The following is a 72,089-nucleotide window of genomic DNA, read 5'->3' as shown; positions in this document are numbered from 1 at the left end:
ATATCGTATAGAGATTATGTGAGGAGGATTTCAACTTTCTTTACAAAGGTTGAATTTCATCATATCCCTCGAGATGAAAATTGAATTGCAGATGCTCTTGCAACGTTGGCATCAATGATTGTAGTGAAGTACTGAAATGAGGTTCCCAATTTGTAAGTGATGCATCTTGAAAGGCCAGCTCATGTGTTCGCTGTCGAAGAAGTCAAAGACGAAAATCCGTGGTATTATGACATCAAATGTTTCATCCAAAGTCAGATCTACCCGCCTGGGGCATCTTTGAAAGATAAGAAGACTTTGAGAAGATTAGCCGAAAATTTCTACTTGAATGGTAATATATTGTACAAGAGAAACTTCGACATGGTTTTGCTCAGATGCGTGGATAGACATGAACCAGACTTGTTGATGACTGAAGTGCATGAAGGTTCCTTTGGTACTCATTCCAATTGACATTCAATGGCAAAGAAGATGTTGCGAGCAGGTTACTATTGGATGACAATTGAATCTGATTGTTGCAAATTTGTGAAGAAATGCCACAAGTGTCAAATTTATGCTGATAAGATTCATGTTCCTCCGACACTATTGAATGTTATTTCCTCCCCACGGCCCTTCTCCATGTGGGGAATTGATATGATTGGGATGATTGAGCCCAAAGCTTCGAATGGACATCGTTTCATTTTGGTGGCAATTGACTATTTCACAAAATGGGTTGAAGCGATATCGTATGCGAATGTAACCAAGCAGGTGGTTGTGAGGTTTATCAAGAATCAGATTATATGTCGTTATAGTGTGCCAAGCAAGATCATTACTGATAATGGATCGAACTTGAATAACAATATGGTGGAAACTCTTTGTAAAGACTTCAAGATTTCACATCATAATTCTTCTCCCTACATACCCAAGATGAATGGGGTTGTTGAAGTTGCAAATAAGAACATCAAGAAGATTATCCAGAAGATGGTTGTGACGTATAAGGATTGGCATGAGATGCTCCCATTTGCTTTGCACGGGTGTCGTACATCCATCTACACTTCGACATGGGCAACCCCTTTCTCCCTTGTTTATTGTAATGGAAGCAGTGCTCCTAGTAGAGGTTGAGATTCCGTCATTGTGTGTGCTCATAGAAGCCAAGTGACTAAAGTTAAATGGTGTTAGACCAGCTCTGATCAGTTGAATTTATTTAAAGAGAAGAGATTGACTTCCATGTGTCATGGTCAGTTATATCAACAGAGAATGAAGAAAGATTTTGATAAGAAGGTCAGACCTCGTGTGTTCAGAGAAGGTGACCTTGTGCTCAAGAAGATTCTATCTTTCAAACCAGATTCTAGGGGCAAATGGACTCCTAATTATGAAGGCCCGTATGTTCTTAAGAGAGCCTTTTCAGACGGCGCTTTGATTCTTACAACTATGGATGGTGAAGAGTTCACTCGTCCTATGAACGCAGATGCAGTCAAGAAATGCTTCGCCTAAAAAGAAAAGAACAACTCGCTAAGTTGAAAACCCGAAAGGGCAGCTTAGGCAAAAAAGGATCGTCTCGGTGGATTGAAAACCCAAAAGGGAGATCAGGAAAAAATTAGAGACATAAAACAGAAAAATTTCCTGATAAGTTGAGTACCCCACCTTGGGGCAACTTATGCAAAAATTAGGGATTATGGAAAGTAACAACATGCTGCTTTGAAGACTTATCTTGAGCACATTGTAAGACTTTGGTTCATTATCTCCAATAGTCTCCAAAAGTACAATGGATATCAAGAGTTGGTAGAAGGATTAGCGGTCAATTGTATAGCGGTAAATTCATGATCATCAAGTTATGGATAAGCTAGAGATCAAATAACAAGAGTCGCCACCGCGCTTTTATTGTTTCCAAGGAAAAAGGGAAAAAATACGAACAAAACCCAAAAGTAAGAAGTTTTTAAATCATAACTAATAAAAAGTCAGAGATTATAGGTAAGGGGGTTGGTTACACCGAGGGAAGGTGTTAGCACCAAAGTGTCCTAGGTACTCCTAGGGAGCCCTTTTTGTGTGCATATGTACTTGGTATAAAGTGATGTTTACAAACAAATAGAATGAGGGGATGAGAAAATAATTCATTAATTATATTTTTTTGTTTGACAAGACCTTCGGTCTTGTGCATACGTACCAACATAAAAATGAGGGATCAAAACCTCGTAGTTCGTGATACAAATTTCAAAGTGGATACATTGCTTTTAACAAAATTAAGTTTGAAAGGCACAAAGGCCTAAAAATGATTTGAATGAGTTAGTTCTTTTTGGATATTTTTTTTAAAGTTTAAGTCAAGTATAGTTAAATTTCTTTACAAGTTTGATTTAGAAAAGAAGCTTGAAAGTGCAATGACATAAGGCCAAAGTTTCTATCTTTTTGCAAAGTGGTCAAAGTTTAGAACAAAAAAGGATCAATCAAAGAAGATTTTGAAAAGGGAGGGAGGGATTTTAAAATTAAAGAAATGGGGAGAAGATGAAGAGACAATCCTATGTACAAAATTAAATGTTTAGAGTTGAAAAGATTTGATCAAATGGGTAGCAATCCAATAGACAAAAATGTCAATAGAAACCCAAAATTCCCTTGAACTTTTAGAATCAAGCAACACACAAATGCACAATTATATTATCTTCAATAGAAAGGCATCAAATAAAGATGTCCACATCCAAGCTTATCCATTCCATGATCTTCCTCAAAATAGCCCATGTAACAGATGAATTTCACAAGTCACAAGTTCAAAATAACAGCTTCACAATGATCATGTTGCAGATGAACTTAGAGAGATCTTGAATGATGTATCAGATGAAGTTTCAAATTGAAAGCACTTGGTTTCTCAATAAGTTAGCATTGGCCAAGTCCTTTAGCATAGGAAGGTTGCCTAGATTCTAAGTCCATTTGTCCAAGATCAAGCCAACAGTCCACACAAAAGTTTTTTTAGGGTTTTTTGTTGTTATTATGTACATTAATGGTCAAAGACCACACAAACAAGCAAAGTATACACAAACAAAATATATCACACAATATGGACAAAGTGAAAATTGCATTAACATAAACAATTAGAATGATATGAATAATGGAAAATGAAATAAAATGCTAAAAGTAAATTGCATTAAGGTAAATGGCTTGAATTTAAATGTTAGTAGTTAATAGGTTAGAAGTTAGTATTGTTTTGCTTTTGCTTTTCATTTTAAGACATTCTTTGGAGAACACTCAACCCACTTATCACAAGCATGGATCCTTGAATCAAGACATCTTCCAAAGGAAGGATAAAAGGCCAAGTTTCCACATAATACCATGAAAGAGGGGAGACTTACAATCTCACTAACTAGAATGCTTATGTCTTTTGTGTCACAAATTTAGCGCTATGTTAAGCAATCGTAATTGGACTTTTGTAGAAGTCACAACTATTTAAGGTCGGACAATAGAATTTTTGTGTTAATGCATGTTAGAGACATAGTATAATAGACTATGCTCATGAAATATACCACACACAATAAAAGATATGCAAAAGGTGTGGCCTAATCTCATCCATACTTATGTTAATTTTTCAATCAACTAGCCTTAGGATTTTGAGATATCATTGGCCAAATGGAATGAATGAATGAAGAAGGGGAATAAGATGAAGTGGGAGGGGAATGGATCAAAACACAACTTGGTCAAAGGAGGACTTTTACCAAATTAATATCATCCATTCATTTTGGGAGATGGAATGTACATTTCATCAATCCCCTAAATTCAATAATATTAACTCAACAAAGTTAAATCAACCTTGACCAAGACCCACCAACAATGGTCAGACATAAACAAGTCATCACAATTGGTCAACAAAAATATTTGGCATTTTTTCCAATTAAAAATACTAAAATAAGGCATTTAAATTAAATATGGTTTGCCAAATTCCTAAAATTTCATCAAAACACCAAATAAATGACCATGAGATTTATCATAGGTCAAACAGGGTCAAAGGACCTTGGAGAAAAATTTTCAGAATTATAAAAGACTTAAAAGTATTTTTAAACAATTAAGAACAAATGAAAAATCAATTAAATCATAAAAAATATTAATAATGATCCAAAAAATAATTTTAATTCAGAATATGAAAGAGGAAATTATTTGAAATTTTTTGGTGAAACTCTCATTTTTTTAGATCAATATTAAAATTAATATGAATTAATGAAAATAAAAGGATTAAAATGAAAATTAAATGATCAGAAAAAAAAACATGGACCACTTGATCTCCCTCATTAATTGAGGTGGCAGATCAAGTGGTCACATGCGCGCAATCCATGATACGCCTGAGTCAGCACACCACAGGAAAGGTAATTCAAACCAACGCACGAGATTGTTTCATTTCAAAAGTATCATGTGGCTCTGAACACGCCAACTCATCACCGGAGCTACATCTCCGGTCTTCTTCTCAGGCGAGCCTCGTCGGACGAGGACTAGTTGAGTCATAACCATCACCAAAATTAAAAAGAAGGACATGATTTCAAAGTAAAAATGGCATTGAGCACGAATCTGACCTTAATTTATCCTAACTCCAAGTATATTGAGAGATACATGGAGTTGAAATTTGAGGTACATGAACTGAGTTGCTTCGATTTGGCCTCAAAGCAACTCAATCTTCTTGCCTACATTGGTAGGACTTCAGACAACCAAAGAATCAAGAGAATTGAGCAAGATTTAGAGAAAATCGAAGAGATTAAAATTTCTGGAAAATACCTTCAATGTAGGCCTGGATTCAGCTGTTCTTGCCTTGGCTCGTGCTTGATCTCACTCCAAATGCTTTCAGAAGAAGAATTGAAGGCTCAAAAGGTCTTGGATCCCTGGAGTTTTGAATCTCAAAATAGTGAGAATTCAAACTCAATTTCTAGTGAAATTCTCAGGATTATCCTTTGGAATGTGAGGGTTAGAGGTTTGGGATCAAAGTTGGCGTGAATGTATGTGAAATTTTGATGCAAGAGGGCTTTATTTATAGCCTATTTAGTTGATATTTGCACACTTGAAATGAACTTCCAAAATTAGCAATGTGTGATGCAAGAGTGCATGGGCGTGTGTAGGCCCATCAAAATCACTCTATCTGATCCATAATTGAGTGTAAGCAAGGCTGAAGTCATGTTGGAATGCTAGGCAATTGTGCATGGATGTTTGAAGTTCAATCTTGCCAAATGATGATACCATGTTCAAGCCACGAGCAGCCTATTCATTTCTTTTCCAAAATGGATGAATTTGGGCTTTTTTGAAAGGTTAGATCAAGAGGAACAAATTTCATGTTCAACACGTTTCCATTTGGAGCTTGGAACTTGAAGAATTTTGAGGTGGAAGTTTGGGAATTTTAACATATTGAAAAATTTTCTAAGTGTCAAGCCATATGTCTCAATATTCTACCTTGCTTAACTTTTAATGTGAGCTTCAAATGAGAAAAGTGTCTTCATCAAAGTTGTATCTCTCTCAAAGATCTTCAAAATGGTCACCAATATCATTTCATTTGGATCTGAGATGATAGAGTTATGCATTTTTGATGTTTGGCAAAATCACTTGATCAATGTTAAAGGTCAAGAGTGACCTATAATGTAACCTCATATCACATGCTCAAAAAGGTTGAATTATCTCTCACTACAAACATCAAAGTTGAATTAGACATCTTGAATTTGATTTTGCATCTTGGAAAATTTTCATATCATAACAATTGAGCAAGTTATGGCCTTGGGAAGTTGACTTTCAAATTAGGGTTTAGACAAAATGACCTATAATGTTTCAACATAGAAAATGATTTTCCAATAAAAATTAGATCTATACCTCAACATGAAAGTTGTTTGGAATGTCATTTAGAGTATGTTTTCTCTTGGAATAATTTTCATATGTGTCGCATACGCGAAAAACAACCGGCGGGAAAAAGACATAGAGTCTCCACCGTGCGTTATTTATCCCAAAGGAGGGAAAGGAAACGCTCGAAGTAAACCTGGAAAGGAAATGGTCTTACGACCAGAGATTGCAAGGATCGGGAGTCGGTTACGCAAGGGGAAGGTATTAGCACCCCCTCACGTCCGTCGTACTCGACGGGATCCATGCTCAAAAAGGATAGAAGAAAGGTTGCTAAATAACTGCTCAAAAACTGCACAAAATTGGAGCGAACACAAAAAAGACGGAAGAAGCGGACTCGGCAGGATGTCACATCCTGGGCCTACGTAGTTTGTCAGAAACAAACATCAGAGTCGACGTAGTTCGGGGAAATGGGAAACGTGCTCGCTAGGACATCGCATCCTATGCATACGTATCTTCTCTAACCAGAGGAAGAATCAGAGCACTCGTAGCTCGGCTAACGCACGCCGAAACAAAACACTAAACCAAAGACGCTGAGACGTCAGAGCAAACACACAACTGGAAACGGAACGCCAATCGCTGGTCTTACATCCAACTCTGCACAAAACAAACCAACGGGAAACCGAATGCCAATCGCTGGACTTACATCAGACTCCGAACCCACAAACACAAACAGGAAACCGAATTCCAATCGCTGGACTTACATCAGACTCCGAACCAACAAACACAAACATGAAACCGAATGCCAATCGTTGGACTTACATCAGACTCCAAGCACACACACAAGAAGAAGAAGGGTCTCGATTGCAACTAGGGCAAGAGAAAGGGAAGGTCTCAATCGCAACGAGGGCGAGAGAAAAGAATCAAAGTTAGTCGTCAGTCAAACTCAACAAGACATCGCATCTCGTGCCTACGTATCTCATCCGGACATGAGAACCAGAGTTGTCGTAGTTCGGCTAAACTATTTCTGTTTGTTTTGTGTTTTTTAGATGGACAACGTCACTACGCGATCTACCGGATGCTCGACCTTTGGAGACTTACTCACCTGTAGTAGAAGGAGTCAACGTGTCCTTAAGAGGAGGTAAAGTTTGTTTGTGTTTTAGGAAAGCTCACGCAAGAAAGGAAGTCCTAGACGAAGGAACCGTGCTACCTTAATTGACATGCAAACGAGACTATGCGAAGTCTAGCAAACCTAGGGGATACAATCACACCACACAAACACATACAGCATGAAGTAAACACACCAACAAGGGGCTCAAACATCAAGGGTGAGGCTTTAGTCAAGAGGTCATATCAACCTCGACAAACAAGCCAACTGGAAGGGTATCTGATGCTCTTAACCACTGACATTGACCGTCAGGGTGAGCAGATGAAAGGTAAGGAGGATTGGACCTCATAGCTCTTAACCCGGGCCTGGGTGAGCTTGAATCCATGAAAACATGGGGATCCAAAATGTGGGACCCTACTCCACTTGACTGACTCTATATACAAGGATCTTGGGTGTTTATTCAAATGCATCAGCACGTAGTGCGAGCAAGATGAAAGACTCAACTGAATAGCAGGGGGTTGATTAAAAATCCCTTATATCTGCCAATTGCCTCTTTACTTAGGAGGTCTTGAAGTACATGGCACAAATATAAACAGACACAGTCATTGCCTCTTAAGGAGGACTTCAGCCAAATGCCTGCCAAAAGAAACGACAGGGCTTCCAGACTACATGGAGTTAGAGGATGATTAACTAAGTGGTATTCCAACCACAAGCAAAGCAAAGCAACTCAAGCAATGAGTTAAAGCTACTAAAGTACCTGTAAGAAAATCAAACAAGTCAATATTCACATTCAGACAAACCAAACAGACAGTCAACAGTGAGACAACCAATATACACAATGCAAGTCAATCAACTCAAGTGAGTTCATCACCAAGGAACCTACAACACAAGAAAGGTTAGTGGACAAAGAATTTTGCATCTCAATTCATGAAATCAACATAAACCATTGGGACTAGGAGCTTGAACCTGAAATGCAAAACTCAAATGATGAGTACAAACCACTAGCACCAAGGCTAGGGTCAAAGGCAAAGCAAAAAGTCAAAACAGCAACCAATATTCAACATGAAGCACATTTATTCAATCATGAACATGTCCTAAAAAGGACCAAACCTTAATCAAATGGAAAAGTCATCACATGAGCAAGATATGGCAAAGGCAATTACAAAGCGCACAATTGGACATCAAGAATAACAATTCCATATTAAAACAAAAATGAATCAAACAATCATGAAAATTTTTATGTGCATACAATATGTCAAACACAATCATCATGCCAAATATTAGAATCAACAGAGCTCAATTGCACTAGAAATGAAAATGAACAAGTATGACATCAAATTGTGTGACACACATTGTCACACCATGCATTCATGTGTCTAAAACAGAAATGACAAATGCTAAAAATACCAAACCAAGCCTCAAACATCATGCAACATGTTGGGAATCAGCATACCAAATTTCAAATCAATTGGCCAATGTATGAGCATTCCACAAAAGAATTGGTACAACATGTCACATTTACATTATGTTCAAGCAATCCATCACATTCAAAAATCTAGACATGGTAAAAATCAGAAATCACATCATAAAGTAATAGACACTTCAAGGAATATTTGGCAAAAAATTGCATTCAATTTGGAGTTATTTTCAATTAGTTATGATTTTCTGAAGTTGGATGAAAATAATGAAATAAAAATGTGAAATAATTGGAAATGATATTGAAAACGAAATGAGAAAAATGCTACAGCCATGGTTCGAACCATGTATGCATCAAAACTCCATGTTCATGTTCATGTATGGATTTGCTTGATTCTTCACCAATTTCTTCAAATCAATGCTTGAATCCTACCAAATGATTATCAAGGAACAAGAATATGCAATAAAAATCAAGTGTATTGTGAAGAATTTTTGAATTTGGATTGAGAGAAAAATAGGAGGGAAAAATTGGATCTAGATCTAGAATGTGTTAGAATGAAAATTCTGTTAGGATTAGCCTTTTATATGCTGTGTTAATTACCATGCTAATGTTGATTAGGCTTGGCTAATGAAATTTTAATGCAAAATGAGGTGTTATGCACAATTAGAAATTTCACCCTATGCATGGCCATTATGAACGTGAACAGTAGCATGCATGGTGTATTTTCACTTAAAATGAGCTTATGAACATGATGGAATGGTTAAAAAACTTGTAGCATCAACCAATTTCAAATTAATGATTTTCCCTCCAAAAATCACATGCATTGCCAAATGATCATGTGAATAAATTTCATGCAATGCAATGAGGGTTTTGGAAAATATAGGTCATGACATGCATTATGCAAAAAGAGGCACTCAATTTGGAGTTTTAGATCAAAAGTTATGGCACTTTGAAGTTTCAAGCACACTTGGCAATGATTTGATCATAACTCCTCAACCTTTCATCAGATGCTCATGATCTTGGACTTTTTGGAAATGGGAGAGAAATATCTTCAACTTTCATGTTGGATAAAATTTCATTTGGAGCTTCTTTGGTGTTGGAAAGTCAAGTTGAATGTGGTCCAAAAACTTGTCATTTTTGGAAACTTGAAATTACAGGTCACTTTCCATTTTTGGAAACTTTTGATCTGGCTTCAAAATCTTCAAGGTAGATGTTTGACATGATGAATAAACCTCTTTTGGACATGAATTAAGTGTCTCAAACCATTTCTCCACCTCCTAACCCTCATTTGACTTTCAGTTGACTTTTATGGGCCCCAGATGACCTGGACATGCACTGATGACTTTTGAGCCTCTAGCCTTTGGTAAAAGCTGCTTTAAAATGAACCCTTTGTTCATATAAGCTCTTTAGAATAATCATGTGGCCTTTGTCTCAAGGAAAACTTGCTCTCTTTGCACAGATGAATTCTCTTGATACCAGTTCTTGTTGATAAGGTGCAATGCAATATGCAATGTTAATGTAATGATAATGACCTAAAAAATGAAATGAATGCATGAATGGGGGGTGCAAATTTGAGGTGCTACAGCTGCCCCTATTCAATCAACTGGGAACCTGAACGGGTGAGAGCAACGACTGTCAGACCTTCAAGGTAAACAGGGATTGAATACCAAAGAACCGTAGAATTTGCACTCTGCGGGGGATGATCAAAGAAACAATCGATTTGATATACATTGATATCAAGGAAAGCAAGGCCATTTACCGATGGCGGCTGGTGGAATAGTCGACTTGATATACACTGATATCAAGGAAAGCGGGGCCATTTACCGATGGCGGCTGATAGAACCGTCGACTTGATATACACTGATATCAAGGAAAGCGAGGCCATTTACCGATGGCGGCTGATAGAACAATCGACTTGATATACACTGATATCAAGGAAAGCGAGGCCATTTATCGATGGCGGCTGATAGAACAGTCGACTTGATATACACTGATATCAAGGAAAGCGAGGCCATTTACCGATGGCGGCTGATAGAACAGTCGACTTGATATACACTGATATCAAGGAAAGCGAGGCCATTTACCGATGGCGGCTTCGACTAGGGAGGAACAAGATATTTACAACTGGAACCAGACAAGACGTTTACCGACGACTCTACTGGGGATTTTGAAAAGATACATGACCAGACATTTACCGATGACCGGGAAAAGGATACACAACCAGACGTCAACGGACGAATGGGAAAAACTCGACGTTTACCGACATCGAAAGATGATGTTTACCGACACCAAAAAAAAGGTGATCAGACATTTACCGATGACTGGGAAGGAACTCGATGTTTACCGACACCGAAAGATGGTGTTTACAGACACCAAAAGAAAGGAATGGCCAGACATTTACCGATGACTGGGAAAAAACTCGATGTTTACCGACACCGAAAGATGGTGTTTACCGACACCAAAAAGAAAGGACCCACACTGGGATCAACATGACACTCTCCGGTATCATAAGGATGACAACTATATATGTCAGAACAAAGGCAGACACTGGCCGGGGACTACGCTGGGGAGTCACGCTTTCCTTTCGTGGACGGGTGAGGAAATAAACCTCTCTGGGGTTTGTCGATTCTGAATGCTGTCAAGAGCAACCGCTGCAAACGTGCAATACGAATGTTGAAAACTGATCCACCTCTGCTGGGGATGCGACCCAATCTGCCTGATGCAAGGGGAGGACAACTCCTGCTGGGAAAGCAAGTGATCACTTTGCTGAGCACACGCTTCCTGATTAGATCTCCCAACTCTGTGGGGAATAGCACTGCTGGGGACGCTTGTTGATCTGTCGTTCTCGAAACGGCAGAGAAACCCACTCAACTAGGGAGTCACCTGTTGGGAAAACACCAACCTCTCGACCATGCTGGGGAAACCAATTCTGAAATCGACCCAGACGACCCAACGTCGCGATGCTAAAACTCCTTAGAGTAACACCTTCACCAACCATCTCAATCAACTCTTGAATGATAACCACGGCTTAGGGCTAGCTTATGCTTGCAATGCGGATGCATGAATTTTACGGCGTAATGCTCCATACTCATGGAAATGCTACGCAATTAATGATGCAATATGCTATGCTTTTCTAAATGATGAATGCATAAAAAATATCCCCCTCTGGGGACTCTACTGGGGAGCTCGAGGAACTCCGCTGAGGAACTCAATGTCACTCCCATCTCCACCCTGCTGGGGAATAGCACTGCTACTGGGGATGATCTTCACCAAACTCGATCCGCTTGGGGTCTTCGCTGGGGAAAACAAACCACGCCCACCTCCGCTGGGGAAACAGCAACCTTCAGACTTGCTGGGGAAATAGTAACCTTCGGACTAGCTCGGGAACTAACAGTCACAACCCTGCTGGGGATTACAACAACTTCCAGTCCTGGCTGCTGAGGAACGAACCGCCCACATGTAACACCCCAAAATTTGCTCTCCTCATTCATGCATTCATTTAGCATTTCATATTGCATTTCATCATGTCAATCAGAATTAGATCCGAAAAAATAAATAAATAAAAGTAATAAAAAAATAAATAAAATATAATAAAAAATTTTGGACTTGGGTCTCTCTCATTTGAGCCCACAAAACCATGAAATTCAGTCTATAAATACCAAGGCTTCACCTGAGAAAAAGGAAGAGAAGCAAAATACTCTGAGGTTTCCTTGGAACAAAACCCTGGACAAAACCTGAAGAGAAACCTGATAGAGAACTCAGAGCAGCCCCCAAACCCTGAAGGGCCTCACGGGTGCAACTCAATTTCAATCAAGCTCTCCAATCAGGTTTGTCCTATTCCCATTATTTTACGCCTTCAATTTGAATGTTCTAAATGTGTGATGTATTATGAATGGGTGAAACCTATGCCTTGAATGTTTAATCACATGATTTCTGAAGTGTATGCCACAGGGTTTGAGGTTTCTGAAACCATACTGTTATCCATGAAAAAAATGCTTATGGTGTTTCACTAACCCTTTTGTTGAGTTTTTATGAGGGCTCACATGACTTTTGCAGGGATAACTTGCGTGGTTTCCCACTTTATTTGTGGGATAACCCCTGGAGGTTCATTCCGATTACCTGTACTGACTCACTTTTCTTTGATGGCATTAGCTTGGGAGGTCCCTGGGTTTCTTACTCCTTTAATCGCTGTTACTTCGGATCTTCATCCGTGTGGTACTTTTACCTCTTTTCCGCATTTTATCGCTTTCTTAGCTAGAAGACCTCGATAGGAGGCATTTGTTTTCTTTTGTTTATTTACTTCTGAGCCCCTTGTTGGCACATTTACTTTATACATGTTTGTTTTGTATGTGTTCGTATCCCTGCAGGTAGCGCGGTTCCTTCATCAAGGACTGCCTTTTTGCCCTTGAGCATCCCAAACCCTAAAACCCAAAGCAACACGTTAACTCCTTCTACTACAGGCGAGTAAGTCTCCAAAGGTCGAGCATCCGGTAGATTGCGTAGTGACGTCGTTCGTCCAAAACCCAATCCATAACCCCATAGTTAGCCGAACTACGTTTTACTCTGATTCTCAGGTCAGATGAGATACGTAGGCATAAGACGCGATGTCTTAGCGAGCACACATCCCCCAACCCATAGGTCAGCCGAGCTACGAAGACTCTGATTCTCATATTCAGATGAGATACGTATGCAGTGGATGCGACATCCGCGCGAGTCATTTTCATTTAACTCTTTTTTTTGGCAAACAGCACAAGATAAACCCACACCCTTTAGACGAAAATTACACAAGTGGATCCCGTAGAGTACTACGGATGCGTAGGGGTGCTAATACCTTCCCTTCGCATAACCGACTCCCGAACCAAAGATTTGGTTGCGAGACCCCTTCTTGTCCTTTCCTTTTTCAGGTTTACTTCGAGCGTTTCCTTTCCCTTCTTTGGGATGAATAACGCACGGTGGCGACTCTTCTGTCATTTTCTTTCGCCGGTTGTTTTTTCGCGCACTGTATTTTTCAGGTTGCGACAGCTGGCGACTCTGCTAGGGACTAAGAAGTTGACCTCTTGTTGGTCCATCTTCCCTAAGCGAGTCCCTCCTAGCTTTTGTAGGTTGTCTGTTTATTGGGTGTTCATGCTTTTGTACCTTTATTTACTTACTTGCTTGCATGCATCTGTTGTATCTATTAGATCTGTTTGTTTGTTTGTTGGGATGGGATGTTCTATGAGAGATAAGCCCATTACCCAGGCTTGAGTGTACACACAGGTTTTAGAGTGGATGATCATGAGGCTTGCGTGGCATGTTGCTACGTTAAGTCGTTCGTGAAGAACCACACCCAGACGAGGTTTCTTTTGGATATATTATGTCCTACGGATGTTCCGTAACGACATGGTGTTCCTTTAGAAATCGTCGACTCTGGTGACCATTTCCCGAGAACTCATTCGAGGCCTCTCCTCCGAGACGTGATTATGTTAGCTCTGGTGGGCGCATTCTCGCTGATCAATCCGAGGACCCCGAGACTGGGAACTTGCTTTAGGATGTCCTGTTGAGGGGAGTCAATGGAGGTCTTTTATCCCGTAATAATGTCAAACCTTCAGTGGTAAACGTATTATTCGCGACTGAAGGGCTGAAGCTGACGAACTTCTGTTCTTAGAACCTACCAGTGAGGGGTGGGCTAAATTCAGGAAACCTTAACCTCCAACCAACCCGATTTTCTGGAGCAGAGTTTTGGTCTTGTATTATATTCCTCAGTGAATTTCTCTCCAGGAAGTGCAACCTGACAAATGTTCAAGCGGATCCATCAATTCTGATTGACATGCCTTTGCATTGCATAACATCATCTGCATATTTGCATCCAACATCTCATGCTTATTCATTTGCAGGGTATTCCCTTTCAAAACGGGGGTGCCTTAAAACTGAACAAGCAGTGCATCGCATACCATGCATATTAACCCTTGTCTGTTTTGCAGGTGTCACCGCAGTGTCTAATGTTTGTTCCCTGTATTAGGCAATTATTGGTCCCAAGCGAGTTCACAGATACCCGACAAAGGAAAACCGTCCAGGACTAGCAATGGACCAAGTACAGAAAGAGCTGGCTGATATGCGTGAAAGGATGGATCAGTTCATGACATTGATGATTGGTATGGCAGCAGGTCAAGAAAAGCTGAAGGAATTGGTTGGGCAACCGAGGCCTGAGGTGGAGATACTAAATGCTGAGGGAAACCCTGGTAACCCTGGGAACGCTGATAACCCTGTGAACACTGGTAACGCGGGTAACGCAAATGCTGATGGAAACCCGGGTAATGTTGGCAACACAGGGAATGTTGGGAATGGTATTGGCGGAAGGTACGATGTGAATCAAGGAATTCGGATTAACGGGTGCCCCGTTACTGAAGATTATCAGTATAATCAATTTTGTTTGCACGACGAGGCCCTCGAGACCACTCGCCGTATGGATGAGCTTGCTGAGAAGCTCAAATCTTTGGAGTCTCAAAATTCCTTAGGCTTTGATGTCACAAATCTTGGTCTGGTTCAGGGAGTAAGGATTCCTCACAAGTTCAAACCCCCTACTTTTGAGAAATAAAACGGGGCTTCTTGCCCACGCACTCATCTCCAATCTTATCTAGGAAGGTTGGGAGCTCACACGGAAGATGAAAAGTTGTGGATGTACTATTTTGAAGACAGTCTAACTGGAGCTTCTCGTGAATGGTATTCTCATTTGTCTCGTACTACCATCAAGAGCTGGAAAGACTTGGCAAAGGCTTTTGTCAAGCAATATCAATACAACTTGGACATGGCTCCAAATCGGACCTTGTTGCAAGGTATGTCTCAGACTGCCAAGGAAACCTTTAGAGAGTATGCTCAGCGTTGGAGACAGATTGTTGCGTCCGTCCAACCCCCTATGTCTGAAAGGGAGATGGCGGACATGTTCATGAACACTCTTCAAGGCAATTATATTGAGAGATTGGTTGCTTTCCCGTCAATCAGCTTTGCAGAGATAGTAATTGCTGGAGAAAGAATCGAGAGTCTGTTGAAGATGGGCCGAATTCAAGACAATAGTGCTTCCAACTCATCAGGTCCCAAGAGACCGTTTGTTGGTAACAGTCAGCGAAGAAAAGAAGGCGAGGCAATCGTTGTGTATGCCGGCAGAGGCAGGGGTAGAGGACGCCCTAATTATTATCAAGATCAAGTGGCCGCAGTCACTATTCCAACACCTGTTCCTCAACCGCAATATCATCCGCAACAACAAGGAGGTAATCCGGGTCAGTAGAGACACTATCAACAACGTCCAAGGCAGGTGGACCGGGTCATTGAGCCAATCCCAATGCCTTATTCAGTATTACTTCCCAAGCTGATTGACATGAATCTGGTTACGTTGAGAACTCTGGCCCCACCAATCGATCCCAATAATTTGCCTAGAGGTTATGATGTCAACGCCAAATGTGCTTTTCACTCCAACGCACCTGGCCATACTACAGATAATTGCAAGGCTCTCCAGTTAAAGGTACAAGATTTGAGAGATGCCCATGCTATCAATTTTGCTCTGGTGCCTAATGTTATCCAGAACCCGATGCCGGCTCACGGCGGGCAGAGGATTAATGCTGTTGATAGTGGGGAAACTTTGAATTTGGTTTCTGATGTGACTAAGGTGAAGACTTCACTAACGGTGGTTAAAGACCGACTTCTGAAAGGACAGATTTTCCCGGGTTGTGGGGAAGAATGCAGAAATTGTCAAGCTGCCGAAAACGGATGTGAAAGTTTGAGAAGGGGTATTCAGCAGCTGATAGATGAAGGATGTCTTCAGTTCGATCAGGCCCGTCCAGTGAAGAACGATGTATCGACAGTAACGTTTTATTTCACTCCTGAAGAAATATATGTTCACGAGAGACTCGCTCCGACAACAATATATTTCCCAGAAAGTACAGAACCAGCAGCGGTGAACATCGAAAGTTCAGCACCAGTCGCAATTTACTCTGACAGCCCTCAACCGACTTTGGTTGGTCCAATCACCATCACGGTACCAGGACCTGTTCCGTATGAGAAAGACAGTGCTATCCCGTGGCACTATGGGGTTGATATCTACTGCCAGGGGCAGAAAGTTAACGAAGAAGACATTGACATTGGTAGCTCCGCTGTAGACAATGTTGGAGGGGTTGGTGGCTTCACTCACAGTGGACGCCTATTTGCACCATCAACATTACGCGCGAATACTGAAGCCGAGGCAGCTGCCAAGGCTAAAGGGAAACAGGTATCCACCGAAGAGATTACTACTGAGGAAGATCCTCCTAAGACCGCATTCGAGAAGGAAGTGGATGGGTTTATGAGGATTATCAAGAAAAGTGACTACAAGGTAGTCGACCAGCTAAATCAGACACCCTCAAAGATCTCCATTCTCTCACTATTTCTGTGCTCTGAGGCGCACAGAGCAGCCTTGTTGAAAGTACTGAATATGGCCTATGTTCCACCGGAGATAACTGTTAACCAACTGGAGTCGGTAGTTTCCAATGTAAACGCTAGCCGGGGGCTAGGTTTCACCGATAATGACCTGACATCTGAGGGCAGGAATCACAACAAAGCCTTGCATATCACAATGGAGTGCAAAGGGGTGATGCTTTCCCATGTTTTGGTTGATACAGGCTCTTCTCTGAATGTTCTTCCAAAGAAAGCCTTAATGAAGTTGGATTGCGATGGCATCATCCTGAGGCCAAGTAACTTAGTTGTGAGGGCTTTTGATGGCTCTAAGAGAGCTGTTTTTGGCGAAGTTGAGTTGCCAGTTAAGATTGGACCGCAGGTGTTCAAGAGCACCTTTTATGTGATGGATATCCAGCCTGCCTACAGCTGTCTGCTAGGTCGGCCTTGGATTCATGCTGCCGGTGTTGTTACTTCTATCCTCCACCAGAAGCTCAAATATGAACTAGAAGGTCAGGTCGTCACTGTCTGTGGTGAAGAGGATATTTTTGTTAGCCACCTGTCTACATTTAAGTATGTAGAGATGGACGGCGAGATGCATGAGATGCTGTGCCAGGGCTTCGAAACTACAAACATCAATGAGGTCGCGCCCAAAGCTGTCTTTTCACCTGAGTTTGAGAAGGTCGGGACTTCTATCTCTTCATACAAGCAAGCTGTCGAAGTGGTTAAAGCTGGTAATGCCCAAGGCTGGGGCAAATTTGTGGAGCCAGTCATCAAAGAAGACAAGTTTGGATTGGGGTATGCTTCGGGATCTCAGAAGAATGAAACCGGTACTCTCTCCAGCGGGGGTTTGGTTTCCCCCCACATCGTCAATGCTGCAGATGAAGACAAGGCTGACAGCGACTGTGACTTAGATAGCTGGATTCGCCCGTGTGTCCCGGGAGAAAAGCTCGACAATTGGTCGTCTGAAAAAACCGTCCGGGTTACTCTGCTGAAAGAGTGATTTTTATTGTTTTCCTTTATTACATGCATAATAAAGTCTTACACTTTGCCCAAGGTGTAACGGCTCATTTGTAGGGCCATACATTTAGTTACATTTCGCAATTATTTTTATCATCAATAAAGGACGGCTTTTGCAAACAATTTTGTGTTCTCTTTCTTTCAGTTTTTTTTACTTTTACAAAAAAAATGGCAATGTTTCTTTTTTCATTTTTTCTTTCTTTCCAAAAAAAAAATCTCTCATTCTAAGGTAAAGCATGACCCTCCATCATGCAGAGCGGACCACTCGGATCTCACTGCTAACGACATTGCTATGGCCAAGTATGACTTCGACAATCCTATCTATCAAGCCGAAGAAGGGGCTGAGGAAGATTGTGAATTGCCTGAAGGATTAGCCAGATTGTTGAAATAGGAGGACCGAGCTATTACACCTTATCAGGAGGTGGTTGAGACCATCAACGTTGGTACCGAAGACGACAAGAAAGAGATCAAGATCGGGGCCAGTCTACAGGCCGAGAGGAAAGACCGTTGATCATGTACTTGACTGTGTTAGAAAGGTCAATGGGTTGTGTGCTCGGTCAGCATGACGAGTCAGGTCGAAAAGAGCATGCAATATACTACCTTAGCAAAAGTTTACCGACTGTGAACAAAGATACTCATTGCTCGAGAAAACTTGTCGCGCTTTGGCATGGGCTGCTCGCCGACTAAGACAGTATATGTTGACTCACACGACTCTATTGATATCAAAAATGGATCCAGTCAAGTATATTTTTGAAAAGCCAGCACTTACCGGAAAGGTTACTAGGTGACAAATGATACTGACAGAGTATGACATCCAATACACTTCACAAAAAGCCATAAAGGGAAGTGTCTTGTCAGACTATCTTGTAGAGCAACCGATTGATGATTACCAACCTATGAGGTTTGACTTTCCTGATGAGGACATCATGTTTCTCAAATCGAAAGATTGAGAGGAACCACTCCCGGAGGAGGGGCCTGACCCTGAATCCAATTGGGTTATGATGTTTGATGGGGCGGTCCACGTCAATGGTCGTGGAGTTGGTATAGTGTTGATCACACCGGAAGGGGGTTCATATGCCATTTGGTGCCAGAATAACTTTTCCCTGCACCAACAATGAAGCCGAATATGAAGCTTGTATCCTAAGACTTGAGAAAGCCGTCAATATACAGATTAAAACCCTGGATGTATACGGGGATTCAGCGTTGGTCATCAATCAAACCAACGGGAAATGGTATACACCTCATCCTCATCTGGTTCCTTACATAGACTACACGAGAAGATTGTTAACTTTCTTTTGAAGAAAACCAATTTGCTGATGCTTTGTTTACCTTGTCTTCGATGATTAAGGTGCTATGCTGGAACTACGTACCCAGAATTGACGTATCTCGGTCAGAGACGAATGAAGAAAGCATTTGGTCAGAAAGTGCGCCCTCGGGGGTATCAAGTCGGTGAATTGGTACTCAAAATATTTCTTCCTCCCAACACAGATCACAGGGGCAAATGGACCGAACTATGAGGGTCCGTACGTGGTTAAAAGGGTTTTCTATGGTGGAGTTTTGATGCTAACAACCATGGATGGCGAAGGATTCCCGTCCCCTATTAACTCAGACGCAGTTAAAAAAAATACTTCGCATAAAATAGACCCGCTGGACGATAAAAAGAATAGTCCAGGCAAAAAAAGGGCATCCCGACGAACCAAAAAAAAAGAATAAAGAGGTTCGGGCAAAAATTAGGGATATAAAAAAGAGTACACCCGGTGAGTCGAAAACCCAAAAGGGCGGCTCAGGCAAAAATGGGTATCCCGGTGGATTGAAAACCCGAAAAGGGGGCGATCCAGGCAAAAGTTAGGGAATAAGCGAATGACTGTGATTTGAGTTCATCAGTGTTATATCACCGTTTCATTCAATCCGGCAATCTTCGAAGGTTAAAGATCGACTAATCATCCACTTCAGAAAGCAAGATGAGCAGAGCGTCTTGAGGACATACGAGCCATAGCAGAGTCGAAACTCGGTGGGACCCCGTATCCCTATTGCCATTAGGATAGTTCTCTTTTTATAGCGATCACCTCTTTTCATGGATCAGCTTCCTGATACCCTCGCCTATTCCTGGCACAAATTTTCTCCCCATTAAGAGTCGAATAATTCAGTTAAAGAGCCTCTTTATTTTTCATTTATCAGTTTGTTTGCAAAAATGTCCGAATTTTTGATAAAACATATTGCATATGAACATAATGGTGGCTTTTGCAGATGATTTGCACGGGAAAACATTTAAAATTGCTTTGAATGTGCTTAATCCCGAACGGTGAATTCAAACCGAGTAATTCCCCCGAGGCATACATGTATTTTTGGTTGCAGGTCACAGGACCCGGATGCCAAGTCATGAATCCTCATCCCCAAGCGGATGACAAAGTCTCTCCTCAGCAGAGCATGTTCTCCAACAGAGTTGACAGTATCCAGACTGTCTATCCCCAGTAGAGTTGACAGTATCCAGACTATATATCCCCAATGGAGTTGACAGTGTCAGACTGTATCTTCCTAGCAACAGCGGAGTGGTTGCATAACCAACGGACAAGAGGGTGGTGTTCCCAGTGTTCATTTCATCCCCAGCAGATTATTTCTAACAAATTTGTTCTAATCCTCAGCTTGAGGACGATTAGCAAGTTCATATCCCCAGCAAAGGTCGTTTCCTACGACATTTCCCCAGGAAGTGTTTTCCCCACAGACTCTCCTCACAGAGCCTCGCCGAGAAAAGTTTCCATAGTTGATACTCCCCCCGCAAGGTCAACTTTTCAAGCAGCCAATTTATTTTTGGTGGCTCATTGGTCCCGGCAGACGGATCATTCCCCACAGAGCATTCAAGGATTGATACAGCGATCCGCTCCCTACCAGAGTTGCTTCCCCAAGCAGATTTCTTTTTTTTCTTTTTACACCATGCATAACATTTGCATTTGCATGCATATCATATCAAGCATACACATAAGCTGATAAACAGGTTCTTCCAAGCAGACTGAAGAATTACTTTACAACCAAGGTCATTAGATCCAGCCAGAGGATCAAGCGTGAGTGATCCAGCCTGAGGGACATTTTGAAGATTCAGCCTGAGAATCGTTTTCCAGTGATCCAGCCTGAGGGTCGTTTTGAAGATTCAGCCTGAGAATCGTGTTCCAGTGATCCAGCCTGAGGGTCATTTCGAAGATTCAGCCTGAGAATCGTGTTCCAGTAAGCCAGCCTAAGGCTCAATTTGAAGATTCCCCAGTGAAGTCGCCTACAAGCTTTATTTCCCCAGCAAGCCCAAGTCTAATTGAGGAGTCGTTACAACATGTTCTAGCCCGAAGAATATGTACGAAGCCCAAAAGTGGAATATGCTCGAAGCTGCATATCTAATATGAAGGTTGGGTGTAGATTTCAAAAGAGGGTCAACCAGCGCATGCCTCAGATGCGGGATCCTAATGATGGGAATTTATCATCAAAACAATCTAGATCTAGCCAAAAGATCGAAGTAGATTCAGCCAGAGAATCGAAACAAAGAAGATCTAGCATGAAGATCGAAAATCGCAACAATTCAGATCTAGCCAAAAGATCGAAGTAGATTCAGCCAGAGAATCAAAGGAAATAGATTCAGCCAGAGAATCGAAATGAAGGAGATCTAGCCAGAAGATCGAAGAAGATCTAGCCCGAAGATCGAAGTCAGGTCTAGCCCGAAGATCGGAAATAGATTCAGCCAGAGAATCGAAACAATTCAGATCTAGCCAGAAGATCGAAGTAGATTCAGCCAGAGAATTAAAGGAATAGATTCAGCCAGAGAATCGAAACGAAGGAGATCTAGCCAGAAGATCGAAGAAGATCTAGCCAGAAGATCAAAATCGTATCCAGCCCGAGGATCAAAATTAATATCCAACCAGAGGATCGAAACTCTAGATTAAGCCAGAGGATCGGAAGAAAAATAAACAGCACAGTGTATTTCCGCGTTTTTGTGGTGTTCTCGGAGCGTAAATTTTCGGTCTGTCTTTGGTATTCAATCACAGCTCACCCCGTTTGTCTGATAAGCTGTTCGCTTTCATCCTACTCGGTTTAGCTGATGATTGAATAGGGGCAGCTGTAACACCCCAAAATTTGCCCTCCTCATTCATGCATTCATTTAGCATTTCATATTGCATTTCATCATGTCAATCAGAATTAGATCCGAAAAAAAAAAAAACGAAAAAAAAAAATGGAAAAAAAAAAACAAAAAAACAAAAAATAAACAAAAAATAAAAAAAATGGAAATATAAAACGAAAAAAAATAAATAATAATTTTTTACAAAAAAAATAAATAAATAAAAGTAATAAAAAAATAAATATAATATAATAAAAAATTTTGGACTTGGGTCTCTCTAATTTGAGCCCACAAAACCATGAAATTCAGTCTATAAATACCAAGGCTTCACCTGAGAAAAAGGAAAAGAAGCAAAATACTCTGAGGTTTCCTTAGAACAAAACCTTGGACAAAACCTGAAGAGAAACCTGACAGAGAACTCAGAGCAGCCCCCAAACCCTGAAGGGCCTCACGGGTGCAACTCAATTTCAATCAAGCTCTCCAATCAGGTTTATCCTATTCCCATTATTTTACGCATTCAATTTGAATGTTCTAAATGTGTGATGTATTATGAATGGGTGAAACCTATGCCTTGAATGTTTAATCACATGATTTCTAAAGTGTATGCCACAGGGTTTGAGGTTTCTGAAACCATATTGTTATCCATGAAAAAAATGCTTATGGTGTTTCACTAACCCTTTTGTTGAGTTTTTGTGAGGGCTCACATGACTTTTGCAGGGATAACTTGCGTGGTTTCCCACTTTATTTGTGGGATAACCCCTGGAGGTTCATTCCGATTACCTGTACTGACTCACTTTTCTTTGATGACATTAGCTTGGGAGGTCCCTGGGTTTCTTACTCCTTTAATCGCTGTTACTTCGGATCTTCATCCGTGTGGTACTTTTACCTCTTTTCCGCATTTTATCGCTTTCTTAGCTGGAAGACCTCGATAGGAGGCATTTGTTTTCTTTTGTTTATTTACTTCTGAGCCCCTTGTTGGCACATTTACTTTATACATGTTTGTTTTGTATGTGTTCGTATCCCTGCAGGTAGCGCGGTTTCTTCATCAAGGACTGCCTTTTTGCCCTTGAGCATCCCAAACCCTAAAACCCAAAGCAACACGTTAACTCCTTCTACTACAGGCGAGTAAGTCTCCAAAGGTCGAGCATCCGGTAGATTGCGTAGTGACGTCGTTCGTCCAAAACCCAATCCATAACCCCATAGTTAGCCGAACTACGTTTTGCTCTGATTCTCAGGCCAGATGAGATACGTAGGCATAAGACGCGATGTCTTAGCAAGCACACATCCCCCAACCCATAGGTCAGCAGAGCTACGAAGACTCTGATTCTCATATTCAGATGAGATAGGTATGCAGTGGATGCGACATCCGCGCGAGTCATTTTCGTTTAACCCTTTTTTTTTGGCAAACAGCACAAGATAAACCCACACCCTTTAGACGAAAATTACACAAGTGGATCCCGTAGAGTACTACGGATGCGTAGGGGTGCTAATACCTTCCCTTCGTATAACCGACTCCCGAACCCAAGATTTGGTTGCGAGACCCCGTCTTGTCCTTTCCTTTTTCAGGTTTACTTCGAGCGTTTCCTTTCCCTCCTTTGGGATGAATAACGCACGGTGGCGACTCTTCTGTCATTTTCTTTCGCCGGTTGTTTTTTCGCGCACTGTATTTTTCAGGTTGCGACACCACAGACACCTCCGTTGGGGAAATAACAACCCTCAGGCTCGCTGGGGATTACATTCTCAACCCTGCCGGGGATTGCAGCAAACTTCAGGCCTGGCTGCTGAGGAAACACTGATCTCGGATCCGCTGGGGAGATAACGACCTCGAACCCTCTAGGGAGATACGGCCTATTAAACACGGAACGCCCGTCGATTCGTCGAACACTTGCATTCACCATCCAACCACAGTGTAAATTTCCACTTTTGAGAGCTCCCAGACTCATCCGGTCTCTTCTGATTCATCATCTTGTATTCTCGGCTTTTCTCTACTTCGAGACAATCGATCTCCTCAGATCCGGGCCGACTTTTTAATCCTCAGACTTTGAAGAGTCTTCTTGATTACCCTCTAGGATCGTCGCCATTCTTTCGCCATCTTTTCACCGTTCTTCTATCCCTTGCCCCTGATTGGACTTTGCGGGGATCTCTTGTCAAAATGTTTCACATCACAACCTACAAGTGAGTGAGAATATCTAACAGCACCTGCAAAAGAGATCGTCAGATAAAAACGTGCCCCAGGCGTGCCAAAATTTCAACACCTAGGTCACTCAGGCTTCCGAATAAGATTTCACGTCTTCAATCTCGTAAACATGCATCGGAAGGGACCTCTATGTTTGAAAATGCAAAGATTCTTTATCAAAATAAATGGATGTTTTTGCATTCAAAGCGGTAATGAAAACAAAAACCAAAATTATTTGACTGAACATGCATTTATTGATTGAACCAAAAGTGGCTCGTAACTGAACAGCACAAAGGAAGCAATCCCTGAAAAGAGGTAATTGCGCACAAAAGGAAAAATCTATCCTAATGACAATGTGAAACCGCGATCTCATCGAGTTCCAACTCGATTACACTCCATATGTTCTCAAGACTCTCCGCACTTTCTGCCTTCTGAATAAGACGCTTCCGACCGATCTTTGCCGGAGATTATCCAAGTGTCATACCCAGAGTACAAACGATTATGCTGGACGCAATTGTTCGTTTCAATCCCTCTTTTACCTGGACCGCCCTTTCGGGTTTTCAGTCCACCGAGATACCCATTTTTGCCCAAGCCGCCCTTGTGGGGTTTTCGACTTGCCGGGTGTACAGTTTTTTCTTGTTATCCCTAATTTTGCCCGAACCTTTTCATTCATTTTTTTGTATTCGCCGGGATGCCCCTTTTTGCCTGGACTCTTTTATCCTTTTCGTCCAGCGGGTCAATTTTTACGAAGTATCTTTTAACTGCGTCCGCATTTACAGGGGATGGAAAGCCCTCACCATCCATGGTCGTCAACAACAAGGCTCTGCCAGAGAAAACCTTCTTGACCACGAATGGGCATTCATAACTGTGTGTCCACTTGCCCCTACGATCTCTGAGGAGGAAGGATCCTTTTCAACACCACGTCTCCCACACGACACCCATGAGGTCGCACTTTTCGGTCCGAAGCCCGCTTCGTTCGCTGTCGGCACAACTACCCATGACAACGGTTGCCAGCCTCTTTTTCTCAATTAGGCTCAACTCTTCATACCGAGTCCTTACCCATTCAGCCTTTTCCAATTTTCACATCCATCAGGACTCTCAACGAAGGAGTCTGGACCTCGACTGGTAGCGCGGCTTCCGTCCTATACACAGTGAGAAAGGCTTTGCCCCAGTAGATGCACCGAGGTTCGATACCCAGGATACAAGCTTCGTGATCAGACACACTGTTGTTGGTGCATTCAAATGCTAGCCGGGTAGCAAAAGGACCGTGGGCTCCCCTTTGGCGTAACCAAAGCAACACCAGCCCTGCTTCCCTTCACGTTAACAACCCCATCAAACATCAGAATCCGTTCGGATTTAGGGTCAGGCCCCTCCTCCGGGATCGATTCCTCACAATCTTTCGATTTGAGAACCTCGATGTCCTCATCAGGGAACTCAAACTTCCTCGATTGATAATCATCAATGGGCTGCTGGGCGAGGTAATCGGACAGTACACTCCCCTTTATTGCTTTCTGAGAGGTATATTGAACATTGTATTCAATCCAAATCATTTGCCCTCTCGCAACCCGTCCGGTCAATGTCGGCTCCTCATGCTGGCATTTAAAATACATACCTGATCGGATCCATCTTGGAAATCCATAAAGTGGTATGAACCAACGTATATTGTCTCAGTCGGCGAGCAGCCTATGCCAAAGTACAACAAGTTTTCTCGAGCAGTGAATATTTCGTTTCACAGTCGGTAAACTTTTTTCTAAGGTAAATTGCATGCTCTTTTCGACCAGACTCGTCATGCTGCCCCAGTACATACCCCATAGATCCCTCAAGGAATGTCAAGTACAAGATTTACGGTCTCCCTCCACAGGGAGGCATCAGAATCGGAGGCTCCTGCAACTTATTCTTTTATTTTTCAATGCCCCTTGGCAATCATTATTTCACCTGACCGTTTGATCTTTTTTTTTCTCAACAGCTTAAGTGGGTTCCCACGTGGTTGTTAGACGAGATGTGAACCGTGAAATGCAGTTCAATCTACCTAAGAAACCACGAACCTCTTTTTCTGTTCTCGGTTCAGGCCTTTCTTGTATTACTTTTTTTTCTTTTTTCTTTTTTTCCTTTTTTTTTTCAGCAGGATCGACCTCGATTCCTCTTTTCCGCTCACAATAAGCCTCAACAACTTACTGGACTGCACTCCTACAGTGCACTTATTCGGATTCAACCTCAGTTCGAACTGTCTCAACCAGTCGAACAACTTGGCCAGATCTACCAAATGCCCCTCTTCTCTCTGGGACTTCGCTATCATGTCATCAACATAGCAGTCAATTTCATGATGAATCATACCATGAAACAAAGTCACCATGGCTCTTTGATACGTGGCACCGGCATTCTTGAGACCGAATGGCATCACCTTTAGCAACAAGTGCCCCTACGGTGTGATAGGCGTTGTTTTCTCCATATCATCTGGCGACATCTTGATCTGATTATAGCCAGAAAAGCCATCCATGAAGGAAAACACCGAGAACGGAGTTGCACTATCTACCCACATATTAATGTGATGTAATGGGAAATCATCCTTCGGCTAGCTCTGTCCACATCCCGGTAGTCCACACACATTCTCACATTCACATCCTTTCTTTGGCACCGCAACTTCTGCTTCACTGGAGGATAGTCTTTTCTCAATGGTAGCCTGTACACAACAACATCGGTATTCCACCCTGGCATATCTTGATAAGCCCAGGCGAAGATATCAACATACTCTTTCAACAGTGCTACCATTCTGCTCTTGACCTTTGCCTCCAAAGTGGCCCCAACTTTCACTTCCTTTCTGACCTCCCCGGTGCCTGGATTAACAATCTCAACTCGCTCCTCGTGCGGTTGAATCACCTTCTCCTCTTGTTTCAACAACCTGGCTAATCTTCCAGCAGATCACAATCTTCTTTGCCTTCTTCTTCGGCATGATAGATCGGATTGTCGAAGTCATACAGAGGGTGTAACATAATTGTTATCAATGTGATCCGGAGAATACAAAAGTCGGAACGAAAGCAACCAAAAGGAAGGAAAATGAAAATAAACATTGCCATTTTTATTTTTGTTTTAAACTGCAAAAATAAATGAAAAACAGGGAACACCGCTTTTACTACAAGACATCCATTTATTAATGATGCAAAATGTTACAAAATGAAACACATGAGGTGGCCCTTACAATGGACCAATACGTTTCGGGCAAAACGTATGGCTTTCATGCAAACAGAATTGAAAAACAGAAATATTACTCTTCATGATGAGTGACAGTGGTGATCTTTGAGGCCTTCCAGTTCCCTGGTACGCACGATTTTATCCACGAGTCCAGCTCGCAGTCACTGTCAATCTCTTCACCCACTGCGCAGACGTGACCTGGATCCAGCATTCCAACGCTGGTGAACGTGAACGGTTGACGACGTCCTCGGTTCTGTTCAGACGAGTCTTGGCCTTCCTGATAACCAACCCCAAACCTATCTGCTTTCACAGTAATGTCTACCATTCTTCCCCATCCTTGGGCTTCTCCGCTCTTCACCACTTCCATGGCCTGTTTGTAAGAAGAAATGGACGACTTTTTCCTTTTCTCAGCAACAATGGCATTCTCCACCTTGACGGTTTCAACTTCCTGACATGGTGTTTCACATATTACACCGTCCATTTCCACATCCATCATTCTTTGAACCGTCTCCCTCATCATTGCACACCCATTTGTAGCGACAGCCGCACAACAATTATCACAACCAGGGAAAGCTCCACTCTTCATCAGATGCCTCTGGACCACAGACATTGGAGTTTTTAACTGATCCCCCTTCGTCACCTCGGTTTTTCCCTTATCCTCTGACATCACATTCACTCCCATAGGACCATGCATCGGCATGGGGTCAGCATCAACATTTGGCGTCGGTGCAAAATTGATGGCTTTAGAATCCACCAGATCTTGAACGACATGCTTAAAAGCTCTACAATCCTCAACATGATGTCCGAGTGCCCCAGGATGGAACTCGCATCTGGCGTTCTCATCGTAATTTGCAGGCCTCCGATGTAATTCTACAGGAACCAATATCCTCGGCTGAACTAACCCAAGATCCCTCAACCTCTTAAACAGAAGGGTATAAGTCACGAGTGGCTTATCAAACTGACGATCCGTCGTCCCCTTCTTCACTTGGCACCCAGCTTTCTGTGCTTTCTGTTGAGGTAATTGTTGTTGCTGTCGTACAGATTGATTACCAACAGAAGTGGTTACTGCGGAAACATAAGGGTGGTAACGATCCCTACCATGTTCCTTTCTGGCATGCACACCACTTGATTCAACCTCCTTCTTGTGCTGACCATTACCAGAGGGCTTCTTTACTCCAGACGACGGAGCCTTTCCCTGAGTTTTCTCCATTATCAACCAATTTTCAATCCTCTCCACCCTCTCAGCAATTGCTTTCTTCCCCAAGGCGAGCCCTTGCACGACATTGAACAAATCCCTCATCATCTCTTTCAATTTGAGAATGTCGGTGTTGGGTGGATCCATCAGCTTGGATTTGTTGCGTCTGGTAGGATACCTGAGCGGAAGAGCTATGTGCACTTGGTTAGATACTGGAACCTACAAAACAGAAAATAGGTTAATATGACTCACACATGAATGCAATGTCTATCCGTATGAGGAAGATTCTGTCCTTTGATTCTGGCTTCATCGAGACGGATAATAATTTGACAATAACATTCTGACATCAGGATGTCTCTCAACCAGAATCTCAATCAAAAATGGACCCTGAGTACGGATAGACATGGGTTGGATGCAGATGAATGCGAAATGGGAATGATGCAAATGCATGAAGGCAAGTCATTGTGCATCCTCCAAGCCATCTGAGCACCAACTAAACTGGATCCAGGTCTCTGAACTGATCACCACCATCGGAAGGACCAAGTCACCATAAATCCAACTCATGAGGTTCCGAAATAAACGGAACTGGAGGTTATATCACCCTCATCACAGGAAATCCACTGAACGGATGCCAACACAATCCTCTGAACAAGTACCCTTGGATTCAACCCGGGGGTCCGAAATAAACGGAACCCGCTGATAAATACCGCGGACAGAATTCCGGCGTCTCAGAAATAAATATCCATAAATCTGATTGAACCAAAGTCACCATCACAGAATCACTGACGGAACCTGTACTTGTAGGAATCAAACCCTCCCCTCACAGGTGGAGTCTAATAAGGTCACCCTAAGGCGGATAATGGTCTCGACAATCGGGCAAGATACTCAACGGATTTGCCCTTTCGGGTGTGCCGTTGCAGCTCTCATAAGATCATCTAAACCAAAGATCCGGGAAAGAACGGTCACCGAAGTCAACACCTCAAAAGAGATAATCCAACCTGAGTGGAATACTCCAAACGGAAGGATTCTCTTAACTGAACCTCGCCCGGCTGTGGTATGTCACATCTCTGCATCATGTCGTACAACATGTGAAGAGACGTGAGACCACGCTAATCCTAGGTGTATACTCGGCCTGGGTATTGGGCCTCACTCAGAACACCCACCCCAAATCAGAGGAACCAACCTGTACAGAATCCAACACAATGATAATATGTTGCATGCAAACATATATGCATATGTGCACAATCACAACATAATAATCATAAATGCTATAAATAAACAGCAAAAGCAACCAAAGTTATCCTAGAGAGCGCTAGGATTGACTCGCTTAGGGAGGATGGACCAGCAAGAGGTCAACTTCTCTTATTTCCCCAGTAGAGTCGCCAGCTGTCGCATACGCGAAAAACAACCGGCGGGAAAAAGACACAGAGCCGCCACCGTGCGTTATTTATCCCAAAGGAGGGAAAGGAAACGCTCGAAGTAAACCTGGAAAGGAAATGGTCTTACGACCAGAGATTGCAAGGATCGGGAATCGGTTACGCAAGGGGAAGGTATTAGCACCCCCTCACGTCCGTCGTACTCGACGGGATCCACGCTCAAAAAGGATAGAAGAAAGGTTGCTAAATAACTGCTCAAAACTGGAGCGAATACAGAAAAGACGGAAGAAGCGGACTCGGCAGGATGTCGCATCCTGGGCCTACGTAGTTTGTCAGAAACAAACATCAGAATCGACGTTGTTCGGGGAAATGGGAAACGTGCTCGCTAGGACATCGCATCCTATGCATACGTATCTTCTCTAACCAGAGGAAGAATCAGAGCACTCGTAGCTCGGCTAACGCACGCCAAAACAAAACACTAAACCAAAGACGCTAAGACGTCAGAGCAAACACACAACTGGAAATGGAATGCCAATCGCTGGTCTTACATCCAACTCCGCACAAAACAAACCAATGGGAAACTAAATGCCAATCACTGGACTTACATCAGACTCCGAACCCACAAACACAAACAGGAAACCGAATGCCAATCGCTGGACTTACATCAGACTCCGAACCAACAAACACAAACAGGAAACCGAATGCCAATCGCTGGACTTACATCAGACTCCAAGCACACACACAAGAAGAAGAAGGGTCTCGATTGCAACTAGGGCAAGAGAAAGGGAAGGTCTCAATCGCAACGAGGGCGAGAGAAAATAATCAAAGTTAGTCGTCAGTCAAACTCGACAAGACATCGCATCTCGTGCCTACGTATCTCATCCGGACATGAGAATCAGAGTTGTCGTAGTTCGGCTAAACTATTTCTGTTTGTTTTGTGTTTTTTAGGTGGACAACGTCACTACGTGATCTACCGGATGCTCGACCTTTGGAGACTTACTCACCTGTAGTAGAAGGAGTCAACGTGTCCTTAAGAGGAGGTAAAGTTTGTTTGTGTTTTAGGAAAGCTCACGCAAGAAAGGAAGTCCTAGACGAAGGAACCGTGCTACCTTAATTGACATGCAAACGAGACTATGTGAAGTCTAGCAAACCTAGGGGATACAATCACACCACAAAAACACATACAGCATGAAGTAAACACACCAACAAGGGGCTCAAACATCAAGGGTGAGGCTTTAGTCAAGGGGTCATATCAACCTCGACAAACAAGCCAACTGGAAGGGTATCTGATGCTCTTAACCACTGACATTAACCGTCAGGGTGAGCAGATGAAAGGTAAGGAGGATTGGACCTCATAGCTCTTAACCCGAGCCTGGGTGAGCTTGAATCAATGAAAACATGGGGATCCAGAATGTGGGACCCTACTCCACTTGACTGACTCTATATACAAGGATCTTGGGTGTTTATTCAAATGCATCAGCACGTAGTGCGAGCAAGATGAAAGACTCAACTGAATAGCAGGGGTTTGATTGAAAATCCCTTCTTTCTGCCAATTGCCTCTTCACTTAGGAGGTCTTGAAGTACATGGCACAAATATAAACAGACACAGTCATTGCCTCTTAAGGAGGACTTCAGCCAAATGCCTGCCAAAAGAAACGACAGGGCTTCCAGACTACATGGAGTTAGAGGATGATTACCTACGTGGTATGCCAACTACAAGAAAAGCAAAGCAACTCAAGCAATGAGTTAAAGCTACTAAAGTACCTGTAAGAAAATTAAACAAGTCAATATTCACATTCAGACAAACCAAACAGACAGTCAACAGTGAGACAACCAATATACATAATGCAAGTCAATCAACTCAAGTGAGTTCATCACCAAGGAACCTACAACACAAGAAAGGTTAGTGGACAAAGAATTTTGCATCTCAATTCATGAAATCAACATAAACCATTGGGACTAGGAGCTTGAACCTGAAATGCAAAACTCAAATGATGAGTACAAACCACTAGCACCAAGGCTAGGGTCAAAGGCAAAGCAAAAAGTCAAAAAAACAACCAATATTCAACATGAAGCACATTTATTCAATCATGAACATGTCCTAAAAAGGATCAAACCTAAATCAAATGGCAAAGTCATCACATGAGCAAGATATGGCAAAGGCAATTACAAAGCGCACAATTGGACATCAAGAATAACAATTCCATATTAAAACAGAAATGAATCAAACAATCATGAAAATTTTTATGTGCATACAATATGTCAAACACAATCATCATACCAAAAATTAGAATCAACAGAGCTAAATTGCACTAGAAATGAAAATGAACAAGTATGACATCAAATCGTGTGACACACATTGTCACACCATGCATTCATGTGTCTAAAACAGAAATGACAAATGCTAAAAATACCAAACCAAGCCTCAAACATCATGCAACATGTTGGGAATCAGCATACCAAATTTCAAATCAATTGGCCAATGTATGAGCATTCCACAAAAGAATTGGTACAACATGTCACATTTGCATTATGTTCAAGCAATCCATCACATTCAAAAATCTAGACATGGTAAAAATCAGAAAATCACATCATAAAGTAATAGACACTTCAAGGAATATTTGTCAAAAAATTGCATTTAATTTGGAGTTATTTTCAATTAGTTATGATTTTTTGAAGTTGGATGAAAATAATGAAATAAAAATGTGAAATTATTGGAAATGATATTGAAAACGAAATGAGAAAAATGCTACAGCCATGGTTCGAACCGTGTATGCATCAAAACGCCTGCGTTTTGGATAAGGAAAACAAAAGGGAACTAAAATGAATGCCATCGCTGGGAATCGAAGCGAGGAGCGTCCAAAACGATGTGCTTCATTAATGAGGTGGCAAGCCACCTCAGCTGGTCAAAAGCCATGCGAGCGGGTCAAACGAACCCAGGCCTATCACTTTGCCACTCAGTAGGCCACGCCAGCACTGACAGGGACAAGCCCTAGCACTAATTGCAGAGGGCGGCGCTACAGTTCCCAGCGGTGGTTTCCACCGTCTCCTTCGTTGAGACGGTGGCTGTACAGTGCACCCTTCAATTTTTTTTGCAGAACTAGGCAAAAGATACACCGTTGGAACTGCCTTGATGCGTACATTCCAAATCTAACATCATTTTCAGCTAACACTCCATGAACAAAGAGAATCGAAGGAAAACTTTTTTGACATTCAAACTTTAATCTCTCATAACTCTCTCAATATTTGTCCGTTTTTAATGAATTTTATATCCGAATTTTCAGCATGAAAAACTCTACCTAAACATGGCAATGGTTTGAAGAATTAAGTGATTCGAATTTTGACCAACCTGAAGAACAGTCAATGGAAATGGTGGATTCAAATGCTCTCCAACTCCCAATTTCCTTCCTCAACCTTGCTATGAAGTCTAAGACACGATTTGATGCTTCAATTGGCTTGAATCTTGCTGAAACTCAAAACTCCATGTTCATGTTCATGTATGGATTTGCTTGATTCTTCACCAATTTCTTCAAATCAATGCTTGAATCCTACCAAATGATTATCAAGGAACAAGAATATGCAATAAAAATCAAGTGTTATGTGAAGAATTTTTGAATTTGGATTGAGAGAAAAATTGGAGGGAAAAATTGGATCTAGATCTAGAATGTGTTAGAATGAAAATTCTGTTAGGATTAGCCTTTTATATGTTGTGTTAATTACCATGCTAATGTTGATTAGGCTTGGCTAATGAAATTTTAATGCAAAATGAGGTGTTATGCACAATTGGAAATTTCACCCTATGCATGGCCATTATGAACGTGAACAGTAGCATGCATGGTGTATTTTCACTTAAAATGAGCTTATGAACATGATGGAATGGTTAAAACACTTGTAGCATCAACCAATTTCAAATTAATGATTTTCCCTCCAAAAATCACAGGCATTGCCAAATGATCATGTGAATAAATTTCATGCAATGCAATGAGGGTTTTGGAAAATATAGGTCATGACATGCATTATGCAAAAAGAGGCACTCAATTTGAAGTTTTAGATCAAAAGTTATGGCACTTTGAAGTTTCAAGCACACTTGGCAATGATTTGATCATAACTCCTCAACCATTCATCAGATGCTCATGATCTTGGACTTTTTGGAAATGGGAGAGAAAGATCTTCAACTTTCATGTTGGACAAATTTCATTTGAAGCTTCTTTGGTGTTGGAAAGTCAAGTTGAATATGGTCCAAAAACTTGCCATTTTTGGAAACTTGAAATTACAGGTCACTTTCCATTTTTGGAAACTTTTGTCTGGCTTCAAAATCTTCAAGATAGATGTTTGACATGATGAATAAACCTCTTTTGGACATGAATGAAGTGTCTCAAACCATTTCTCCACCTCCTAGCCCTCAGTTGACTTTTAGTTGACTTTTATGGGCCCCAGATGACCTGGACATGCACTGATGACTTTTGAGTCTCTAGCCTTTGGTAAAAGTTGCTTCAAAATGAAACCTTGGTTCATATAAGCTCTTTAGAATACTCATGTGGCCTTCGTCTCAAGGAAAACTTGCTCTCTTTGCACAAATGAATTCTCTTGATACCAGTTCTTGTTGATAAGGTGCAATGCAATATGCAATGTTAATGTAATGTTAATGACCTAAAAAATGAAATGAATGCATGAATGGGGGGTGCAAATTTGAGGTGCTACAATATGGTGAAAATTGTAAGAGATAGGGTCTAGGGAGACCTAGTTTTGATCAGATGAATTCATCTGGCCAACCACCATCAACCAACTTGCTAACCCTCAATTCTCTTGACTTTATAGGCTCATGGTAAATCATATATGCATAAGATGATGAATTTTGAAGTGTCCCTTGATAAATTTGATCAATTGATGAGATAGCTTGTTGGATAAGTTACTCAAGATACCCAGTCAAACTAGGGTTTCCAATGCAAATCACCCTCAAACTCTTGAAGAATGATTGATCAATATAACATGTAGAAATAATTGGGACTCATATATGATGTTTATGACCATCCTTAAATCAATCCATGGTTGTGCTCTTTGTTCATGAGGGTCTCAAACTCGAGGTGTGAACTTGATAGATCAATGGAGATCATGCCCTACCTACAAAAGAGTTAAGCAAATGCAAAGACATACTTTTGGTATTTTGGTTAGTGAAATGATAAAATACAAGTATGATACAATCACACAGTTCTTGGTGATCTCTCCCAAAACAAACCCATTGAAAGAGGGGTAAGGAGGATGTCAAGGTATGATCCCAATGTTAATGCTTATGATGAAATTGCATGAGGGATCTTACGGTAAAAATTGGGGTCTTACAAATTGTATTCAATGCAACCCTTTTCCATGTAAATTACCATTTTCAACTTTGTAAAGATTTATGGAGTCTTGTAATTTACAGACTACCACTCTATTAAATAAAGTTAAGCCTTTATCCAATTGTTTCTACTCTTATTTATTTCAGCCAATAGTTTTAAATTCTATTATGATCATTTTTGAAATTAAATTTTAATCAAAATCATTTTCTTAAACATATAAAAGCAAGAATTTTTCAAAGGGCAGTTTTAAAAGCAATATCAACGGCATTCCGAAAAGCAGCAAGTTTTAAGTGCGAAGCATTAAGGGTTCCCCAAAGCAGTTAACCCTTCGGGTATCCCTAGCCGAGTTTTTTGATCCAGTTCCCCTGTGGCATGTTTGATCCCCAGTGGAACTCCCATACCTTTTTCCAGATAAGTTGATGGATTCAGTACCCTGCGGAGTTCTGTTTTATCACCGACGAAGTTTCTGTATCACCCTGCAGGGATTGTGTTTTCTTCAGCAGGTTTGTTTTTGGATCTTCAACAGAGTAACTTGATTTCCCTAGTAGATTGTGTTGGTTTCTCCGCCAATAGCCATCTGACTCGCTCCCAGTCAGAGCTTCCTCCTGGTTTCTGAGCAGCTATTTGTGTTATCCTCTATATGGTTGTCTCCCATTTGATATGGTGTTGACCTAAAATTCCCCGCAGACTCGATAACGTTTCCTTTCCTCAGCGGATCTCCTCCTTCCCCAGCTAGGGTTGACCCTTTGGGATATTGATCTCTCTGTTCTCCGACAGTTGTCCTTTTTCTGGATTGGTTGAGGATCGTACCGATGATTCAAATTTTGCGACACCTTTGTATCCTTTGAGATCGTTTTGTCAACATAATCATCATATATACATATACATATACATATACATTTATATAATTTCATATCTGCATTATTCATATTTGTTGAATCATTGTCTGAGATTCTTATGCTCTATTATGGCGGTACTTTATCCCCATACAAATTCGGTGTCTATCCTCTCTCAATTCTAGAAGGTTGGCCCCTTAAGCATAAAGACTTTAACCTTTCTCCTTTCCCCACTAATTTATTTCCTTATGGATGATCATTATTTCAGTTTTCCTCCCCAGTCGATTATCTGGATGGAACCAATACCCTTGAGATATATCCTCATTGGGTTGAGTCTTGATTGACCGTTTCTTTCTAGCTATTACCTAGATAGATGCTTTGAGTATCCTAAGAGTTTATTGCCTAGTAACTGGTAATATTCTTCTTAGTTTGCAGTTTGTTACTTCTTGCCCAATACACGACAAAAGTACCCCTGTGTTTCTCCTCACTAGAGTCCCTAGTGGATCTATTCCCCATGAAGTATATCCTTGATATGTTCATCCTAACCCGTGACAGATATCTTTCTCTCCCCTGCCTGAGTTTATCCTTGATATGTTTGTTGGTGTAAGCCCTAGAGGCCAATACTTTTGGTACTTGTATCGAATTATTTAAAAGGCATTTTCTTTATTATGGTTGATTAATAAAGTCCCTGGAATAGATAGTCCGTTTAATGTATTAAGTGTGACTTAATCATGAGAACACATTAAACATAAGGACATTATTCTTAAAGTATCCGTAGTCGAGCTTTAGTGTGAAGTGGGATAACATTAAAGCATTCAGACTATTATGTTTGTAGACTGATGATCACATCTCATGGATCATGGATAAAGAGTTATCAAGTCTTAAACATAGGTATGAATATTAGGAGTAATATTTATAGCGGATTGACCCGCTATGAGAATACTATATAGAAAGTTATGCAAAGTGTCATAAGTTATTCTCATGGTGATAATAGTGTATACCACTCTTCGACCTGAAACCACTATGGATCCTAGATGTAGAGTTGAGTGCTTTATTGTTGATCCAACGTTGTCCGTAACTGGATAACCATAAAGACAGTTGATGGGTACTCCACGAAGCATGCTGAGGGACATGAGTGTCCTAGATGGAATTTGCCAATCCTGCGTAACGGGATAAATGTCTATGGGCCCAATATTGAACTGGACAAGGGTGACACGGCCTATACCTTGTGTTCAATATAGACATAAGGGCAAAGGGGTAATTATACACATAATTATTATCACATGAGGTTTTGTCAGATCACATGACATTTTCGTGACTTGGGTAGCAGTGATGTGTTGCTAGATACCGCTCACTGTTTATTATGTTAAATGCGTGATTTAATATAATTGCCAACGCCGTGAAAACCTATAGGGTCACACACAAAGGACGGATTGATGAGAGATAGAGTAACTAAGGAATACCGTAAGGTACGGTGCACTTAAGTGGGAGACGAAATATGGTAAGGTACCAAATACTTAAGTGATTTTGGGCATATTATAAGATATGGGCCAAAATACACTTAAGTGGGCTTTTTAGCTTGAAGCCCACACAAGTGGTTCTATAAATAGAACCCCTTGGGTAGAAGCATTGTCACTCCAATCCACTCAGACGGAAATTCAAGTAGAGACTTGGAATTTTGTTTCCCTCTTTCTCTCACTCAAAACCTTCATTCATAACAGCTAGCACTGCGATTGAAGGAATCCGTTCGTGTGGACTGAGTAGAGACGTTGTCATCGTTCAACGTTCGTGATCGCCCCGTGGATTTGTATCAAAGGTTTTGATCATTATCAGAGATCTGCACCAAAGGTTTGAATCGCCACAAGAGGTAACGATTCTATCACTGATCATGCCCATTCGTAAGGATCACTAAATGGAGAAATTTTTAAATTCCGCTGCGCCTTGGATGGCAATTCTCCAACAATGTTCATCCTAATCGATGACGGATATTCACATCTTTGGTATTCTACCCAGTAAAAAAGGTAGTTGTAATCCCTATTTTTATTCCCCAGAGAGTTAATCCTTGATATGTTCATCCTAACCGATGACGGATTTCCTTCTCTTTGCGGTCTTCTACCCAGTAACTGGTAGTTGTAAATATTGCCTTTGTCCCCTTCAGAGAGTTTATCCTTGATATGTTCACCCTAACCGGCGACGAATTTTATCTTTGATGGTATTCTATCCAGTAACTGATAGATGTAATTCCTCTTTTCTCTCCTCGCAGAGTCTATCCTTGATATGTTCATCTTAACCGATGATGGATTTTCTCTTTGACGGGATTCTATCCAGCATTCAATAGATGTAATTCCTACTTTTTGCTTAGTTGGTTTATCCTTGATATGTTCATCTTAACCAATGACGGATATCCTCCATGACAATTCCCAGGCAAGTTTATCCTTGATATGTTCATCCTAACAAATGACGGATTTTCTTCCCTGTTGAGTTTATCCTTGATATGTTCATCTTAACCGATGACAGATACTCTCATCTTTGGTCTTCTACCCAGTAACTGGTAGTTGTAAATCCTATTTTCTGCAGTTTTCCCCAGCAAGGCTATTCTTACCTAGTAACCGGTAATGAATACCCCCTTCCTAGCATTTTCGAGTGAGTCATCCTTGATATGTTCATCCTAACCGATGACGGATGTCCTCTCTGTCAGATCTTTATTATCTCCTTACCCAGTAACAGGTAGTAGATAGTAGATTTTTGTTCCTCCTGTGTTTAAGTTTAGTTCTCCCCAGTTGAGTTGAGTGGTAATTTCCTTAGTGAAATCGCTTTTCCTGCATGATTCAAGTACCTCAGCTTTACCCTGATTTACTCGTATCCCCCTACAGATGTTTTGTTTTCCCGACTGAGTCTTTCCATTTTGTATCAAATTCCTCTAGTCCCCCAGCAGTTTTAAGTCGTATCCTGGCCTACGCATAACCTCTTTTATGCCCTCAGAGTCTCTGTCTCCCCCAGTGAGTTTCCTTACGGAATACATCATACTCCTGCGGACTTTCGGTCTCTCTGATTTCTTTTCCTTTGGGGTAATATTTCCCCACAGGGCATTAACTTTCGCATTCATATCATATGCATCATGAGGTCTCTTAGGGACCAAAATTTGTTTCTACGTGTTGTTATTTAAGCCCATGTTACTCAGTCGAGCCGAAGATGTTAACCTTCACCTCCTCAGTTAGAATGTCCTTAAATAGGGGCAGCTATAAGACCCCAATTTTGACCCTAAGATCCCTCATGCAATTTCATCATATGCATTAGCATTGGGATCATACCTTGGCCTCCTCCTTACCCCTCTCTCATTGGGTTTATTTTGGGAGAGATCACCAAGCACTATGTGATTGTGTCATACTTGTATATTTTCATTTTACTAACCAAAATACCAAAAATATGTCTTTTGCATTTGCCTAATTCTTTTTGTAGGAAGGGCATGATCCCATTGATTTATCAAGTTCATATTTAGGGTTTGAGACCCTCATGGCAAAGCGAACAACCATGGATTGAACCAAAAATGGTTATAAGAATCATATATGAGTCCCTATGATTCCTACATGTGTTATTGATCAAGTATTCTTCAAGAGTTTGAAGGTGATTTGCCTGGGAAACCCTAGTTTGACTGGGTATCTTGAGTAACTTCTCCAACAAGCCATCTCATTAATTGATCAAATTCCTAAAGGGACACTTCAAAATTCATCATCTTATGCATATATGATCTACCATGAGCCAATAAAGCCAAAGAATTGAAGATTAGCAAGTTGGTTGATGGTGGTTGGCCAGATGAATTCATCTCATCAAGACTGGGTCTCCCTAGACCTTATCTCCTACAATTTTCACCATATGAAAATCATTCCAAAATACACATTACTCTAAATGATATTATAAACAACTTTCATGTTGAGACCTAGAGCTATTTTTTCTTGTAAAATCATTTTCTATGTTGAAACATTATAGGTTATTTTGTCTAAACCCTAATTTGAAAGTCAACTTCCCAAGGACATACGTTGCTCAATTTTTATGAGATGAAAGATTTCCAAGTTTCAAAATCAAATTCAAGATGTCTACTTCAACTTTGATATTTGGAGTGAGAGCTAAATCAACTTTTATGAGCATGTGATATGAGGATACATTATAAGTCATTTTTGACCTATACCATTGAACAAGTTATTTTCCTCAATTTAAAAAATGCATAACTCTATCATTATAAATCCAAATGACATAAAATCGGTGACTATTTTGAAGGTCTTGGAAAGATCTACAACGTTTTTGAATACACTTTTCTCATTAGAAGCTCACATAAAAAGTTAAGTAAGGTGGAATATTGAGATATATGGCTTGACACTTAGAAAAAATTTCAACATGTTGAAATTTCCAAACTTCCACCTTCAAATTCACCATGATCCAAGTTCCAAATGAAAAAGTGTTCAATATCAAACTTGTTCCCCTTGATATAAGCTTTCCAAAGAACCCAAGTTCATGGATTTTGGATGAAGTTTTCTAGGTCTGCGCATGGCTTTAACAGAGCTGCATCATTGGAGAAAATCAAATGTCCAAAACTCCGTATATCATTGCCTTGCCACTCAAGCCTCATTTGAACTTCAGAACAGTTGGATATGGATCAAATTGGATTGCTTCATGGGCCTATACACACCCATGCAAGCTTGTGCATGAAATGACCAAATTTCGCAATTTTTCAAGTGTGCAATTATCAAACCCAAATGCTATAAATACAAGGCTTTTGAGCTCATTTCAAGGACACCTTGCGTGCCAGCTTTTCCACCCAATTGAAACCCTCACATTTCAAAGGAAAACCTGAGAATTTTCAACTTGAAAATTGAGTTTGGATCTCACTATTTGGAGATTCAAGAACTCCAAGATCCAAAGCTTTGTACCATTGATAAACCTCTCCTGCTAGCTTCTCAAGTGTGAACAGATCAAGTTTGAAGCAAGCAACATCAAGTTCTGCACAGCATTGAAGGTAATTTTAAAAAAACTTCATCTCTTCGATTCTCACTCAATTCTACTCAATTCTCTTGGATCTTTGGTTGTCTGAAGTTCTACCAATGTAGGCAAGAAGATTGAGTTGCTTAGAGGTTAAATCGAAGCAACTCAGTTGACACACCTCAAAATTCAACTCCTTGTATCTTTTTATATATTTGGAGTTAGTTGAAATTGAGGTCAGATTCGTGCTCTACGTCATTTTTTCTTTCAGATCATGTCCTTTTTTTTCATTTTCTTGATGGCGATGAGTGAACCAGTCCGGTGGACCTCGCCTGAGAAGGTGACCAGAGGTCCAGTGCCGGTGGTGTGCTGGACAGGTTCTGATCCATTGATCTCATTTGAAATGTTTTAATCTCATGCGCTGGTTTTAACTACCGTCCCTGCAACGCATTGACTTAGGTCTATTGTGGAACGCGTGTGCTGATCCACTTGATCTGCCACCTCAATTAATGAGGGAGATCAAGCGGTCCACGTTTTTTCTGATTATTTGAATTTCATTTAATTTGTTTTATTTTCATTAATTCATATTAACTTTGATATTTATCCAAAAAATATGAGAGTTTCACCAAAAAAAATTAAATAAAATCCTCTTTTATATTCTGAATTAAAATTATTTTTTGGATCATTATTAATATTTTTCATGATTTAATTGATTTTGTGATTATTTTTAATTGTTTAAAAATACTTTTAAGTCTTTAAAAATTCTGAACTTTTTTCTCCAAGGTCCTTTGACCTTGTTTGACCTATGATAAATCTCATGGCCATTTCTTTGGTGTTTTGATAAGGTTTTAGGAATTTGACAAACCATATTTGATTTAAATGCCTTATTTTAGTTTTTTTTTTAATTTAAATAAATGCTAAATAATTGTGTTGACCTTTTGTGTTGGTTTGTGTAAGTTTGACTTGTGTTGTTGGGCCTTGGTCAAGGTTGATTTGACTTTGCTAGGTTAATATCATTGGATTTAGGGGATTGGTGGAATGTACATTCCATCTCCCAAAATGAATGAATGATATTAATTTGGTAAAAGTCCTCCTTTGACCAATTTGAGATTTGATCCATTCCTTTCCTTCTTCATCTAATTCCCCTTTTTTATACATGCATTTCATTTGGCTTATGATATCTCAAAGTCCTAAAGCTAGTTGATTAAAAAATCAACATGAGTATGGATGAGATTAGGCTACCTCTTTTGCATATTCTTTTTGTGTGTGGTATGTTTCATGAGCATAGTCCATTATACTATGTCTCTAACATGCATTAACACCAAAATTCTATTTCCCGACCTCAAATAGTTGTGACTTCTACATAATTCCAATTACGGTTGCCTAACATAGCGCTAATTTTTTTACACAAAAGGCATAGCATTCTAGTTAGTGAGATTGTCAGTCTCCCCTCTTTCATGGTATTATGTGGAAACTTGGCCTTTTTTCCTTCCTTAAGAAGATGTCTTGGCTCAAGGATCCATGCTTGTGATAAGTGGGTTGAGTGTTCTCCAAAGAATGACTTAAATAAAAGCAAAAGCAAAACAATACTAACTTCTAACTCATTAACAACTAACATTTAATTTCAAGTCCTTTATTTTAATGCACTTTAATTTTTAAGCTCTATTCATTTGCCATTATTCATACTATTCTAATTGTTTATGCTAATGCAATTTTCACTTTGTCCATTTGGACCATATTGTGTGATATATCTTGTTTGTGTATATTGTGTTTTAATATGTGGTCTTTGACCATTAATATACATAATAAGAACAAAAACCCTAAAAAGATTTTGTGTGGACTATTGACTTCATCTTGAACAATTGGACTTAGAATCTAGGCAACATTCCTATGCTAAAGGACTTGGCCAATGTCAACTTGTGTGAAACCAAGTGCTTGCAGTTTGAAACTTCATCTCATACATCTTCGAAGATCCCTCTGAGTTCATCTGCAACATGATCATTGTGAAGCTGTTATTTAGAACCTATGACTTGTGGAATTCATCTGTTACATGGGCTAATTTGAAGAAGATCATGGAGTGGATAAGCTTGGATGTGGTTATCTTTATTTGATGATTTGCTCTTCAAGATTGATATAATTTTACGCATTGTTTGTTGCTTGATTCTAACATCCAAGGGAATTTGGGGTTTCTGAATGGCATTCTTGCATATTGGATTGCTACCCATCGATTAGATCTTTTCAACTCTTAACTTTTAATTTGGTACATAAGATTAATCTCTTTATCTTCTCCCCATTTATTTAATTTCAAAATCTCTTCCTACTTTTGAAAAACTTCTTTGTTTGAACTTGTTATTTTCTAAACTTTGACCACTTTTTAAACTAGAAACTTTGGCCCTATGCCATTGCATTTTCAAATTTCTTTTTTTAATCAAACTTGTATATAGAATTAACCATACTTGACTTAAACTTTCCAAAAGCGGAAAAGAACTAACTCATTCAAACCATTTTTAGGCCTTTGTGCCCTTCAAACATATTTTTTGTTAAAAACAATGCATCCACTTTGAAATTTGTATCACGAATTATGAGGTTTTGATCCCTCATTCTTATGTTGGTACGTAGGCACAAGTCTGAAGGTCTTGTCAAACACAAAAATATAATCAATGAATTCTTTTCTCATCCCCCCATTCTATTTGTTTGTAAACATCATCTTGTATAAAATACATATGGACACAAGAAAGGGCTCCCTAGGAGTACCTATGACACTTTGGGTGCTAATACCTTCCATCTGTGTAACCAACCCCGTTACCTGAAATCTCTGACATTTTATTAGTTTTGATTTGAAAACTTCTTACTTTTGGGTTTTGTTCATACTTTTTCCCTTTTCCCTTGGAAACAATAAAAGCGCGGTGGCGACTCTTGTTATTTGATGTCTTGATTATCCATAGCTTGATGATCATGAATTTACCACTACACAACCCCTTTCTCTCTTGTATATGGTATGGAGGTTTTGCTCCCCATAGAGGTTGAGATTCCATCATTGTGTCTCTTGATGGAAGCCAAGTTGACTGAGGTTGAATGGTGTCAAACCAGGTATGATCAGCTGAATTTGATTGAATAAAAGAGATTGATTACCATGTGTCAGGGTCAGTTGTATCAATAGAGGATGAAGAAAGCTTTTGATAAGAAGTGTAGGAGAATAGCCATCCAAGGCGCAGCGGAATTTAAAAATTTCTCCATTTAGTGATCCTTACGAATGGGCATGATCAGTGATAGAATCGTTACCTCTTGTGGCGATTCAAACCTTTGGTGCAGATCTCTGATAATGATCAAAACCTTTGATACAGATCCACGGGGCGATCACTAACGTTGAACGATGACAACGTCTCTACTCAGTCCACACGAACGGATTCCTTCAATCGCAGTGCTAGCTGTTATGAATGAAGGCTTTGAGTGAGAGAAAGAGGGAAACAAAATTCCAAGTCTCTACTTGAATTTCTGTCTGAGTGGATTGGAGTGACAATGCTTCTACCAAAGGGGTTCTATTTATAGAACCACTTGTGTGGGCTTCAAGCTAAAAAGCCCACTTAAGTGTATTTTGGCCCATATCTTATAATATGCCCAAAATCACTTAAGTATTTGGTACCTTACCATATTTCGTCTCCCACTTAAGTGCACCGTACCTTACGGTGTTCCTTAGTTACTCTATCTCTCATCAATCTGTCCTTTGTGTGTGACCCTATAGGTTTTCGCGGCGTTGACAATTATATTAAATCACGCATTTAACATAATAAACAGTGAGCGGTATCTAGCAACACATCACTGCTACCCAAGTCAAGAAAATGTCATGTGATCTGACAAAACCTCCTATGATAATAATTATGTGTATAATTACCCCTTTGCCCTTATGTCTATATTGAACACAAGGTATAGACCGTGTCATCCTTGTCCAGTTCAATATTGGGCCCATAGAAATTTATCCTGTTACGCAGGATGGGCAAATTCCATCTAGGACACTCATGTCCCTCAGCATGCTTTATGGAGTACCCATCAACTGTCTTTATGGTTATCCAGTTACGGACAATGTTGGATCAGCAACAAAGCACTCGACTCTACATCTAGGATCCATAGTGGTTTCAGGTCGAAGAGTGGTATACACCATTATCACCATGAGAATAACTTATGACACTTTGCATAACTTTCTATATAGTATTCTCATAGCGGGTCAATCTAGTATAAATATTACTCATAATATTCATACCTATGTTTAAGACTTGATAACTCTTTATCCATGATCCATGAGATGTGATCATCAGTCTACAAACACAATAGTCTTAATGCTTTAATGTTATCCCACTTCACACTAAAGCTCGACTACAGATACTTTAAGAATAGTGTCCTTATGTTTAATGTGTTCTCATGATTAAGTCACACTTAATACATTAAACGGACTATCTATTCCAGGGACTTTATTAATCAACCATAATAAAGAAAATGCCTTTAAATAATTCGATACAAGTACCAAAAGTATTGGCCTCTAGGGCTTACACCAACAAGAAGGTCAGACCTCGTGTGTTTAGAGAAAGTGACCTTTTACTCAAGAAGATTTTATCTTTCAAAACAGATTGTAGGGTAAAATGGACTCCTAATTATGAAGGTCCATATGTTGTTAAGAGAGCCTTTCAGGCGGTGCTTTGATTCTTACAACTATGGATGGTGAATAGTTCACTCGTCTTGTGAACGCAGATGCAGTCAACAAATAATTCTTCTAAAAAGAAAAGAACAACTCGCTAAGTTGAAAACCTGAAAGGGCGGCTTAGGAAAAAATGAGTGTCTCGGTGGATTGAAAACTCGAAAGGACGCTCCAAGCAAAATTTAGAGACATAAAACAGAAAGAATTATCCTGATAAGTTGAATATCCCACCTTGGGGCAATTTATGCAAAAATTAGGGATTATGGCAAGTAACTGCATCCTGCTGATCTTTAGTTCCGAAAACTTTCTTGAACACATCGTTGGATTCTGATCCCCAAGGGCAGCCCATGGATATCAAGACATGGTAGAAGGATTATTGATCATTGTATTCAATTTATCCCTTTTCCATGTAAATTACCATTTTTAATTTTTGTAAAGATCTATGGAGTCTTGCCATTTACAGACTATTATTCTATTTAAATAAAGTTGAGCTTTTATCTAATTGTTTCTACTCTTATTTAATTCAGCCAAATAGTTTTAAATTTTATTATGATCATTTTGAAAATTAAAATATTTAATCAAAAGCATATTTTCTTAAACATATAAAAGCATTATTTCTAAGCAATCGATTTCATTAAAAAGGAATATCAACAGTGGTTTGAAAGCAGTAAGCCCTAAGTGTGGAGCATTATTGGTTCTCCCCAAGCAGTAGGTGTGATTCCTCTTTCATCCCCGGCAGTATGTTTAGCACCTGGTGTTTGTTGATTCCCCCAACTCTTAATTCTCCATTGTCTCCAATTGATTTGTGGTCGTTCCCCATCTTAGCGCGGGCATTTCGTTGCAGCAGTTTGCATCAGTGTCGGTAGAACTTTGGTTTCCCCGCAAGTCTCCACCAGATTCTCTCCCAGTCAGAATTATCTCCTGGTGTCTGAGCGGCTATTTGTGTTTGTTCCCTTTAGGGTTGTCTCCCATTTGATATGGTATTGACCTAAAATTACCCGCCGAGTTAGTAGCAGTTTCCTCAGCATATCTCATATCTTCTTCCCTAGCTAGGGTCGAGCCTTTGGGATGTTGATCTCTATTTTCTCCAACAGTTGTTTCCCTCTTTTGTGGATTTCCCGAGAGTTGTATCTATGATTCAAATTTGCGAGATTTTTGTATCCTTTGCGATTGTTTTGTCAGCATAATCATCATATATACATATACATAAACATATACATATACACTCATATAACTTCGTTATTACATCATTACACCTGTTGATTCATTTTTGAGATTCTTATCCTCTGGTATGGTGGTACTTTATCCCCATTCAGGTTTGGTGTGTATGTCCTCCTTCAATTATAGAGTGTCAGCCCCCTTAAGCAGAAAGACTTTAACCTTTTTCCTTTCCCCATTGAGTTATTTCCTCATGGATGATTATTATTTCAGCTTCCTCCCTAGTTGATTATCTGGATGGAACCACTTCCCTTGAGTTATATCCTCATTTGGGTTGAGTCTTGATTGACCATTTCTTTATAGATCGTGCCTAGATAGATGCTTTTGGTCCCCTGAGAGTTTACTACCTAGTAACGGGTAGTATTTTTCTTAGTTTGCAGTTTGTTACTTCTCTCCCAATACACGGAAAAAGTAACCTCTTTCATCCCCAGCGGATTCGTTTTCACGTCTCCCCATGAAGTATATCCTTGATATGTTCATCCTAACTGATTACTGATATTTTCTTCCCCTACGTTGAGTTTATCCTTGGTATTCTATCCAGCATTCGATAGGTGTGATTCCTACTCTTGATGTTAAGGTGGTTTATCCTTGATATGTTCATCCTAACCGATGACGGGTATCCTCTTTGACATCCTCAGGCAAGTCTATCCTTTATATGTTCACTTTAATCAGTGGCGGATTTTCTTTCCTTTGAGTCTATCCTTGATATGTTAACCTTAACTAGTGACGGATATTCTCTCCTTGTGGACTTCTACCCAGTAACCGGTAGTTGTAAATCCTATTTTCAGCTTTTCCCCAGCAAGGCTATTTTTACCCAGTAATTGGTGATGAATATACCTCCTGGCATCCTTCAGCGAGTCATCCTTGATATGTTTACCCTAACCGGTAATGGATGTGCTCCCTGTCAGATTTTATTATCTCCATGGCCAGTAACCCGTAGTGGATAATACATTTCTACTCCTCCTGTGATTGAAGATCTTTTCTTCCCCAGTTAAGTTGAGTGTGCATTTCCTTAGTGGAATCGCTTTTCCTGCATGGTTCAATTATTTTGGCTTTGTTCTGACCTATCTGCTTCCCTTGCAGATGTTCTTTCCCCTCGGATGAGTCTTTCCACTTTCATGGAATCCCTTGTGTCCACCCAGCAGTTTTTAAGTCGTAGTATGGCCTACGCATAACCTTTTATTCCCCCCAGAGTCTCTGTCCCCCAATGAGTTTTCCTTACGGAATGCATTACGCTCCTGCGGACTTTCAGTCTTTCTGAATTCTTTTCCTTTGTGGAAATATTTCCCCACGGAGAGTTTATTTTAGCATTCATATCATATGCATCATGAGATCTCTTAGGGACCAAAATTTGTTTCTATATGTTGTTATTTAAGCCCATTCTACTGAGCCTATACGAAGATTTTAACCTTCTCCTCCTCAGTTAGAATGTCCTTGAATATGGGCAGCTGTAAGACCTCAATTTTTGACCCTGATATCCCTCATGTTATCTCATCATATGCATTGGTATTGGGATTATACTTTGGCATTCTCCTTACCCCTCATTCATTGGGTTTGTATTGGGAGAGATCACCAAGCACCATGTGATTGTATCATACTTTGTATTTTATCATTTTTACTAACTAAAATACCAAATATATGTCTTTGCATTTGGCTAACTCTTTTGTAGGTAGGGCACTTGATCACCTTTGATCTATCAAGTTCACATCTAGGGTTTAAGACCCTCATTGCTAAGAGCTCAACCAAGAGATGATACACAATGGCTCTAGGCATCATATATGAGTCCCCATGATCTTTACATGTTATTTTGATCAAGATTTCTTCAAGAGTTTGGAATTGGTTTGCCTTGGAAACCCAAGTTCATCTGGGTATCTTGTGTAACTTCTTCACCAAGCTTTTTCACCAATTGATAAAATGTTTCAAGGGACACTTAAAATTTCATAATATTATGCATATATGATCTCCCATGAGTCTCAAAAGTTAAGAGAATTGCAAGCTAGCAAGTTGATTAATGGCGGTTGACCAAAGGAATTCATCTGATCAAAATTGGGGTCCCCTAGACCCTATCTCCTACAATTTTCATCATATGAAAATTATTCCAAGAGAAAAATTACTCTAAATGACATTCCAAACAACTTTCATGTTTGGGTCTAGAGCTATTTTTACTTGGAAAGTCATTTTTTATGTTGAAAGATTATAGGTCATTTTGTCTAAACCCTAATTTGGAAGTCAAATTCCCAAGGCCATAACTTTCTCAATTTTTATGAGATTAAACATTTCCAAGTTGCAAAATCAAATTCAAGGTGTGTACTTAAACTTTTATGTTTATAGGAAGAGTTAATTCAACTTTTATGAGCATGTGATATGAGGATACATTATAGGTCATTTTTTACTAATACCATTGAACAAGTGATTTTCCTCAACTTCAAAAATGCATAACTCATTCATCTAAAATCCCAATGAGGTCAAATTTGTGACAATTTTTAGGGTATTTGAAATAGCTACAACTTTGATGAAGACACTGTTCTCATTTCAAGCTCACATAAAAAGTTAGCCAAGGTGGAATAATTAAACATATGGCTTGACACTTAGAAAAATTTTGACATGTTGAAATTTCGAAACTTCCACCTCAAAATTCATCATGATACAAGCTTCAAATGGAAACATGTTCAACATAAGAGTTGTTCCTCTTGATCTTACCTTTCCAAAGAGTCCAAATTCATCCATTTTGGGAAAAGTTTGAGTGGTCTGCGCATGGCTTGAATATGGCTTCACCATTTGGCAAGAATCAAACTTCAAACAGCTGCACACTCTTGCCCTGCATTCCGATTCACTTTCAGACTCAATTACATGTAATTATGAACTTAAGTGAGTGGCTTCATGGGCCTGTACATGCCCATGCAAGCATGCATCACTCAATTGCCAAATTTGGAAACAACTTTGAAGGTGCAAATATCACTTGCATCAGCTATAAATAAGAATCCCTTGCATCAGAATTAGGGACCCTTGCGCGCCAGCTTTGATCCAAGACCTTTAACCCTCACATTTGAAAGGAAAACCTGAGAATTTTCTTTTGGAAAATTGAGTTTGAATATCACTGTTTGGAGATTCGAAACTCCAGGGATACAAAATTTGTTTCAATCCTAAGCCACTTCTGCAAGCTTCCTGAGTATGATCAAACAAGAATCAAAGCAAGAGAGATCAAGTTATGCACATCATTGAAGGTATTTTCCAGATTTTTTCTTCTCTTCGATTCTCTCTCAATTCTCATCAATTCTCTTGGATCCTTGGTTGTCTAAAGTCCTACCACTGTAGGCAAGAAGATTGAGTTGCTTTGAGGTCAAATCGAAGCAACTCAGTTCATGTAACTCAAATTTCAAATCCATGTGTCTCTCAATATAATTGGAGTTAGGATGAATTGAGGTCAGATTCGTGATCAGTGCAATTTTTACTTTAAAACCATGTCCTTCTTTTTCAGTTTTGTGATGGTGATGAGTGAACCAGTCCAGCCAGGGTCACCAGAGAAGGTGACCGGCGTTTTGCTCTGATGATGAGCTGGATAGGTTTTGAGCCATAGTATCAAGTCATTTTGTTTTAATCACGAGCATTCCTTTTGAATAGCAGTTGTGTGGCGCGCTGACTCAAGTGTATGGTGGAACGCGTGTTTTATTCCACTTGATCTACCACCTCAATTAAAGAGGGAGATCAAGTGGTCCACGTTTTTTTTATTATTTAAATTTCATTTTATTTGTTTTATTTTCATTAATTCATATTAAATTTAATATTGATAAAAAAATGAGAGTTTCACCAGTATTCTCATGGCCATTTTTTGGTGTTTTGATGAGATTTTAGGAAATTGACCAACCAGTATTTAATTTAATGCATATTTTTATTATTTCTAATTGTTTAAGTGCCAAATTAATTGTGTAAAGCCATTTTAATTGACTTTGTGAGTTTGACTTGTGTTGTTGGGCTTTGGTCAAGGTTGATTTGACTTTGCTAGGTTAAGATCATTGGATTTAGGGGATTGATGGAATGTACATTCCATCTCCCAAAATGAATGAATGATCTTAATTTGGTAAAAGTCCTCCTTTGACCAATTTGGGTTGAATCCATTCTCCCTCCCTCTTCATCTCATTCCCCTTACTTATTCATTGATGTCATTGGACCTATGATATCTTTATTTTCTAAGGCTAGTTGATTGCAAAATCAACATGAGTATGGATAACATTAGGTCCACCTCTTTGCATATTATTTTTGTGTGTGGCATGTTTCATGAGCATAGCTTATCATACTATGTCTCTAACATGCATTAACACCAAAATTCTATTGCCCTTCCTCAAATAGTTGTGACTTCTACATAAGTCCAATTACGATTGCTTAACATAGCGCTAAATTTGTGACACAAAAGGCATAGCATTCTAGTTAGTGAGATTGTAAGTCTCCCCTCTTTCATGGTATTTTGTGGAAACTTGGCCTTTTTTCCTTCCTTTGGAAGATGTCTTGGTTCAAGGATCCATACTTGTGATAGGTGGGTTGAGTATTCTCCAAAGAATGACTTAAACAGAAAAACAAATCAAAAGTAATACTAACTTCTAATCAACTAACAACTAACATTTAATTTCAAGTCATTTACTTTTAATGCACTTCAATTTTTAAGCTTTATCCATTTGCTATTATTCATACCATTTAAGTTGTTCTCTTTAATGTCATTTTCCCTTTGTCCACTTGGACCATATTTTGTGATATATTGTGTTTATATATACTTTTGTGTTTGTGTGTTCTTTTGACCGTAATGTACATAATAAGAAAAAAAACCATAATAAAATCTTGTGTGGACTGTTGGTTTGATCTGAGACCATTGGACTTAGAATTTAGGCAACACTCCTTCTGCAAAGGACTTGGCCAATGCCAACTTTCATGAAACCAAGTGCTTGTGAAGTGAACATTCATCTGATACAAAATTGAAGATCCACTTGAGTTCATATGCAACATGATCATTGTGGAGCTGTTATTTTGAACATGTGTCTAATGCCATCTTTGAAGTCATCTGATGCATGAGAAATTTTGAAGAAGATTATTGAATTGCTAATCTTGGATGTGGCTATCTTTATTTGACGTCTTTCCCTTCATCTTGCTATTTGTGTATTGATATTACTTGATTCTAAAGTCTAAGGGAAATTTGGGTTTCTATATGACATTCTTATCTATTGGATTGCAGCCCATTGGTCAGATCTTTTCAACCTCACCTTTTAAATTTATGCTTAGGACTAGTCTCTTCATCTCCTCCTCACTTATTTAATTTCAAAATCTCTCCCCCCTTTTTTAAAATCTTCTTTGCTTGTGTGTGTTTTCTAAAATTTGACCCTTTTGCAAATTAGAAACTTTGGCCTTATGCCATTGCATTTTCAAACTTCGTTTCTTAAATAAAATCGTAAATAAACTTGACTATACTTGACTTAAAATTTTCAAAAGAAAAAAAGGACTAACACTCATTCAAACCATTTTAGGCCTCCTGTGCCTTTTTCAACTTAAAATTTTATTAAAAGCAATGCACTCACTTTGAAATTGATACCACGAACTACGAGGTTTTGATCCCTCATTTTTATGTTGGTACATAGGAACAAGTCCGAAGGTCTTGTCAAACACAAAAATATAATTAATGAATTCTTTTCTAATCCCTCCACTCTATCTATTGCAAACATCATTTGTACAAAAATACATATGCACACAAGAAAGGGCTCCCTAGGAGTACCTAGGACACTTTAGGTGCTAACACCTTCCCTCTGTGTAACCGACCCCCTTACCTGTAATCTCTGGCATTTTTTTAGTTTTGATCTGAAAACTTCTTATCTTTTTGGGTTTTGTTCGCACTTTTCCCTTTTCCCTTGGAAAGAATAAAAGCGCGATGGCGACTCTGGTTTAATTGACGTCTAGCTTGTCCATAGCGTTATGGGTGTGAATTTACCGCTACAACCATACAGGCATATAATCTGATTCTTGATAAACCTCACAACAACTTGCTTGGTTACGTTTGCATACGATGCCGCTTCAACCCACTTTGTGAAGTAGTCAATTGCCACTAAAATGAAACGATGTTCATTCAAAGGTTTGGGCTTTATCATGCCAATCATATCAATTCCCCACATGGAGAAGGGCCACGAGGAGGAAATGACATTCAACAGTGTCGGAGGAACATGAATATTATCTGCATATATTTGACACTTATGGCATTTCTTCACAAACTTGCAACAGTCAGATTCCATTGTCAGCCAATAGTAACCTGCTCGCAACATCTTTTTCGCCATAGCATGTCCATTGGAATGAGTATCAAAGGAGCCTTCATGGACTTCAGCCATCAATAGGTTTGCTTCGTGTCTATCCACACATCTGAGAAAAACCATATCGAAGTTTCTCTTGTACAATACATTACCATTCAGGTAGAAATTGTTGGCTAATCTTCTCAAAGTCTTCTTATTTTTCAAAGATGCCCCGGGCGGGTAATCTGACTTTGGAGGAAACACTTGATATCAAAATACCACGGATTTTCATCTTTGACCTCTTCAACAGTAAACACATGAGTTGTCCTATCAAGACGCATTACAGTCAAATTGGGAACTTCATTCCAATACTTAACCATAATCATTGAAGCCAACATTGCAAGAGCATCTGCCATCCGCTTTTCATCTCGAGGGATATGATAAAACTTAACCTTTGTAAAGAAAGTTGAAATCCTCCTCACATAATCTTTATATGGTATCAAATCGGGTTGATCCGTCTCCCTTTCACCTTTGATTTGATTCATAACCAAAGTTGAATCTCCATAGACGTCCAAATACTTGATTCTGAGATTAATGGCCTCTTCAAGCCCCATAATGCAACAACCATCATACTAAACCATATTGTTTGTAAATTTGAAAGTCAATCTTGTTGTAAACAGAAAATGCGTGCCTTGAGGAGTAATAATCACTGCCCCAATGCCATTACCATATTGATTTATAGCTCCATCAAATACCACGCCCCAACGGGAACCAAGTTTTGGCCCTTTTTCAAGCAATGGTTCATCACAATCTTTCATTTTCAAGTACAAAATCTCTTTATCAGGAAAATCATACTGCACTGACTGGTAATCTTCAATTGGTTGGTGAGCCAAATGGTCAGCCAAGACACTACCTTTGATTGCTTTCTGAGATTGGTATTCGATATCATACTCTGATAACAAGATCTGCCAACGGGCAATCCTCCCAGTTAAAGCAGGCTTCTCAAAAATATACTTAATTGGATCCATTTTGGATATCAACCAAGTGGTATGATTCAACATATATTGACGCAGACGCTTAGCAGCCCAAGCCAATGCACAACAAGTCTTCTTAAGCATAGAATACCGAGTCTCACAATCGGTGAATTTCTTACTGAGGTAGTAAATAGCATATTATTTCTTTCCAGTCTCATCTTGTTGACCAAGAACAAAACCCGTACTCTCTTCAAGCACAGTCAAATACATGATTAACAATCTTCCTTCCACAGGCGGAGACAGAATCAAAGGCTCAGGCAGATACTCTTTGATACTATCAAAATCTTTCTAGCAGTCTTCGGTCCAATCACATGATTGATCTTTCCGAAGAAGCTTGAATATAGGCACACATGTGGCAGTCATGTGTGAAGTGAATCTTGAGATATAATTCAAGCGGCCGAGAAAACCTCTGACTTGCTTCTCAGTTTTGGGCGCAGGCATCTCTTGTATTGCTTTAACCTTGGCAGGATCAACTTCAATACCATTCTCGCTGACAATAAAGCCCAATAACTTACCAGAACGAACACCAAAAGTACACTTATCAAGATTCAAGCGGAGTTTGTATTTCCTCAAACGCTGGAATAGCGTCAAAAAATGCTTAACATTTTCCTCTTCATCAATGGATTTGGAAATCATATCATCCACATAGACTTAGATCTCTTTATGTATCAATACATGAAAAAGAGTAGTCATTGCTCTCTGGTAAGTTGCACCAGCATTCTTTAAACCGAAAGGCATCACTCTATAACATGATGTTCCCCAGGGTGTAATGAATGTGGTCTTCTCCATATCCTCGGGTGCCATCTTGATCTGATTATATTTTGAAAATCCGTCCATAAATAAAAAGACTTTGAATGTAGGTGTATTATCTACCAACATATCAATGTGTGACAAAGGGTTGTTACCGCTGAGTATCCGTCCATAAATGAAAAGACTTTGAATGTAGGTGTATTATCTACCAACATATCAATGTGTGGCAAAGGGAAATCATCTTTCGGACTGGATTTATTCAAATGTCTATAATCAACACACATACGGGCTTTTCCATCTTTCTTTGGAACAGGCACAATATTGGTCACCCATTACGGATACTCAGCGGTAACAAGGAAACCAGCATCAATATGTTTCTTCATTTCTTCTGTGATCTTTACTACCATATCAGGATAAGTCCTCCTCAACTTCTACTTAACTGGCTGGCATTCTGGCTTCAATGGCAACCTATGCTCCACAATCTCAGAATCCAAATCATGCATGTCTTGATAGGACCAGGCAAACACATCTAAATATACTCGAAGAAGGTCAATCAACCCCTTCTTAGCTTTTGGACGCAACCGACACCCAATCTTGACTTCCTTCACATCATCCTCGGAACCCAAGTTGACTAACTCAATATGCTCTTCGAACGATTGAATGGATTTTTCCTTGTGCTCAAGTAGACAAGATAATTCATCAAATACTTCTTCATCACTTCCTTCCTCAACTTCAAACATAGGGAATTCAAAATTTGGCGAAGGAGTAGGATCATTGTATTCAATGGGTTTAGAAACCAGCCTGTATAATGATTTGATATTTTGATTTTAGAGAAGTGAATTATGGCCAAATATTATGTAGATGGACAATTATATTTTATTCATGTTTTTGTGATTACCATTTTCAGAAGAAAAAAAAAAGCCAAAAGGTAAAATAAAACATCATAGATGTGGATGAATAAAATTGAATTTTATTAATGATCAAATTTGAAAATTCCAACAATGTCCACTTCTCCCTTAGGCATAGGAGAAAGATTTTCAAAAATAATAAAAGTAATTACTTAGAATGATGCATAATAACAGGAACATCAACAACAGTCCAATTGTTGCAAGCTTTTCCATGCGTCACAAAATTAGTGCAGTCTTCATCTTCATCACCCTCGATCACAGCAGGTAAGTGTTGTTCATTACCATGAATGAACCCTCCTCTACGGAAACTAGGTTGCACATCTTCATCTCTGAACTCAGATGAACCTTGTTGGAATCCTAAACCGACTCTGCTCTTGTTCTCGATGACCTCCACCATCCGGCCCCACTGATCAGAAATATCGTCTTTAACAATCTTTTGAGCGTCTTTGAAGGAGGACATAGGTTCCCCAACTCTCTTTACCTCACCAATAGATAGAGCTTGGAATGGAGTTCCAACCTCATCCTCAGCTTCTACATAAGAGAGAGAGACGACGGGTGACTTACCAACAAATCCTTCTCCCCACTGACGATAACAAGCTTACCATTCTTGACAAATTTCAACTTCTGATGTAGCATTGACGTAACGGCTCCTGCCTCATGTATCCATGGCCTTCCGAACAAGCAGCTATAGGCCTAGTGGATATCTATTGCTTGGAAAGTAATTTGGAAATCACTCGGACTTATCTTCACATGAAGGTCCACTTCACCAATCACAGTCTTCCGAGAACCATCAAATGCTTTGACGATCACGCCACTATATCTCATCGGAGCTCCTTGATACGACAATCTGGAAAGAGTTAATTTGGGAAGTACATTCAAATAAGAACCGGTGTCAACTAATATGTTGGACAGAGCATCCTCCTTGTAATTCACTGAAATGTGCAACGCCAGATTGTGATTTCTACCTTCCTCAGGATGTTCCTCATCACAGAAGCTCAAGTTGTTACAGGAAGTGATGTTAGCCATAATATGATCGAACTGATCCATTGTAACATCATGCTCTACATAAGCTTGCTCCAATACTGTTTTCAATGCTTCTCTATGCGCTTCAGAGTTCATAAGCTGAGACATCACTGAAATTTTGGAAGGAGTTTGGAGAAACTGTTCCACCATATTGAACTCTCTCTTCTTGATTAACCGGAGTACCTCATCATCATCATTAGGCTTCAAACCGCTGGATTCACCAGACTGACACTTTGGAGCGCTAACCAGATCAACTGCATGCACTTCAACTTTCTTACCAACAAATACATCATCTACATTCTTCGGGGACACAGGCCCAAAAACACGACCGCTACGAGTCACCTTTGTAACATCAGCAATGCTCACAACAGAAGTGGTCGTAGGCAAAGGAACCTCTTGACCATTCTCTAACATAGTAGCATTATACTGGTACGGGACATCCTTATCGGATGCATATGGGATATGGCCCGTTAACCATATAACCAACGGCGATACTGATCTGATTGCTGACACTATTACTGTTGCTGCTGTAAAATTGAATCACCATTCTCTCTGGTGTCTTGAACACAGGAACTATTACATTCACTTCGTCACCCAAGTGACAGGACTGAAGAATTTGGATCATACCCTCATCCATCAACCTCTGGATGTCTCTTTTCACAACCACACAACCTCGGGGGTTAACACTGCAAATTGCACAACCATCATGGTCATGCTCACAATCACTCACCATACAGATATCCTTGTGCATTGTCACCAAAGATCTTCTAATGAAACAAACATTATATACTTTGAACTCCCTAGGACAGCCATCTACCATGTTAACTGAAGGATTACCATGAGCAGGTAATGGGTTAGCTTTGACATTTGGCGCACGGTCCTTAAAGGACACCATCCCACTTTAGACCAACTTCTGGACTTTATACTTCAGGGGGTAACAGTTCTCAATATCATGGCCAGGAGCCCCTTGGTGAAAGGCACAGTGAAGCTCTGGCTTGTACCATCATGGAAGTGGTTCTGGAATCTGTGGAGGACTTCTTGGTTGCAAAAGGTTTTTGAGAACCAATGATGGATACAATTCAGCATAAGATATAGGAATCGGGTCAACATAGACCTTCTTCCTCTCAAAATTCTATTGTTGTTGATGATTATTGGTATTATTGTTGTTGTTGTTGTTTGTTCTTTGTAGTCGCTGTTGACGTTGTTGTTGAACTGGCATTGATTGATTATTGGAAAATATTGGAATAACAGATGATACTTGATGATGGTGTTGACGGGGTTGTAGATTCCTTCTAAAATGAGGCCTCATCTGCCTCCCAATAGATACTAGATTAGTATCGCCTTCTTTCTTTCTGGTAAACCCAATGCCGAACTTCTTGCTAGACGAAACCTCCTCTCTAGACAACCGTCCCTCTCGGACACCTTCTTCTAATCTCATCCCCATATTTACCATTTCGGTAAAGTCACTAGGGGCATTGGAAATCAGGCTCTCATAGTAAAATGAGCTCAGGGTCTTGAGAAAAATCTTGGTCATCTCCTTTTCTTCCAAAGGAGGTGTGATCTGAGCGGCAAGCTCTCTCTATCGTTGAGCGTACTCCTTAAACGTCTCCTTATCTTTCTGATACAATGACCTCAACTGGTCCCTAGCCAACACCATATCAAAATTCTATTTATACTTCTTCACAAAAGCCTTACCCAAATCATTTAACATGTGGACAATCGTACTATCCAAACCCATGTACCACCTCAGAGCGGCACCAGTCATACTATCTTGAAAATAATGAATCAGTAACTAATCATTATCAGTTTGCGTTGACATCTTTCTAGCATACATGACGAGATGACTGAGTGGACAGGTATTTCCCTTATACTTTTCAAGGTCAGGGACTTTGAACTTCATCGGGATCTTAACATTAGGAACCAAGCAAAGTTCCGCAACACTCTTACCGAACAAATATTTTCCCCTCATGGTCTTCAACTCCTTTCTCACCTCAAGGAATTGGTCTTTCATTTCATCCATCTTTTCATAAACATTCGGACCCTTAGACGGCTCGAAATGATAGATGGTATCCTCAACACAAGGCAGAGTGTGAACAACCGGTGGCGGAACATACATGACCGGGCTAGATGTCGAAATGGAAGCAAAATTAGGCGCGAAACCCTCAGGCACAAAGTTAGGCGGAATTCCCCACGGGAATCCGGCAGGCATGGCAAGAGAGAAATGAGAAGCAACCACAGTTGAAGAAACAACCTCTGATATGACCGTCCTCTGAGGAGGTGGAGTTGCAGGCGTTGGAGAAGATTGACTTTGAGTAGCTAGGACTGACTCCATCATGGCAGTCAGGCGGGTAATCTTGTCCTTCAAGTCTCTGTTCTCTTTCTCTAGATGTTCCATGATTCGTGGATGATTCGCGCGGGTATTGTATCGATGAGTCAGCTTGGCTGAGGCACAGAAGAATAACCAATAAGACATTCGGAGAAAGAGAAACTTGTATGCAAATGATGCATGAATTTCAATGCTTATTTATTTTTATTTTTAAGGAACACAATGTTTTATTTGCAAATATATAATAATAACAATTGCACAATTTGATTGACCATAAAATCTCTTTTATTTGCATAATTGGAAGGATTACACTGAGTACAATTTCAGAAACCAAAATACAAGAGAAAAGGAGATTAATCATCCTAAGTATCCTTAACAACAATGTCAGAAGATCGGGCCGCAGGCGCGTACTTCCTTCGGATGCATCGAATCTCGGACTCAAAAGAAGTCTTCATCTGAGTCTTCTCGAGGACAAGTTGACCAACAATCTTCTTCCAAGCAACGGAAGGCTAAGGCATACTGGAGGAAGATGAAACCTCTGGCTCTCTCTCTCTCTCTGTCTCTCTTCACTACTCGGTCTTCAAGAAGCTCAATAAGTGCATCTTTGTCCCTAGACTCAAGTTGCAACTCCTCATGCTTTCGGCTCAAAGCATGGAACCGCTCTTCCCACATATTCTTCTCTTGCTTCATCTTGGCGAGTGCGTCTTCCAACTCCTATACATATTGGTTGGGGAGAGTTAATGGCTCAACCACAAACATAGACATAGGTCTCTCACAAGCATAAGGCATCTTCAATTCCAAATCTCTCTTCTTCACCTAAAGAGTGTAGGCTTCCAAAGCTACACGGTTGCGCGGACCAAGCTCAGATCTTCCTTTCTTATGCACATTAAGCCCAGCATGCACAAACTTCTGCTTCAAATTTTGGGGATCTTTACCCTCTTGATATAAAATACCTTCTAACAAAGTGTTATTAGGTTTGTCTCTCAAGGGGAACCCAAGTTGACGACGAGCCAAAGAAGGGTTGTAGTTCATTCCTCCTTGTGTATCAATAAGAGGCACATTAGAGAATTCACAATAATAATCAATAATATCCAATCTACTCAATGAAGAATCATACTAAACTATATCATCATTAGTGAGAGACATAAGTCTCTGAGACCACCGTAGATATTGTTTGTTAGACATCTGAGGCAAGTGCGAAATAAACCACTTGTACAGAAGAGGAACACAACACACAATAGTTCCACCACCTTTAGAATTCCTTAGATGCAAATAGAAGTACATATCTCCTAATAGAGTAGGCACATGATTCCCAATCAAGAAAATTCTAATGGTGTTAACATCAACAAAACCGTCAATGTTAGGGAACAAGGTTAAACCATAGATGAGCAATACAAAGATAGCTTCAAAAGCATCCACACTACCGACTTGAGCAAAGGCAGTAGCTTCCTTGATGAGGAACTCATAAGTCAATCCAAACAATCCTCCTTTCTTCAGCCAATGAGCCTCTATCTCAGACTTCTTCAAATTAAAAGCTTCAGCTATGATGTGAGATCTGGGAATCTCTTCCAATCCACTAAACGACACTTTTCTAGAAACAGGTATTCCCAAGAGATGAGCATACTCCTCTAACGTAGGCACAAGCTGATAGTCAGGAAAAGTGAAGCAATGGTAGAGAGGATCATAAAACTGAAACAACACACTCAAAAGTCCTTCAACCACATCAACAGACAAAATAGACAGAAGTTTCCCATGATGTTTCTTGAAGTCCAAGGAATCTAATACAAAGGATGATAGCTTCCTTAACTCTTTTAAATCTGTACATCTGAAATGGTACTTCTTAGTGTTCCTTCATCCACAATCCATAGTCTGAAATTTTTTGCAAATAAAACCTCAGTTCCTTGAAATTATTTTTTTGTGTGATGAATGTTATGATGTGCATGAATGTATGAATGCAACAACCACAAATAGGGGATCACACAAGGAAAACAAACAAAGGTCAAAGGATGAATCAAGTCTTTGTCAAGATCAATCATCCATTTTGGTGGATTCTGGTTTTCACCTTATCAACACCCAAGTTCCATTGGTATTGACAAGACTTGATTGGATCAATCAAGAATCAAGGGTTTATTGTGAGTCACGAGCATGGAGTCTGGTTAAGAACCATCCTAAAGGAGTGTACTAAGGATAAAACCTGTATATCATGTTCTAAAAAGTTCCCAGAGTCTTAATTCCATCTATCGGATATTACAGGTTAGGATGACTGACTCATCAATCCATAATATTCTCAAGAGAAACTCGTCTGGGTGTAGTATCGCGTAACAACTATTATCAAGTCTACACCTGAACAGTCTTTGCACTACGTCCTAAATAGGCCAAGAGGGGTTAAATGTTCTACGGTCCTCAGCTTCTCGGACCCCAAACCAGAGAGAGTAATGCCTAACCACAAATAACTTGTGTGGCATTCATAACTCCAAAAGGGTCTCCACTGAGTAGATGGGTCTCAGTCCAACTTGTTAAGGACTACTCCACATAAGTCGAACATGAGTATACCATCCTCCTATCTTAATTGCACTCAAGTTCGGGTTAGAACTTATCTCACCACTCAGAGATCACCAAGAACAAAAAGCAGATTATATCACACACAAATTTACATACATCAAATATACAATTTTATACACATAAAAGAGTAGGCTAAACCCACTGGAGACTACTCCTCAACAGAGTCGCCACTTAATTTCTGTAGCGGTAAATTCATGACCATCAAGCTATGGATAAGCTAGACGTCAATTAAACCAGAGTCACCACCGTACTTTTATTGTTTCCTAGGAAAAAGGGAAAAGCACGAACAAAACCCAAAGATAAGAAGTTTTCAAATCAAAACTAATAAAATGTCATAGATTACAGGTAAGGGGGTTGGTTACACAAAGGGAAGGTGTTAGCACCCAAAGTGTCCTAGGTACTCCTAGGGAGCCCTTTCTTGTGTGCATATGTGTTTTTGTACAAAATGATGTTTGCCATAAATAGAGTGGAGGGAGCAGAGAAGAAATTATTAATTATATTTTTGTGTTTGACAAGACCTTCGGACTTGTGCCTACGTACCAACATAAAAATGAGGAATCAAAACCTCGTAGTTCGTGGTAACAATTTCAAAGTGAGTGCATTGTTTTTAAAAAAAAAATAAGTTTAACAAAGGAACAAAAGGCCTAAAAAGGTTTGAATGAGGGTTAGTTCTTTTTGTATTTTTAAATTTTAAGACAAATATAGTTAAGTTCATTTACAAGTTTGATTAAGAAAAGAGTTTTAAAAATGCAATGGCATAAGCCCAAAGTTTCTAATTTGCAATAATGGTCTAAGTTTAGAAAACACAAGCAAAGAAGATTTTAAAAGGAGGGAGAAATTTGAAATTTAAGAAATGGGAGGAGATGAAGATACTAATCCTAAGAAAAAATTAAAAGTTAAGAGTTGAAAAGATCTGACCAATGGGCTGCAATTCAATAAACAAGAATGTCATATAGAAATCTAAATTTCCCTTGGACTTTAGAATCGAGCAATATCAATACACAAATAGCAAGATGAAGAGAAAAGCATCAAATAAATATGCCACATCCAAGCTTAGTAACTTAATGATCTTCTTCATAATCTCCCATGCATCAGATGACATAATCCTTGAATGACTCAGAGATAGGCATTAGACACAGGTTCAAAGTAACAGCTTCAATAAGACCATGTAGCAGATGAACTCAAATGGGATCTCAATACTTGCATCATATGAAGTTTCAATTCACAAGAACTTGGTTTTATGAAAGTTGGCATTGTCCAAGTCCTTTTGCATAAGGAGTGTTGCCTAATTCTAAGTTCAATGTCTCAGATCAAATCCAACAGTCTACACAAATGTTATTTAGGATTTTTGTTGTTATTATGTACATTAAAGGTCAAAAGACCATACACACAAACAAGTATATACAATCACAATATAATCACAAGATAAGGCTCAAATGAGTAAAGTGAAAATGGCATTAAAGTAAACAAGTTAAATGGTATGGATAATGGCAAATGAATAAAGACTTAAAATTAAAATGCAAAAAAGTAAATGGCTTGAAATTAAAAGTTAATTGTTAGTTGATTAGAAGTTAGTATTGCTTTTTCTTTTGTTTTGTTTAAGTCATTCTTTGGAGAACACTCAACCCACTATTCACAAGCATGGATCCTTGAACCAAGACATCTTCCAAAAGAAGGAAAAAAATCCAAGTTTCCACAAAATACCATGAAAGAGGGGAGACTTACAATCTCACTTACTAGAATAATATGCCTTTTGTGTCAAAAATTTAACACTACGTTAAGCAATCGTAATTGGACTTATATAGAAGTCACAACTATATGAGTTCGGGCAATAGAAATTTTAGTGTTAATGCATGTTAGAGATATGGTATTATGAACCATACTTCTAAAACATACCACACTTAAAAGAAAATGGCAAATGGGTGGACCTAATCTCATCCATACTTATGTTGATTTTGCAATCAACTAGCCTTAGGATATAGAGATATCATAGGTCAAATGAAATGGATGTGATAGAATGGGATTAAGATGAAGAGGTAGGGGAAATGGAATCAACACAAATTGGTTAAAGGAGGACTTTTATCAAATTAAAATCATTCATTCATTTTGGGAGATGAAATGTACATTTCATCAATCCCCTAAATCCAATTATTTTAATTGAACAAAGTCAAATCAACCTTGACCAAGGTCCAACAACACAAGTCAAACTCAACAAGTCAATATCAAAAGCTCAAAACAATTTATTTTGTAATTAAACAATTAAAATTAATTAAAAAATGCATTAACTTAAATTATGATTGGTCAAAATCCTAAAACCTCATCAAAACACCAAATAAATGGCCATGAGATTTATCATAGGTCAAACAAGGTCAAAAGACCTTGGAGAAAAATTTCATTAATTTTGGAAACTTAAAAGTATTTTTAAACAATTAAAAATATTCACAAAAACAATTAAATCATGAAAAATATTAATAATGATCCAAAAAATAATTTTAATTCATAAAATGGAATAGGAAATTATTTAAATTTTTTTGGTGAAACTCTCATATTTTTTGGATCAATATTAAAATTATTAGGAATTAATGAAAATAAGTCAATTAAAACAAAAGTCGGAAAATAGCATAAAACGTGGACCACTTGATCACCCTCATTAATTGAGGTGGCAGATCAAGTAGTCCTCAGTGCGCGTTCCACAATGGACACAAGTCAATGCGCTTCAGGGATGGTATTTAAAACCAACGCATGAGATTAAAACAAAATGCAAGGATCCTATGGTCTGAGATGTGCCAATGCACTGCCGGAGCTGTAACTCTAGTCTTCTTCTCCGGTGGACCTCACCAGACTGGTCCACCTTCAACCATCACCAAAATAAAAAAGGAGGACATGAATTTAAAGTAAAAATGCTCAATATTTCGAATATGACCTCAATTTCATCTAACTCCAATTATATTCAAAGATATAGGGAGTTGAAATTTGAGGATCATGATCTAAGTTGCTCCGATTTGACCTCAAAGCAACTCAATCTTGTTGCCTACATTGGTAGGACTTCAGACAACCAAAAATCAATAAGAATTATGGAGAATTGAGTGAGAATTGAAGAGATGAAAAATTGAGAAATTCACCTTCCCTGCAGGTCTGGATGAATATGATCTTGCTTCCAATTGCACCTGGCCTTACTCTAGACACTTGATGGAATAGAATTAAATAAAAAAGGAAGCAGGACTCTTGGAGATTTGAATCTCAAAATAGTGGAGATTCAAACTCTATTACCAATGGAAATCCTCAAGGTTATCCTTTGAATGAAAGGGTTTGGAGCTGGGGATTCAAAGTTGGCACACAAGGATCCTCATTTCTGAAGGCAAGGGTCTCTATTTATAGCCAAAGCATTGCTAATTGCATACTTGATTCAAAATTTCAAAAATAGTAACTTGCTTGCGTGGATGCATGGGCGTGTGATAGGCCCATGTAATCATTCCTTCAGGTCCAAAATTGAGTACAAACATTGTTGAAGTCACGTGGAAAGGCCATGCATTTGTGTATGGAAGATTCAAGCTCACTTATGCCAAATGGTCATCCAAGTTAAATCCATACGCAAGTCAGTCATACCTTGTCCAAATGGGATAAAATTGGAGTTTTTGGAAAGGTTAGATCAATAGAAACAACTTTCATGTTGAACACTTTTTCATTTGAATCTTAGATCATGATGAATTTTCAGGTGGAAGTTGGGAAAATCAAACATATCAAAAATATTTCTAAGTGTCAAGCCATATGTTCATTTGTTCCACCTTGGCTAACTTTTTATATGAGCTTCAACTGAGAAACATTCCTTCATCAAAGTTATATCTCCCTCAAATTACTTCAAAATGGTCACATATTTGACCTCATTTGGATTTAGCATGAAGGAGTTATGCAGTTTTGAAGTTGAGGAAAATCACTTGTTCAATGGTATTGGTCCAAAATGACCTATAATGTATCCTCATATCACATGCATTTAAAAGTTGAATTTTCTCTTCCTAGAAACATTAAAGTTGAATTAGACATCTTTAATTTGATTATGAAACTTGAATAACTTTCATCTCATAAAAAATGAGCAAGTTATAGCCTTGGGAAGTTGACCTCCAAATTAGGGTTTAGACAAAATGACCTATAATCTTTCACCATAAAAAATAACTTTCCAAGCAAACCTCGATCTTGACCTCAATATGAAAGTTGTTTGGAATGTAATTCAGAGTAACTTTTATCTTGGAATTATTTTCATATGACAAAAAGTGTAGAAGATAGGGTCTAGGGAATCCCAGTTTTAATCAAATGAATTCCTCTGGTCCACCACCATGAACCAACTTGCTAGCTTGCTATTCTCTTGACGTTTGGGACTCATGGAGGATCATATATGCATAATATGATGAATTTTGAAGTATCCCTTGAAATATTTGATCAAATTGGTGAAGAAGCTTATTGAAGAAGTTACACAAGATACCTAGATGAATTAGGGTTTCCAAGGCAAACCAATTCCAAACTCTTGATGAATTCTTTATCAAAATATTATGTGAAGATCATGGGTATTAATATATGATACTTAGATCCATTTTAAACGAAATCTTGATTGAGCTACTTGCAATGAGGGTCTTAAACCCTAGATGTGAGCTTGATAGTTCAAAGGTGAGCATATGCCCTACCTACAAAAGAGTTAGATTATACAAAGACATATTTTTGGTATTTTGGTTAGTAAAAATGATAGAATACAAAGTATGATACAATCACATGATGCTTGGTGATCTCTCCAATGCAAACCCAATGAATGAGGGGTCAGGAGGATGTCAAGATGTGATCCCAATGCCAATGCATATGATGAGGATAGTATGGGGGATCTTAGGGTCAAAATTGAGGTCTTACATTATGTCTCTCACTAATGATGATATTATTTGGTATGACTCTACATTGTCTATCTTGGACATTATTTCCAGGTGTGGTGAGTTCTCTAATGTGTCTCTCATTAGTATGTAAGGAGGAATCAACTACAACCCTGCTTTGGCTCGTCAGCTTGGGTTCCCCTTGAGAGATAAACCAAATAACACTCAGTTAGAAGGTCTATTGTATCAATAGGGTAAACATCCCCCAACATTTGAAGAATAGGATGATACATGTTTGGCATAATATGCATATGAAAGGAATATTTGGGCTTGGTCCATGCAACTGTATAGCTTTGGAAGCTTACACTATTTTGGTGAAGAAGAGAGCTTTGGAGATGAAGATGTCGTACGCTTGTGAAAGACCTATACTTGTGGTTGTGGCTGAGCCATCAACTCTCCCTAACTAAGATGTAGAGGAGTTGGAAAACACACTTGCCAAGATGAAGCAAGAGAGAGATATGTGGGAAGAGTGGTTCCATGCTTTGAGTCGAAAGCATGAACAAGAAATTTTCCCCAACTTCTAAAATGCATAACACCTTCATGCCAAATCCAAATTAGGTCAAATTTGTGACCAAATTGAATAGGATTGAAAGAGATACAACTTTGATGAAGGAGCCATTTCCATTTGAAACTCATAGCAAATGTTATTCAAGGTGGAAGAAGTGGATATTTGACTTGGTACTTAGAAAATTTTCAATTATGATTGATTTCTCAAACTTCCACCTCAAAATTCATCATGATCCAAGCTTAAAATGGAAAATTGTTCAACATGAAAGTTATTCCCCTTGATGTCACCTTTCCAAAAAGTTCAATATCACTTCATTTGGATAATATTTAAATGGCATGCACGTGGTTACTCTTCTTGGTCCCATTTGGATGAATCACATAATCATTTCTCAAGTACAATTGCATGGCCTCATGTTAAGCTTTCAGCATCATTCATGCTCATTTGTGGACCTATTACAATCATCTCATGGGTCTATCATACGCTTATGCAAGCATGCAGTAACATTTCCAATTTTGGCCAAATTTTCAAATGTGTGAAAAGCAATCCAAAACCATATAAATACATGACCATTATGATCAGAGTGAGGATCCTACTTGCCCAAGCATTGAACCATTGCTTCCCTAACCTCCATTGAAGGATAAACTTGAAGATTTCACTTGAAATCGAGTTTTAATTCTCCTTCTGTTTTGAGATTGAAACTCTAAGAATCCAAGCCTCTCCTTGATCAATTTCACTTCCTGCAAGCTTCTAGAGTTAAGCCAAGCCAAATTGGAAGCAAGATCAAGCGATTTGAATCTCCCCGAAGGTGAGATTTTAGAAACTTCTCTTCTTTGATTCTTCATAATTTCTCATCTATTTTGATTGATTTTTGGTTTGCTGAAGTCCTACCAATTTAGGCAACAAGATTGAGTTTCTTTGAGGTCAAATCGAAGCAACTCAATTCATGATCCTCAAAATTCAAATCCATATAACTTTCAATATACTTGGAATTGGAAGAAATTGAGGCTAGATTCAAGCTCCTGAGCATTTTTTCTTTAAAATAGTGTGCTCACTTTTCGTTTTCTTGATGGTTGGTGGTGGACCAGTCTGGTGAGGTCCACCGGAGAAGATGACCAGAGCCCTAACTCCGGTGATGTGTTGGCGTCTTCCTAACCTTCTGATTTGATTCAAATGTTTTAATCTTGAGCGTCCATGCTGATTACCATCTTTCAATGTGTTTGACTTGGCATATGGTGGATAGTGCGCGCGTGGCCATCATATATGTCACCTCAATTAATGAGGGAGATCTGATGGCCCTTGTGTTTTTGTATTTTCTGAATTTCCATTTAATCCACTTATTTTATTTCATTCATAGAAATTTCATTTTTAATACAAAAGATATGGGAATTTCACCAAAAATCTTTAAATATATTTATCTTTCATATTTTGAATTAAAACCATTTTTTTGGTTAATTTTGATATTTTTCATGAATTAAATGTTTTTATGCATATTTTTAATTATTTTAAAATACTTCTGACATTTTAAAAATCATGAATTTTTTTATCTAAAGTCCTTTGACCTTGTTTGACCTAGGATAAATCCCTTAGCCATTTATTTGGTGTTTTGAAGGGATTTGAGGTTTTGACCAAATTAAAATGCATTTTAATTCATTTTTAAATTGATTTTTAATTTATTAAATGTTTGAAAATCATGATTTTTAATTGATTAAATGTTTAAATTATGATGTTTGACTTTCTGTTTTGGGCCTTGGTCATGGTTGATTTGACTTTTGTTGGATCAAAACCATTGGATTTAGGGGATTTATGAAATGTACATTTCATCTCTCAAAATGAATGGATGGTTTTGATCAGATGAAATTCCTCCCATGATCAATTTGTTTTTCTATCTCCCCTCCCATCTTCATCTTTATCCATATTCTTTCTCATTCCCTCATTGGACCAATTAAATGTCTAATGTTTAAATGCTAATTGATTCATCAATGACCTTGTGTCAGATGAATCAATACAAGTATGACTGAGATAGGTCCCTCCCGTTTTCTTTTAGTGTGTGGTATGTTTTAGGATTTTGGTTCTTTGTACCAAATCTCTAACATGCATTAACACCTATATTTTTATTGCCCAGCCTCAGATAGTTGTGACTTCTACATAAGTCCAATTACGATTGTTTAACATAGAGCTAAATTTGACCTCCAAGGCATATCATTCTAGTAAGTGAGATTGTAAGTCTCTCATTCTTCATGGCATTGTATGGAGACCTGACCTTTTTTCCTTTCATGAGAGCTAGTGGCATACTTGTTGAATTATCCAAGTTTGAGCCCTTCTTAGGGTAGTCTCTTCATCTCCTCCCACTTCTTAAATTTCAAAATCTCTCCCTCTTTTCAAAACCTTCTTTGTTATGTGTTTTTCAACTTAGACATATTTTAATGATTAGAAACTTTGGCCTTATACCAATGGATTTTTAAATCTTTTCTTAATCAAATTTGTAAATAAACTTAACCATGTTGACTTAAACTTCAAAATACAAAAATAACTAACAACCTCATTCAAATCTTTAGCTTTTATGCCCTTTTACTTAAACTTTTTTTATTAAAATAAATTCACCAACTTATTTGAAATTTTTACCATGAACTACAAGGTTTTGATCCCTCATTTTTATGTTGGTACGTAGGCACATAACCGAAGGTCTTGTCAAACACAAAAATATAATCATTGAATTCTTTTCTCATCCCCACACTCTATATTTCATCAAACATCATTTATACCCAAAAACATATGCACATAAAAATGGCTCCCTAAGAGTACCTATGACACTTTGGGTGCTAACACCTTCCCTCTATGCAACCAACCACCTTACCTATAATATTTGGCATTTTATTAGTTTTGATTGGAAAACTTTTTATCCTTGGGTTTTGTTCGTACTTTTTCCTTTTCCTCTGGAAACAATAAAAGCACGGTAGCGACTCCGGTTTTATTGGCGTCAAGTTTATCCATAGCTTAGTGGACATGAATTTACTGCTACACATATTCATATTCAACACAAAATTTCCCTTCTTTTATATTATTTAATTTTGGTTCATATTGTATATCTTCCCACCTATTCATTTTGCAATTTGAGTTTTGTCTCTCATGAATTTGAGTCAGTCTTTTTCCATTCATAATGTTATCTTTATTCACTCTAAAGTATTTCCCTCCCTTATTTCCTTACATTTTATTGTTTGTAATCAGTCCCTAATGATGATACTTAAAGAGATATGCCTCAATAGGGAGGTAATAATACCTCAAATTATAGACCAAGCTTTTGTTGACGCGTGTTACACCCATTTTAAAAAGTATGTTGGGACTATGAATTGGGGTAACTTTTTAGTGATATTTTTGGTTTTAGTAGTGCTTCGAGTAACTCTGATGATTCAGGTGAAAGAAGAGTGAGTAGTCATGAGAGTGGTTGTTTAATAACTTCTTGTTCGTCTTTCTCATGGCAGTTTCTAGATCCCTTATTGCCCCTCATGACCGCTTCCATGGCTAGCTTTCCTGATTTTGATTCTATATGCATTTTGTGTTATTCTAAGCGCCCGTAATGAGTTTCTTTTAGATAAGTGTTGACGTTTCTTCCTCTAAGGATAATGAAGACGTCATCATATAGTTATTTATGGATAAATACTTGGTTGAGATAAGCGTCTTTAATTGTCTTCATTTTGAGGCCTTTTATATGCATGACTACGCAATTTAGGATTTAAGTGTTAGGATTTCTTTTACTTAATTTTAGTATGAGATGCTTTGGGATATCAATGTGGCACCTTCGTGATTTCACCTAAATAGTTAGGCTTTCATCTGTTCTTTAAAAAAATCTTGTAAGGGTTTATGGATTCATCTTAGTGGCAATATTATTTTATTCCTGGTATACAAAAGGGGTGGATAAGAAAACCATGGAGGCTTTGAGTGACAAGAATGGTTATGGTCGATTTTTCCTATTTCAATCCTCTTACATATATTTTAAAACCAAATTCTTTTTTTTACGCGAGGGATTTTGAGGGTGCCCAAAATTTATGTTTAACAAGCCGAGTCAACCTCGATTTCGCTATTATTGTGAGGGTTGTCTTGTGCCAATTAAGGATTTTTTACTCCATAATCTAGCTGAATTAAGCTTAATGTTTCTTTCTTAGAGAAACACATAAAGATGAATTCCAAGGATCTTTTTGAAAAAAGGTCATAATGTTGATCTTCTTAGCTATTAGCGTAAGTAATTTTAATTTTTTATTTCTATTTGTTTCTATTTTGTTTCTCTTGGATCTTCTGAGCTATTGGTGTAAGTAACGAATATGTATTTCATTGATTGTCAGGATTCGAAGTAATTTCTTTCAAAATCCAAGAAACAAGTGAAGTTAAAGCCAATTGTGCTTCTTCCTCTTTGTCAGAAATGTAGGGTGTAGGGGTAGCAAACGGACATGTTTGCCTCGTTTAGGCATATCCCGCAAAAGCCTATGAAAAAGTGAGGCGAACATAGTTGAGGGTACGAACCTAAAACATTGGTATTTCCCATAAGAAGTTAGGATGGAGCGGCTCGTAGGCACTGCATCTTTTAAGTCTAAATATGCAAAAATTTATGTTAATGTTTAAACCAGCAAAAACTTGTAAAAAAACTGGATGAGACGGGGTTGGTACATTAAGGGTTGCGGACCTAAACCCTTAACCCGCTCCATAAAAAGTGTGTGAACAACGTGTTGTTGCACAAGAGGAGGAAGATGGAAATGATGAAGATGGAAGAGATAAAAGAGAGAAATTGAATGGTTACTAACTTTAAAAGAGAAAATGATTGCAATGAAAATTTTTGCTACACTTCTCTTATTGAACAACGGTGCAACATTTATACACACTAAGACTTAGCTTTCAAACTAAATGCATCTCAAATTAAAATTAAATGACACTTAAATAAAATTCTAATTGAATATTGGATTACACTCTAATACCATCCCCTAATCCATATTCAGAACTATAATCAACAATACTAATTCCATCCCTC

This window comes from Lathyrus oleraceus, chromosome 4 (genome assembly GCF_024323335.1).
Source record: "Lathyrus oleraceus cultivar Zhongwan6 chromosome 4, CAAS_Psat_ZW6_1.0, whole genome shotgun sequence".
Lineage (NCBI taxonomy): Eukaryota > Viridiplantae > Streptophyta > Magnoliopsida > Fabales > Fabaceae > Lathyrus > Lathyrus oleraceus.
This window is presented reverse-complemented; position numbering follows the sequence as displayed.